The sequence below is a fragment of the Magnolia sinica genome, chromosome 12 (assembly GCF_029962835.1).
Source record: "Magnolia sinica isolate HGM2019 chromosome 12, MsV1, whole genome shotgun sequence".
In the NCBI taxonomy this organism is placed as follows: domain Eukaryota; kingdom Viridiplantae; phylum Streptophyta; class Magnoliopsida; order Magnoliales; family Magnoliaceae; genus Magnolia; species Magnolia sinica.
Window position 1 is genome coordinate 69010581 of NC_080584.1, and position 60948 is coordinate 69071528.

The window sequence follows — 60948 nt, forward strand, 5'->3', positions numbered from 1 at the left end:
GTATCACCAGTTGCGCGTCAAGGATAGGGACGTGCGGAAGACCGCTTTCAGGACTAGCTTCAGTCACTATGAGTTCCTTGTGATGTCGTTCGGTCTTACGAACGCACCGGCCGTGTTCATGGATCTGATGAACAGAGTGTTTCGGCCATTCTTGTTCCGATTTGTCATTATTTTTATTGATGACATCTTGATTTATTCGGCGAGCCGGGAAGAACACGAGGAGTACTTAAGAGCGGTTTTGGATACTCTTAGGGAGAATCATCTCTTTGCGCAGTTCAAGAAGTGTGATTTCTAGAAAGAGGAAGTCAAGTTCCTGGGACATGTGGTGTCTAAGGAAGGGATAGCTGTCGATCTTACCAAGGTAGCTGCAGTGCAGGATTGGAAGCAACTTGGTTCAATTACTGAGGTAAGGAGTTTTCTAGGTCTTGCAGGCTATTATCGACGCTTCATTCAAGACTTCTCGAAGATTGCCAGACCGTTGTCGCAGCTGACATGGAAAGATTTGAAGTTTGCTTGGAATGAGATGGCGGAGTTAGCTTTTTAGGAGCTGAATGACAAGTTGACGTCCGCCCCTGTGCTAGAATTGCCAGAGCTAGGGGTTAAGTATATTATATATACTGACGCCTCTCACGTTGGCCTGGGTTGTGTCCTTATGCAGAAGGACAGGGTGATTGCTTATGCTTCGCGTCAGTTGAGGAAACACGAAAAGAATTACCCTACGCATGACCTGGAGTTAGCAACTGTCATTTTCGCATTAAAGCTTTGGAGACATTACCTCTATGGTGAGGAGTTCGAGCTCTTTTGCGACCACAAGAGCCTTAAGTATATTTTCACGCAGCGTGACTTGAATATGAGGCAGCGTCAATGGATGGAAACATTGAAAGATTTTAAGTTCGATGTTTCTTACCATCCGGGCAAGGCGAACCTTGTGGCAGATGCATTGAGTCGCAAGAAGGCTATTGAGTTTGCAGCTCCGCTGATGATAGCAGAGTGGGATATGTTGGAGTTCGTGCGAGATTTTGAGCAGAAGCTTATGGTGGTTGAACCGTTTGAGGTTATTGCACACATTCGTGTACAGCCCCTTATCGACGAGAGGATCGTTGCAGCTCAGGCAGATGATGAGCTTTTAGTGAAGATGAGGAAGCGGGTTGGTAGAGATGAGAACTCCGACTGGAGTGTTAGTTCTGATGGGGGACTACGATTTCGTGGCCGGTTATGTGTTCCTGACATCCTTGACTTGAGACGGGAGGTTCTCGAGTTAGCCCATAGTTATAAACTTGTGATGCATCCAGGTAGCACGAAGATGTATCAGGATGTGAGGAGATCTTATTGGTGGGACAATATGAAGGTCCAGATTGCTGAGTTTGTTTCTCGTTGTCTCACGTGCCAGCAGGTCAAGGCAGAACATCGCCGACCTCCTGGGTTGCTGCAGCCCATGCCCATAGCAGAATGAAAGTGGGACTTCATCTCTATGGATTTTATTTCTGGGTTGTCGAGAACGAGGAAGGGATATGACTCTATTTGGGTGATCGTCGACCGATTAATGAAGTTGGCGCATTTCTTACCGATCAGAGTCATAAACTCTGCAGACGAGTTGGCTAGGTTGTATATCAAGGAGATAGTACGTCTGCATGGAGTTCCCCTGGAGATTATGTCTGATAGAGACACGCGTTTCACATCTATCTTCTGGACTCGTACTCAGGAAGTGATGGGTGTGAAACTGAAGTTCAGCACCGCGTTTCATCCGCAAACAGATGGGCAGACGGAGCGCGTGAATCAGGTCCTGGAAGACATGTTGCGAGCTTGTGTTTTGGATTTCAAAGACAATTGGGATGATTGTCTTCAGTATGCAGAGTTCACGTATAATAACGGTTTCCAGGCGAGTATCGGCATGACTCCCTATGAGGTGTTGTATGGTCGCCCGTGCAGAGCACCGCATTGCTGGGCAGAAGTTGAAGAGCGTAGTTTGCTTGGCCCGGAGTTGGTGCAGATGACTTCAGAAAAGTTGACATCATTCGACGTCGACTTCTGACAACCCAGAGTAGGCAGAAGAGTTATGCTGATACGAGGCGTCGACCGCTTGAGTTTGAGGTTGGAGACCATGTATTTCTGAAGGTCTCTCCTATGAAGGGAGTTCTGCGGTTCGGTAAGAAGGGGAAGATGACGCCGAGATTTATTGGTCCATTTCAAGTTCTAGATCGAGTGGGAGCGGTAGCATACCGCCTTGCTTTACCCACACCTCTTGCGGGCGTGCATAACGTATTTCATGTTTCTATGCTGAAGAAGTACATTCCTGATCCTTCGCATATTATCAGTTGGGAGCAAGTGCAGTTGAGTGAGGATGCTACTTACGTACTGCGACCAACGCGTATTCTAGACAGGAAGGAGCAGGTATTGCGTAGCAAGGTTATCCCTCTTGTGAAGGTGCTATGGACGCATCATAATGAGGAAGAGGCTACTTGGGAATCTGAAGCTGAGGTCAGGAAAAGCTACCCTCAGATCCTTGAGGAATATGAGAAGGTATGAATTTCGAGGACGAAATTTTCTTTAAGGGGGGTAGATTGTAATGACCCTGGAAAATTTTGTGCTAATCTTTCCTTAGTAGGTGTTTTTGGGGTAATTAGCGCTATACTCGATTGCTTGTGAAATCTGCATCAATCACTTTAAATTGTATCTGCATGACTCAAAACTTGTAGATTAGTTAGCGCTATGTTACTCTGAAATCTGGGATCCATCGTTAAATCCAGTTGTTCTGGAGAATTTTTGGAAGTTCTGGATCGGACCTGGACCGCGCGTCGAAAGTCCGATAGCCATGATCTTAGGCTGTTGCGGTCACCAGGTTGGGCTTGACATGTTCTGGGTCGATTTGATTGAGTTCAGAGTGAAGAGTGTGAGAACGGTTGGAAATTTATTAAGCTTTTATGAAATATGAGTCGTGTCGCTTGCACGACGAGTTTAAGCAATCTGACCGTTGGATTCTGACCCAATTTCACCCTCTGATCAGGAAAGGTGGCCCAGGCACGTCCTTATGCTTGTGGACCTGATCGAGATTCAATGACCGTTGGATTGTGTGTGGTCTGCCACGGCTGATCTGAAGAGCTGGTCGGTACGAAAACTCAGCTTGACCTAGATCCATGGTCAAAGAGCTTAAGTCCGACCTTTCGTGGTAATAGACCCACCGGAAGTGCTTCGTTGGATCGTGAGAGGCTGGTTTTGGTCATACCCTAAGTATACCTTGGCCCTGGGGTTATTTTCATCAATATTAGGCCTATTTATAGTCCTTAAACCCTAGCTCTCTTTTCCATACGAATTTCCTAACCCTAGCTTGGAAAGAGAAAAGGAAAAGAGAGAGAAAGTGAGAGAGAAGTTGGTGAATCATCTTAGATTCTTTCCTGTTCTTCTACATCCTTGAACCTTCACTTTGAATCGTTATTCTGACGATTCTGAGTTCATCTTTGGGTAAGTTAACCTAACCCTAATCTGTGTTAGAGCTTAGAATAGTCTTGGTGTTGTTGTATCTCATTTCTATTCTTGCTTTAGGGTATTCTATCGCCGCTGACGAAGACACATCGTCTGAAATCAGTTCGGTGTTCTCTTCTGGCTTAAGGTGCGGACTTTAAGTGTATAGGTTATGGTTTTCAAGGCTTTCAATGCCAGTTAATGATTTATTCTTGCTATGGATGAGATTTCACATGCCAAATGTTATGTTTACTTTGTGTTCCTGATATGCATGTGTTATATTGAGATTTGTGTATTCTATGTATATGTATAAAGTACCGTATACGTATAAAATATGCACTTATGTTTGCCATGACTATTTGTCATGTATGTATGCTAGATGTATGTGCGACAACTCCTTGGTAAAAGGAATTGTCCAAATGCTTGTATTTCAACATACGTCATGTGTGTTGTTTCATGTATTCTAAGTGTTTATAGAAATGTCTGAATGATCTAAAGTGTGATATTTCAACCTAGTATGGGCGTTGAGAGGCGATTCCCAACTCTCCCACTAGTGTGTATGATTTCCTTCATGCAAGTTATATTCCTTGTTATTTAATTTCAAGCATTACTTATGTTTACATTTATGTTAAGTTGATATTCTTCAAATGCTTGCGTACTACATGATTTGAGTTGTTGTTCTATTACTATTCTAAATTGTAGTTATGAATATCTATTGTAGTGTAATGTGTGTGGGACTATGCATTAGTCCAGGAAATCGGTAATCGGCCTTAAGTTCGTGGTTGAGGTTACTTTCGCCACGTAGGACGTATTAGATGAACCCGAGTCGTATTAGAGTTGTCGGCAATGGTTTGGTCACGCGGATTGTTTGCGCACTCTATGTCGTTCAACCCAACGTGCGCTCATGCTAGTCAAGTTCGTCAAGTAACCCGATTGTCCAATGTATGTTCACCATGTATAGACGCTACTGCTTAAATCTAGGGCACCAGACTCACCAGTGAAATCCTATTAACCTTAGTACCTTGATCCGCAAAGACTCATGAGCCGAACATAGTGGTATGGGACACCGTGGTCGAGCTGTCGGCCTACGCTGGGGTGACGAGCCTCCCCGTAGTGACCAGTGAGCAACTAAACTAGTGAGCCGATTATGGTGGTATGGGACACTATATTCGCGCTGTCAGCCTACATTGATTGGTGACGAGCCCTTTGTAGTGGCCTCGAGCATGCCTGGATATCGCATTGAGGTGACGAGCCTTGGTGTAGTAATGAAGGTATGATAGGGTGCATTGATTGGTGATGAGCCCTTTGCAATGACCTGAAACCATATGATCGTATGAGATGTCTAGGACTGACGACCCTAGAATGGATCACTGTTTGGATGGTGATATGAGGAAGGTACTTTAGCTTCTCAATCCTGCTGTATGAAATGGACTAATAACAACTTGGTAATCATATTTATGTACCGCATTTGTATGTGTTTTGTAGATGTGGCGCACTTTAAGGTGGTGTCATGCGTAACGTAAGATGAAGACGCTGAGGGTGTACGCGTGAGGGCACGCATTATTTTGCATACATCCTTGCATTAATAAGAGTACTTAGGACTTGTTTAATTGTTCTGCTTTATCATTACTGCTTGATTGAACTGATAACATGTTAACCTGTGCTTTATTATTCCACTGAGTTGATCACTCACTCCCACGTTCTAGGGCGGTGTTAAACACCCACCAGACTCTGTCTTAGCTGACGATGTTGCAGATGTTGAGGCGACTTCTGAGGCAGAGCGGGAGATGGATGATGATGAGGCTGTTTTCTCTTTTATGCAGTTTTCAGATGGGTTCTAGCGAGCCTTGTTCTGATGCGTGGGATTTTGGGATTATTTTTGGGAATTAAATGATGTAACTTGATACTTGTAATGTTGATAGCAACACTTACATTACAACCTGGTATGTTTATGTACTTCAGGGATTTGCACATGTACACATATATTTATATAAGTCTTCCGCTTGCTTTCTTCACTTATCCCTGAATTATATTTGCTATTTGGCTTAATCTATTCCATGTTTTATGCACTAATACAGACAACATACATCCATCATTAAATATGTTGCATAAGTGATGTTTTGGAACTCGGGAGCTGAGTTATGCTCGACCCCCGAATTTCAGGGCGTTACACAACCCATCTTCTTCTCCTTCGTTTTCTCTCTTCTCTCTCTCTGAATCTCTTCTTCAACTGTTTTCTTACTTTTCTTTAATTTTTTTCTCTCTCTCTCTACCCTGGGGTGAGCTGGACCCAGTCTAGACTCAACTCCGACTCGCTAGACCCCACCCACAGCCCAGACGGGTTGGTCATGGTGGTGCTGTGCAACAGCCGCACCACCCTATCTTTTTCTTTCTTCTTTGCTTCTCCTTTCCCTCTCTCTCACACTCCTTCCCTGTTCTCCCTCTTCGTTCCTTTCCTCCCTGCCACACTCAAAACTCAACCAGCAGCAAATCAACGAATCAAGCATTGTTGAGGAAGACATCAGGTCCAATGGCAGATCTCGAGCCAGTGGACTTTTCTCCATTTCACTTCTGATGGACACTTCGCATTGGTCCACAAGAGCTTGAGGAAGTTGGAGAGTGAAGCTTCAATGCGGTTTGGGTGGTGGGTTCGGAAAGAGGAAGAAAATGGCATTTTTCGAGTCGCAACAAGAACAGGAGGGGATCCTGTTGCTGCTACCCGATTTCTCCTCCTCTTTAGTGTTGCCCTAGCCTTTTTAAGCCATCGGATCGACAGTAGATGGTTGGATGGGGTCTGGCAGGAACCTCCTCCAAATACGGAGGTAAAAATCGAAACTGCCTGCGGTTTCTTTTCACTGTGGATAGAAACTTCAAGGTGGTTTTGAAATGGATGGTTAGGGTAGTCCTAAAAGAACAACTGATATTGAAAGGCTCCACTTCACGCGGATCGCCAAGCTGGCGATGCAACTGTTTCTGTTTTTGAAAAGTTTGGTTTTGTAGGGCCTGTTTTCGCCAGAGATTGTGCTCACGCACGTGTGATCAGTCGAGAAAATCTTTGGGGGTTTGGATGCATGTGTGTCCCCTGTCAAATGAACGATTTGGATTGTCCAGATGGACCGAGCAGGTGGGCCACTAATCAAGGGAAACGGACACTCGTCCGTCCGCTATCGAAAATGCAGAGAGATAGACCTCTCTGTTTTGGGAAATCACGTGTCAAGGGAGCTCTGACTGCTCCAGGTGGTACGGTGCACGGCAGGTGTGCCACAGCAGTGCACACGCACTCCGCTAGGTGGGGTCCACCATGATGTTTGTGGGAAATCCACCCCGTTCATTCTACTTTGGAGGCCTCATCACAGCCCTTGACCAATGACGGGGTAGGTCCGCGGTCCAGGTGGGCCATACACCAAATTTTCACTTGTTTTTAGTTCTAATTGTATATTCTAGTTAGTCTGTTAGTTAGATCACCTCGAAGCTGAACACCGACGGTTGAAAAAGGGTCTTAGGGACCTAAATATAGGGAAATTCTAAGTTCCAGGTGGGCAACAACACATTTGATCAGTTCATCTTACAAATGCCCATTAGTCTCTGTTCAAACATGTAACATATATATGTATTGGCTATAACAGCAGGTGGGGTCCCTCGTGATGTTGTTTCGGAGGATCCATGCCATTCACCACTTTTGCATCGCTATGTTAGGACACAGGGTGAAGTATAAGACGATTTGGTTAGTCGAGTAAGTCGTATAGCATGTCCAATAGTAACCAACACTCACCGTTAAACCCCATGCACGAGAGATGTAGCTTGCTGTGAAAATTTGAATGAATTGAGTTATTTTGTGTGAAGTCCACTTTACTACTTGTAGTTGTACGATCCACTCTATTCATTATGTTTAACATGCCCTGCTAGGATTAAGGTCCAAAAATGGGGCAGATCTGTTAATCGGGTGGGCCATACTATCCGATCAAGCATCAATGGTGGCATGTAGTGGCATTCACCATTTACGAACTCACCATCCATTTCTCAATCGGCATTCAACGCCTGTTATGTCGAAATGTGTCGTCCGAATGTCTTGAAATTTAGCGAACATGCATCATTTTTCATGCTCTTTCCTAGGATCCAGTTTGGGTCCCGATCTCCTGAGGATGAATAAGATGTTCTTTTAATGGCTAATATGCTTCAAAATTTCAAAAAAAATATTTATCCACCTCTAATCAACAAGTTACCGAGCAGTTTGGTCTTAGAACCTAAGATCTTCATGATGATCGGTTTACCGTGATGTTCTTGTAGCCCGTTTGGCAGATCTAAATATGACTGGGGGTCAGATGACTACCCAAAAATAAGGGAACTTGATGGTTAGCACTCTTACTATGTATGTAGGTGGGTATACGGTCAGTTTCGTAAATGAATAATATGTAAAGCGGGTTTCAGGAGGATTAAGGGTAAAGCATGTGTATCGTCGGATTAGAGTGTCTTATTCACACGTGTAGGTTTCTCAGATTATAATTCTAATGGATTATAATTATAATGGTGGGTTAAGCATATTCATATAGTGTGAACAACATGAACGGATCAGAATCTTGGTCTGATAAGTGTACGGACGAATGTAGGGATCAAGTAGCTAAATTAATGTGATCTAAGGGTTGAAATTTGATGTGTATGGTTAATTTATGATAATTAAGCCTGGTATAAGAAACGGATCATGAGAACCTTTTTAGTTGGAATTCAGGGTATAGGTTGATGGCATTTTCATAATTATTGTTGATCTAAGAGTTTTGTGAAATTTAATGGTTCTAGATGATTATATGTCATTTTCTAAACAATTCTTACAAAAGAACTTACATTCAAATAATTATGGATAAAGAGTTATTCACCGATTTAATCAAGGGAAGGTACGTATATCAGACCACATGATCAGCGGTCAGATGACTTGATTTATGGATGAAGATCATTCTTAATCGGTCAGATTCACGTTGGAGGATGGATGTAGGGTTAGGTTAGCTAGTAGGTTAAATTTACAGTAACACTCGAGGACTTTCAATACTCAGTATTGAAAAGTTCGGGGTGTTACAATCTACCCTCCTTAAAGAGAATCTCGTCCTCGAGATTCAGCACAATCTATCTTATGGTGCCCGTATGCATCCGCTTGTCTTCTGCATTAAGGTTATTTGTATAAGTGCTCATAACTCACTACTAAAACAAGAGTCATTGCAACCTACCCCCCTTAAAGATTTTAAATTTCCAATATTCACGCTAACACGAATAGATGGTCGTAGTTGGTTTGAGCCTGATACATCGATCATCTGTCTGTGTATGACAGAGGATTTTGGTATTCATTCATAATCCTGTTAAATCTCGATCCTTTACTTGATCAGAGCATTGGAGCCATTGAGATTTGCTAGGACTTAGAATTTGGGTCAAACCATGTAAACTTTATTTAAATATGGTTCCATCAACTCGTGATCCCGATTATTCTGGACCCCTGAATGGCCTGTAATCTTGTATTCTCATAAAGGACAAGTCTAGGCAGCCCTTTACGCTACCGCTGCACCACTCTGATCATCTAAGCTTAATACAAAAAATTTCAGGATCGGGGTCTTCTACATGAAATCAGAGTTTTTCTTTACTAAATCTATTATAGGATTTAAATTCTAGTTCCAATATGCTTACGCTAAGATTGAAAATCTAACAAAAAAATTTATAACTTTACCTTTAGTCAATTCTAAGTACGAAAAATTCTGAGAGATACTGTCTCTAGTTGAAGAGATGTATTAATGAGTTCGATTTATCATTCCTATGTATGATTCTTAAGCTTATGGGGTTTTAAGTTTGTCCTAAGGTATAATATGGTGGGCAAGGAATTTCCTACAATGCCAAGTCTGTTTCATTTACTAAATGTTGTGACAATGTTCATTCTATCTAAGGAAAATTTTGGAGAGGCACGAACTTCTAGGTTCCTAAAGATCATTCTTTAGGAGTCAAGTCCAAGGAAGGTTTTTGGTAGGTCCTATTTATATTATAGTGTGTATTTGTTCTCCCAAGATACCTAGGTTTAGTTTCTAATTTCAATCAACTAATCTAAAAAATTCAAGGGAACCTATGTTCATTTCTAAGTCTTACAATCATTCAGACAAGTCTATATGAAGCTTAGAATATTAAGTTTCCGCGTCCTTAATTTCTCCTAGCTACAAGGAGATTTCACCTAAGTTCAAATAGTTGTTCTAATAATTTCTAAGGGGACCTAAGTTTGGGTTTCTATATTCATAATCATTCTTCTAAATCTAAGGGAAGTTCACCTAAGTTCAAATTTCTAATTTCAAACATCCTAACTTGAGACATTTAAAGTTTGTATAAGGTCATTTCCCAAGGCCAAGTTTGCCCAAACTATACTCTGATACCAACTATAACGCCCCAAATCTTCAGGACCCGAGTATATGACTCGTTTTCCAAAAACCCGAGAGTTAACCTTAAAGGATGGTCAAAGTTGAGTATATATTTTTCTTTTATTATTCATCAGAGTAATCAGATGAGTGTAGAATGGACAAGTAAGCATAAAGGGAAGTTTCAATTTTCATTTAAAATATACAAGTGGTTGCCCATAATGACTTATACAAACCAATGTCCCCATTCTTACGAATACAAAATGAAATAATATTACATGTGAAACAAGGTAAACTGCAACAATCTTGAACTATGAAATTTTGTAGTAACCCTGAGCAAATAGAATCATGCACCCATGTCAACCATAGCCTGCTCCTCACCAATATACGGGGCTACCTACACTACCTGTATAGTTGTATATTTGATGGATGAGTGGCCAGCTCAGTGTGAATTTTCCTCAAGATTACACACTACCGCATTAGGTAAGCATAATTATAAAACAATCAAAATAATACATAATGCAGTCTTTTTAAATGCATGGATGCATGAATGCACATCATCTTAGGGTGCACATCCAGCCAAACTTGGGCTCGTCACCCATGCAAATCATCGACCTGGAAAAATCATCCAGTCGGATAGGGGTCGATAGTCGGTGGTCTGCGAGCTAGCGAAACAATACCCTGAAGATCTTAAGGGCACGTGCTACAGCATCCAGATTAGCCACCCATCATTGCCAACATGCTATGGATGCATGATTAGCCAAACCGTTATTAGTCTAGTTACAGTCAGCCAATTTAGGTAAGCTCAAAGTCACTACGGGGAGCTCAGAGCCCAGCGTAAGCCGACAGCTCAGGCATAGTGTCCCATTACCACCATCCCCGGCTCATGAGGCTACCACCTTAGAATGTTTAATGGAAAACCGTCGACTAGTGGTCAATCATATTACAACATATAGGGCTTGCCATCGCATGGTTGCACAGTATAAAAACATCAAGCCCATATAGAAAAAATACCAGGACAAGGACACATACGGTGATATTAAAGCAAGACACATAAGGTAAATATCAAAATAAGCCACATAGGGCGAGTATCAAAATCATGCAATAAAAGACCATCCTTGAAAATCGTTGGACACAACAACCTTGGATGGTAGGCCCACATCATTGGTTAATTTAAACCACCATTCAATAACTACTAAGCCGAAGGTCCATTACTATCACAACCAGTTGGGTTACATCCCAAGTATGGGTGTACACATATAGGTGGGGGTTTTCCACTGGTGTACCAATTCAAGTTCCATAAGCAATCCACAAATAATCCACAAGCATGAATAAATATGCAAGATAAACATTAAGCATGTAATATAGTAATTTAATTCTAACAATTAACACATGTGACCATGAAATGGATATATTAATTATAAGTTAAAATAAAAATTATAACTTAAACTAATGGGAAAATGGAAAGCTCAAGGTGAAGAATCATCACCTTATACTTTGAATCGCCTTCTACTGTCGCTAAGTGCTTGCGCCCTTAGGATTTGTATCCTACCACAAATCATGAATGTGTACAATTAGGTCCAAGTGCTTGTGCCCTTAGGTTTAAGATCATGGCTTAGGATTTGAATTATTTATCTTAGGGTTTAGTCTTAAATTTAATTTCTAGGATTTGAACTCTAATTAGTGTATTAGTTACCATTTAACGCTAACTATTATTTGTGACCATGGTATTAATCAGTACTATAATTGAAGTATAATGGTATAACCTATTATTAGAGAAAACATTTCCAAGTGGTGGATACCATGTTAATATCACTAAAGGTAGCTTCATTTATAATAACTAATATTAGCGTAACTTGAAAATAGTAATCATCAAGATGATAGTTAATATTATGATCTACTATCATGATAATATTTAAGAGTAATGGATGTAAATTTCTAATAATTATAACTTTGTTTAATATAGCTAGTATTAGTGTAAGTAGTCCATTAATGGTTAATCATTTATGATTAGTACAATCTACTATCCAAAATAAATATCTAGGATAATAAATAAAATATTACCATTTAATAATTGAAATTTGTTTATAACAACTAGTCCTAGCATAATGATCTACTAATGGCTAACCATGGCTAATATTAATAATCCTAATAAGAACAATGGTAAAGAATGATAACAGTGCGTCGGAACAAGGCTAGAATGGGGAGGAAAGGTTGACTCACCTTGATGACTCGGTTCGAACCGAGTTGACTCGACCCAACACAACCACTCTTCCCTACATTCTCTCTCCTTCTTCATTTCTGCTTCTAGGAAGTCCAGAGGTGGCTGGATTGGACTCAAGGATGGCCCAACTCAACTCAGGTGAGTCAAGTCGAGTCATCAGCTACACACCCACCCTACTCATTCTCTCCATTTCTCTCTATCTTTCTTCTTCTCTTTTTTCCCATTATTTTCTCCCTTGCTGGGATGTCCAGCAACGAGTCTAGACAGACCAACCCAGCTCGACTCACTCAGACTCGATGGGTTGACTCAGTTTGGGCCGGACAACCCATCTTCTTCTCCTTCATTTTCTCTCTTCTCTCTCTCTCTCTGAATCTCTTCTTCATCTGTTTTCTTCCTTTTCTTCGATTTTTCTCTCTCTCTCTCTACCCTGGGGTGAACTGGACCCAGTCTAAACTCAGTTCCGACTCGCCAGACCCCACCCTTAGCCCAGACGGATCGGTCATGGTGGTGCGGTGAAACAGCTACACCACCCTATCTTCTTCTTTCTTCTTTGCTTCTCCTTTCCCTCTCTCTCACACTCCTTCCATGTTCTCCCTCTTCGTTCCTTTCCTCCCTGCCGCACTCAAAACTCAACCAGCAGCAAATCAGCGATCGAGCATTGTTGAGGAAGACGACCAGCTCCAATGGCAGATCTCGAACCATTGGGATTTTCTCCATTCCGCTTCTGATGGACACTTCGCATTGGTCCACAAGAGCTTGAGGAAGTTGGAGAGTGAAGCTTCAATGCGGTTTGGGTGGTGGGTTCGGAAAGAGGAAGAAAACAGCATTTTTCGGGCCACCGCAAGAACGGGAGGGGATCCTATTGCTGCTGCCTGATTTCTCCTCCTCTTTAGTGTTGCCCTAGCCTTTTTAGGCCGTCGGATCAACAGCAGATGGTTAGATGGGGTCTGGTAGGAACCTCCTCCAAATACGGAGGTAAAAACCAAAATCGCCTACGGTTTCTTTTCACTATGGGTAGAAAGTTCAAGGTGGTTTTGAAATGGATGGTTAGGGTAGTCCTAAAAGAACAGCTAAGATTGAAAGGCTCTACTTCACGCGGATCGCCAAGCTGGCGATGTAGCAGTTTCTATTTTTGAAAACTTTAGTTTTGTAGGGCCTATTTTCGACGAAGATTGTGCTCACGCACGTGTGATCGGTCGGGAAAATCTTTGGGTCCCAATCTCCTGAGGATAAATAAGATGTTCTTTTAATGGCTATTATACTTCAAAATTTTAAAAAAATATTTATCCACCTCTAATCAACAAGTTACCGGGCAGTTTAGACTTAGAACCTAAGATCTTCATGATGATCGGTTTACCGTGATGTTCTTATGGCCCATTTGGCAGATCCGAATATGACTGGGGGTTAGATGACTGGTTAAAAATAAGGGAACTTGATGGTTAACACTCTTACTATGTATGTAGGTGGGTATACAGTCAGTTTCATAAACGGATAATATGTAAAGTGGGTTTCAGGAGGATTAGGGGTAAAGCATGTGTACCATCAGATTAGAGTGTCTTATTCACACGTGTAGGTTTCTTAGATTATAATTCTAATGGTGGGTTAAGCATATTCATATGGTGTGAACAAGATGAATGGATCGGAACCTTGGTCTGATAAGTGTACGGACGGATGTAGGGATCAAGTAGCTAAATTAATGTGATCTAAGGGCTGAAATTTGATGTGTATGGTTAATTTATGATAATTACGCCTGGTATAAGAAACGGATCATAAGAACCTTGTGAGTTGGAATTCAGGGTATAGGTTGATGGCATTTTCATAATTATTGATGATCTAAGAGTTTTGTGAAATTTAATGGTTCTAGATGATTATATGTCATTTTCTAAATAATTCTTACAAAAGAACTTACATTCAAATCATTATGGATAAAGAGTTATTCACTAATTTAATCAAGGGAAGGTATGTATATCAGACCACATGATCAGCGGTCAGATGATTTGATTTATGGATGAAGATCATTCTTAATCGGTCAGATTCATGTTAGAGGATGGATGTAGGGTTAGGTTAGCTAGTAGGTTAAATTTACGGTAACACTCGAGGACTTTTAATGCTCGGTATTGAAAAGTTCGAGGTGTTACATCTTGCCCTGTGTTGCCCATGTGTTGTCTGCTTTCTGATTATCTTTCTGCCCCTAATCTTTCTCTCTTCCTGTAGTTTCGGACCAGGCCGTACATCCGGTCAAATGCGGCACTTACCCCTAGAGCTCAGGAGGCTTTTCAAGCCTCACGACGGCATCGCATCCTAGAGGATCCTCATGTGACGAAGTGGTATCTCGGAGAGGCTCTTCTGGCAGCTGACTGGCAGTTTATTAGTTCCACTTAGTCCACCATCTGGTCCATCTGATTGGAGGTCTGTGCCTGAGCGGGAGTTGGTTGCTGCTTTGGAGCATTTTAACGCCAGCACTTTTGTTGATCCAACAAGAGAGTACAGCTCCTGGTGTGAGCTGTATGGCATTGGCCTGATTTTGCAGTGTGGCTGTGCTCTAGGTGACGGCGTGCATTTTGTTAGAGGGGGGATTTTGGGGCCTCACTTTCGTCGCAAGGATACAGATGCTTATCTCCCTGTTGATGATCAGTTCCATTGTACCTTGTGATCATGCATCACTTAGTTGTGTAATCCTTTGTTTATATGAAATTTCAGTTGCTTAATGTTGCTCTCTTGGATTGTTCTTTGATCATTTCGTAATCTCGTTTGGGCATTTAGATGTACAATCCACGGTCTTGGCCCCCTGAAGTGGACCTCACCCTGATTTCACTGAAAAGTGGGCCCGGGCGGTAGTCCGACTACCGCCCGCTGACTTTTGCCCATTCCTCCTGTCTTGTCAAGTGTCATAGTAATTCAGTGGTGTCAGTACCTGCAACGGTACTCCGAGTACCGCTAGCAGTAATTCGATTACCGCCTCCGTCCATCTTTTCTTCCAGCAAGCCCTCTTCTTCTCTATACACTCTTCTCAGTTCTTTTCTGTTTATTCCCATCCGACCATGCCCGCTGATCATTCCCTTTGTCCCCTTCTTCTTCTCTTTTGTCTCTTCTTCCTTATCCTCTTCTTCTTTTGTCCCTTTCTTTTCTTCCTTTTTGGTTTTTATTATGGCTAGCCATGATGAGGGGGTTGATGGGTCCATGAATGAGAGGAAGATGGGTGGTGGGTCATTTATTTATGATGGTGAGAGCCCATTTATGAATGCAATAATGGAGGTTGATAATGGTGTAATGGGTCATTTTGGAGAGATTAATGTTATTCATGGCATGGATCCTATCTCCATGGGTGGCCATGGGGTGGGTTTGAATGGATTGGATGGCTTTGATAGGTTTGATGGGTTAGATGGACTTGATGGTTTTGATGGTTCCGTGTTTGGTGGGTGTTCACTCCCCAAGTATAGGGTTGTGATGTAGTAATAAACTCGGTGAGACCGAGGTCGAATCCCAAGGGACTGAAACCTGTACGTTATCTGAAACTAGGTAGAAATAGAAATAGCCTAAAATGAAATCGAAATCAAATATAAATTGATGAATAATGGTGAAATACTAATATAAAACTTAAGAAATTCAGAGGAAGGAAACTAGGGATTCAGAGGATCCACTTGTAGAGATTAGGGAGATCTTATGCCTGCATCAAGAATCATGGAAATCAAACTGAGCTTACTTGATTTAGTCTTCACGAGATGAAAGGTATATGAATTAGAATGGATTTCATCATCAAACCATGCCCAGGAGACAAAGCAAACAACAGAATTAAACTAATTACCAACCAATCGACAATGCATGAAAGTTAGGAAAGATACCGCCATCCGACCATGCCCATGAGACGATGGTGAACAATAGGGCTTCCTGACGTCATCAACATCAAAAGGAGGAAAAAATACTCGAAACCGTCGTAGATCTATTGTAATTTCAGTCACAACAAACCATTAAAAATAACTGAAAGTATTCCTTTTAATTTAAACAAAAATCAACATCAGTCAGTCTAAAAAATAGGCACAAGCAAAGTCTCTCCCATCAGACTATAAGCTTCACCTCTTAGCCCTAGCTAAGTGGTTTAGCCCAACATGATTGGACTAGATATCATAATAATAAAGAAAAACAAATAAAAACTAAAAAAATAATACTATCTCTTCTTGTTCACGGCTGCCTCCAAGCTTTATGTCTAAAGCTTTTCCAGATCCTCCCATTTTTCTCTCTTCTCTTTCTTTTGTAGCTGTCCCAGTCCGTCCAGAAACGCTGGCCGCAGTCACCTTGCTGAGGTCGGTCATTGCGGAAGGAGTTACGCACTCCTTTCACAGAACATGCGCAGCTACACGTGAGAGCCTGGAATTTCTGCCCCTTTGCTGGTATTTGTGATATCCACAAACGACGTAAATGAAGACGACCCTATGGACGGTTTTGGCCCCTCTACACAATAGATGGTCTGGATCAAGCACCTGATGTACGATAGTGGCCCACCTGGATTAATCGCAGCTTTGTTGTGGAACAGAGATTGCGCAGTCGGGCACTGTGAAGGTCGGTGGAGTCCATGATCGAGTTCGGTTTTGAAATCCAGTCCGTCCATTCGATTTCCCACGAAAAAATGTTCAGAGATGGGTGATTTTAGATCGAGTTAGGTGTGGCCCATTGAATTGTAACCCAGCCGTCCATCCTGCGTTCAACGGCTAGGATTTTACTATGGATTGCATGATGTCAAAATATCACTTAGGTGAGGTTAATAACCCTCCTCTATACACAATGGACGGTCCAGATTGATGATTTTGATGAGAACTGGGCCCCACTGCACGGAACCGGCAGACGGCGTGAGGACGCTGTGTCCTTTTTTGAATTGGAGAAGAGGGAGTCGGTCAGCGTGCACTGACCGACTTTGAGAAATTCAGTGCACGGCTAGTGCACTTGTGTACCGTGTACACGTGATGCACATGAGGTCCTATGGAGATGTTCGTGAGAAATCTGCTCCGTCCATCCATTTTGTCAGCTCATTTAACGCATTGAGACCAATTTTTAAACACATCCAGATAGCAGGTGGGCCCAAAATCAATGGTTTATGGGCTGATATGTCTGTTGGGCTACTTTCACAGGGATCGAATGGATGAAATTCGATGTGTACGGTTAATTTATAGTCCTCAGGCCACGTATGAAGTTTCGAATCGAATGGATGGTGAGAACCTTGTAATCTTGCATTCTGGATGAATTTTAGGCCTCTTTAGCGTGAAATATTAGATTTCCTCGAATCCCGGGTGTGTAAACTCTTCGATCTCGGTCCCCTGGAGTCCTTCCCTCACCTTAGTGAATTCTGAACGTCAAATCTATGCTTTTAGCATCCTATTTCAGTCCAAGCTCGTAAATATACTCTGCATCACAAACATGAATAAAGCGGGCTATTAAACGGTATCATGTTCGTAAATCCAAGCAATAACTGGGGTCTAATATGCAATATTTGACCCTCAACAGTGGGCCATTGGATGTGATTGGCATGGGTGGATCTTTAGATGATGGAGATGGTGTTGGAGGGATGGTGGATGGTTCGAATTTTATTGGGCCACTTTTAGGGGTTAGGGATGATATGTTGTCAGGAGTGGATGGTGTGGACGAGATGGATCTGGTCTAGATGGGTGGCAGGCCCTACCTTGGTGGTTCGAGTGGTTTGAATTTGATAGGTGATGGCCTCCTTGCAGATGGTTTGAGTCAGATTTTTAGTGCGGACTTCGAGGTAGTGATGGGACAGGCAGCTATTGTCAGGGAACAGGGTACCGGTCCAGTCAGCTACTGTGATGCTTTATGTGTTGTGGCTCCTAGGGGATCTGTTTTCCAGACTGCTCCTGCTGTGGCAGTTATTGGTGGCTCAGGCCCTCCTGTTGTGGATTTTTGGGACACTCTGCGAGATGCGATGGGTGAGTCTGGCTTCTTCCATCATCATGAGATAGATCTCTTAGATGAGGGGATGCCCATCTTTGATGATTCGCCTGTGGATCTTGGGTTCTGGATTGTAGAGGGCCTGCCTATCCGAAGTTGTCGTTTGCAACCACGTGACATTTGTTCTGAGCGGTTGCATATCTGGATCAAGAGCTTGACCGAGTCTGAGATCTTTAAGCTGGGCTCCTTGGGCTTTCGAGAGGTTCTCCACTTTCACCGAGTTCGCCTAGACTGGCGACTGTTGAGTGCGGCTTCGTACAATTGGGTTCCAGCATTGAACCTATTTTCATTCAATGATCTGGAGTTGGGCTCATCGCTGGAGGAGTTTGCACGCTTGTCTAGTCTCCCTCTCACCCAGGAGCCTTATGTTCCCTCGTATGAGCCAGTTCGTCCCACCGATCTGATCTCCTAGTTTGGATTTCTTATTGCTCTTCCTACTGCAGAGGGTAGGGTTGGTAAGATTTTGCTTGAGCTCCTATATGATCGTTGTTCTACTTCCCGAGGAGGTCCCGGATCAGATCGCTAGCTTCAGTGCTTGAATGCATTGATATTTTGTATCTTGGCTGAGCTGCTTTTCTCGGGCTAACAGCAGTCATCGTTAGCGATTTTACTGGATATATTCCGTCGTGTTCTATTTCGTAGGAGCATTGCTTCTGTGGTGCTAGCGGATCTCTTCTTGGGTCTGACTGAGTGCTCGCTCAAACACACCCGCATCCTCCGGGGCTATTGTTCATTCCTTCAGGTACTCTTTGCTCTAGTCCTTTCCTTTGCTTTGTTTTCTACTTACAACTTGAGCTCGACTTGTGTGGCCTAATTCCCACCATGATGATGTGCTCTCTCTATTGATTGATGGCCATCCTTTTGGTGCCGAGGCCACTGAGTCGCTATATCATCGTATGCTTTCTCAGTTGTGAGGGTGCGAGATTAGCTGGGAGGCTCCCTGGCTCTGTCGCTCACTATTGATTTATTGCGCAACTCGCACTCCTTTGTTGTTGCTTGGTCTTCAAGGGTGCTGCTCTTAACATCCCGTGCGATTCCTTCGTCAGTTTGGCTTTTGGCAGGATATCCCAGATTTCACCTTTTCTGGATTTGGACACGCTTCTCTTCCTTCTAACTTGATTACCTTGTACCGACGAGTCTGAGTTTCCTAACAGGGCTCCTAGATGCGACAGCTTTAGATCTTGAGTCTTGGACGCCTCCCTTGGCGATAGTGTCATACCACCAGTGTGTAGCCGAGCAGTCGCTCTATCATCAGATCCCCGGTTGGCACTTGGCCGATGAGGCCATTGATTAGGATATGGTTGGCCATACTGCTTCATCCTCTTCGTGTGTTAATGATTCATTCGAGGCCTTCGAGGAGCGACCTTTCATTGATCCGTCTTTCTTACTTGCCACACATGGTCATCTGATCTCTGAGATTGTTGTCCTTTGTCACACATGTGAGGATATGGCCCATCGATTGGCAGTGGGACACCAGTACAATGAGAGCATATTTGTGGCACACTACTTGGAGAGGAATGAGGCCTTCTACCTACGCATGGAGATAGAGAGGCTTAGGCAGATATTATCGATGTACGAGAGATGGGAGCTTACTTGTGGTCCCCGGTGTTGATTAACTGCTTGACCCATATGCATGAAAAAAAATTGTTTTTTTTTAGAAAAAAAGGAAAATAAAAGCAATGTACTTATAAAAAGACTTTAAAGAAATGAAAGATTTTGTTTGTGCCAAAATTTTCAGTGCCATCTTGTGTTTGGATTAGTACTTTTGGATGATTGGGATCAGACTATTGGGCTCAGCCCATGTCGCATGTAGTAGTCTAGATTATGTACTTGAGATCTCAGTTCCCTGAGAGGGTATCCAAGATCGCGTCCTTTGGATTTGAGCAGAGTTTGATAGAGTACTGATCTGAAGTTGATCTTTTCTTTATATCTCGTTGTTGTACTTCTTACCTTGGCCTCTGCTATACCTGCACTTTTATTTTATTTTATTTTATTTTCTAGCCATTTTTGCCCGTAATGCCTTTTCAGGCTTTCGCCACGACTGGCTTTCTCATCATTTTTGCCCATGGCGTCCTTTCAGATTTTCACCATGTCCCGGGTTTTTGATCTTGCTTGCCCCTTGGCAGCTGTGATGTTTTTACCCTTGGTGCCTTTTCAAGTTTTCACCAAGTCCACTACATGTCCGATGTTTTTACTCGAGACGCCCATTCGGATTTTCACCTCGCCCTTTTTTGCTTAGACATGCCTTTCCCCTTCTTTTTTTATTTTCTCTTTTTTTTAGTGCTGGAAGAGATGGAGAGACTTCCTACAAAGCCGGCCACCTAGTTACCCTTCCCGTCCTTATTTTTTATCATAATCGTAAGCTGTTTTATGTCGAGGGAGTATTTGGGGATGTGGTCAACCTTATTTCATTCTCCCTTTTGTTTTCCTTTTTTTCTCTTTTTTTGTTTCTTTTTTTGTTCTTTTTTATTTTTGTTTTCTCTTCCCCCTTTTTTTGGAGAAATGACAGGTATTTCTGATAGGTGAGATGGCGGATATATTTTTTATTTTAGTTGGGGAAAGTGATGGGTACAACTTTACAATTGTGATCATTAACAATGTTAGGTATGGTTACCCATGATAGATCTTTACGTTGTCGGCGTTGATGTGCTCAGGAAGATCCTCCCCTCTCAGATTGGTGAGCCGAAGAGCGCCTCCTGGGAGTACCCCCCGAATGATCAGCAGTCCGTCCCACGAGGGTTTGAACTTTCCTCTAGGATCTGGCAAATGCAGCAATAAGATACGCTTCATGACCATGTCACCGACTTTGAAACTTCTCTTCTGAACCCTCTTCTTGTAGGCCCGAGCAATCCTTTTTTGATAACATTAGGAGTAGCTTAGCGCCCGCATGCATTTTTCATCTGCCAGGTGCAGTTGATCATATCTTGCTTGTTGCCACTCTCCTTCCTCAACTTCACTTTCTAGCAGTATCCGGAGTGATGGGATTTCAATTTTGACGGGCAGTACCGCTTCCATTCCGTATGTGAGCTCATATGGAGTTGCACCTGTACCAGACCGTACAGACGTTCGATAGGCCTAGAGTGCATAAGGAAGCATCTCTAACCAGTCGCGATATGTCTTCACCATCATCCGCATATTTGCGACTTCAACCCCACCATTCATTTGAGGACGATAGGGACTTGACCGATGACATTAGATCTTGAACTTATTGAGGAAATTACCCATCCTTTTATTAACGAACGAAGTTCCGTTGTCTATGATAATGGCCTGAGGGACCCCATAGCGGCTAATGATGTTGTTCTTCATAAACTTGACCACATGAGATGCTGCGATGGTGGTGTATGATGATGCCTCTATCCACTTGGTGAAGTAATCTACTGCCACCAGGATATATTCGTGCCCATTTGAAGCTTTGGGGGTTACCTTGCCGATGATGTCAAGTCCCCATATGGAGAAGGGCCATGGTGTTGTCAGGTTATATAGTTCAAAAGCGGGCGCATGGATCTGGTTCGCAACAATCTATCTCCATCGTAACATGTTTGCAGCAATCTGTCTCCATCGTAAGCCAATAGTAGTCGAGTCGTAAGATCTTCTTCGCCATCATATGTCCATTCATGTGTGGGTCGCATAGTCCTTCGTGGATTTCTGACATGATCTGTGCTGCTTCCGTCTCATCCACACAGCAGAGAAGGACTTGATTGAAAGATCGCTTATACAGGATGCCCCTAGTGATCACAAATTGTGCTGCTACCCGCTGGATAGTGCGACGATCAGCTGGTGTTGCTCCTTCCGGGTACTTCTGATGTTCGAGATATTCCTTGATGTCTGTGTACCATGGCTGATCATTCGAGGGAGTTTCGGCTTCGACGATCTGTAGGCAGAATGCGGGCTCTTCCTAGAGTTCGACAGTGAGTTCCCAATCAGCAGCTCCTTTTGGGATCTCTAACATTGAGGCGAGGGTAGCCAGAGCGTCCGCGAATTGCTTCTTGGCTCGGGGCATGTAAGAGAATATGATTTCTTCGAATTCCCTGGTTAGATTCTCTAGCTAGACATGATACGGGATCAGCTTTTCATCCTTGGTCTTCCAGTCGCCATTTATCTGATTGATGATGATTTGCAAGTCTCCGAAGACTCGTAACTTCTTTATGTTGAGGATTATGGCTTCTCTTAGATCGGCGATACATGCTTCATATTCGGCCACGTAGTTAATACATTGAAATACCAGTCACCTAGATATGGGAAGTAGAATGTCATCGAGAGATAGAGTATAGCGCCTACTCCGCTTCCTTTTGAGTTTACGGCTCCGTCGAAGAAGAGTGTCCATTCCCCCGCCTTTCTGTCTTCCTCTCCCTTAATCAAGAGGATATCCTCATCAGGGAAGATGGTCTTCAGTGGTTGGTAATCAGGTAGTGAGTGTACTGCTAGGTGATCGGCTAGTGCTTGCCCCTTGATTGCTTTCTGAGTGACATATGTGATGTCGAACTCTGAAAGCAATAGTTGTCATTTTGTGATCCTACCTGTTAGTGCTGGTTTCTTGAACAAGTATTTTAACGGGTCCATGTGAGCGAGCAAAAGGATTGGGTGAGCAATCATGTACTGTCATAGAAGTTGTGTTGCCCAGACTAGGGCGAGACACGTTTTCTCCAAGTTGGAATATTTGGTTTCGTAGCTTGTGAATCATCAGCTTAGATAGTAGATCGCTTGCTCCTTTCTTCCTATATCGTCATGTGGGCTAAGAACACATTCAATTACTTCTACTGCGACGGAGATATATAGCAGTAGTGGCCTACCTGGAGTAGGTGGCATGAGCACTTGGGGGGTTAGCAGGTACTTTTTGATCCTGTCGAAGGCTGCTTGACAGTCGTCATTCCATTCCTTCGGTGAGTTCTTCCACAAAAGCTTGAATATGGGTTCACAAATGGGGGTGAGCTGGGTGATGAATCGGCTGATATATTGGATCCGTCTGAGGAAACCCCGAATTTCCTTTTCAGTCTTGGGTGGCGGCATTTCGATGATTGCCTTAGTGTTGATTTCGTCCCCTCGGATACCATTTTCGCTGACGATGAAGCCTAACAACTTACCTCTGGTTACACCGAAGACACATTTTTGCGGGTTAAGACGGAGCTTGAACTTTTTCAGCTTATCGAAGAGCTTCTTGAGGTCTTTGAAATGTCCGTCAATCGAGCAAGATTTGACTATCATATCGTCTACGTAGACCTCCATTTCCTTATTTATCATGTTGTGGAACAAGGCGGTCATGGCTCACTGATATGTAACTCCTGCGTTCTTTAACCGAAAAGGCATAACCCGGTAGTAGAAAGTTCCCCATGGTGTGATGAAAGAAGTCTTTTCTCAATCTTCAATGGCCATCTTGATCTGGTTGTAGCCTGAGAAACCATCCATGAAAGAGAAGATCTTGTGTCCTACAGTATTATCCACCAGTGTGTCGATATGAGGAAGAGGGAAGTCATCTTTAGGGCTTGCTTTGTTGAGGTCTCTGAAGTCGATGCACATTCTGACTTTGCCGTCCTTTTTTGAGACTGGAAAAATGTTTGCAAGCCATTCCGGATAGTTGGAGACTACCAAGAACCCTACGTTGTATTACTTGATGACTTCATCATGGACCTTCAGAACCCATTCTGGCTTCATTCTCCGCAACTTTTGCTTGACAGGCTTCATGTCTGGCTTAGGAGGCAAGCGATGTACTACCAAATCTTCATCGAGCCCTAACATGTCCTCGTAAGAGAAAGTAAAGTTGGACAACCTCGGTCTCAGAAATTCCATCATCCTCTGCTTGTATTTCGGCAACAGTGATTTATAGATGCGCACCTCTCTGGGGAGTTCCGGTGATCCCAAGTTCACAATTTCGAAGTCATCTGCCACAACGTTGGCCTTTGTTTCAAACCTTTTGAGAGAGTTCTCAAGTTCGAGAGTTGTATCATCATTTCCCTCATCCGGGGCCTCATCCAAACCCATAAGCTCGAAGTCCAACTCTAGATCGAAGTCGAATGAGTCGACCTTGAATTCTGGCACTTTGTGTGAAGTGTTCAACACAGTGATTTTTGAAAATTTTTCTATTGCTTTTGTATTTTGAGAATTTTCTGATCTTTTGTGATTTTGAGGAATATTTGATTTTTTTTTATATTTTTTGGAATATGTGATGTTTTTATGTTTTGAAAATTTCCTGATTTTTTTGTGTCGCCAAGGGGTCCCGAACAGGATGGTGTTGCGAACCATGATTGATCATGTCCTAGTTTAGGGTACCAACTACTATTTACATTGGCTTTTTTTGGCGACCGGCATCCATGGATGGCCTATCAACTGATTCGATCGTCAAGGGGACGGCTGACCAATTTGGTTCGTTCCCCTTTTCGATCCTGCTGTTCTGACCTGTTTGTTCTTGAGGGTCACCAGTCCTGATGACCATGATGTCTGCTGGGCTAGGCTCAGAGTCAGAATCTGATTCGATTTCTTCACTCAGAAGCTGGAGCTTTTCGGGCTCCTCGGATTCACCTTGTGGTGAAATCCTGATGTCTGTCCAATAAAGGGAAGACCACTTCCCTTTATCAATCTAATGGATGGGCTGCTTCTGCCCCTTGTGCTATTAAGCTGATGGTGGGGATATGTCCCCTTGACTGTGGGTGGATATGGGTGTCTCCTTGTTCTTGCCTGTATCCTTTGTAAGGGGCACCTTTGGTCTTGGGTCCTCCATGGATGGACCTGTTTCCATGCCCCTAGTCTCATGTGATGGGTCTGGAGGTTCTGCCCCTAGCACTGGATGTGTTTTTGATGTCTTGAAGATCTTATCCCACCGTATGGGCGGCCAAATAGATTCTTGGCTGGAATGTTCTGTGAGTTTGAGCCATTGGAGGTGATCCTCAAGAGAGATCATCGTGTCCCCACAACTGTCCCAGCTGTGACGAACTCAATACGTGTGCACTTGAATGGTTAATCCCTTTTTGGCCTTTCGGCTTGATCTTTTGGTGTTGATTGATATCCCAGTCCCTGCCTCTACACGTTGGCACATGCTGGCTTTACCGCCATACTTTTTTCATGGTATTCAGTTCGGTAGTTCAAAATTAATCGCTCAGCTAGGGGAATGACATATTCAGCAACGAGAGGGCATGAATTGGCAATTGACTTCACAATTTCGAACTCGAAACTGTGATATGATGTCACCTTTGGCATGCTGAACGTCAATCACTGCGATGTCAGTTTCTGGGATATTGACCGTCACCGGTAGAATGATTTCTGGCTTTGCTAGTACTGAGATGGTTCGATTGCCCGATGGGAATTTAACCCTTTGATGGAGAGTGGATGGGATAGCTCCAACAGAAGGTTAAATGAGGCAGGGATGTCAATGAAATGGAACGTGACAAGTGTCATGTCTGGTCCAATTTGTATCTCAATGTCGACTTTTGCCTCGACTTGCCTCCGAGAGTTATCGAAGGCTCAAACGTTCATAGTACTGGGTCAGAAGGAAGATGGTTTTATCCCTAAATGTTTGGCAGTCCTCAAAGGGCAAACATTTAGGCTTGATCCGTTGTCTATGAGTACAAGTGGAACTTTGAAATTCTCATAATGAACAACTATATTTAATGAACGCCCATGTTTGTGACCTTCAGGTGGCAACTCCTCATCAGAGAAAGTGATAGCTCGTGGTGCAAGGAGTTGTCCAATCATACTTGCCACCATTTTGAAAGGTACGTCAAGGGAGATGTGTGCATAATTCAATGTTTTCGCAAAGATTTCTCGATGTAATCTTGATGTGCATAAGAGTTCCCAGATGAAAATTTGTGCGGGAATGGATTTGAGCTGAGCTGCTATGTCGTAAGCAGCATCAGTTTTATGGGTGGTTCCCGACAAAGTTCCCTGGGTTTCCTTTGGGTTCTGATTGTCTCTCCTAAAGTACCTTCCGTTGTTACCCACTTCATCATATTCTAGGTAATGCCATGGGACTACCTTCGTGTTGTAGGAGGGAACCGTCCTCCCTTCCAGGTATATCATCGGTTCTTCAGGCTGAGAAGTTGTTGTCGAAACTATTTGCAGTGGACTTAATGATTTCTCTCGAAATGTAACCGAATCTTGGTGGGATTTCACGGTGGGGTTTTCTTCCTCTACTTAATGTGTGGGAGGGATCCTCCGAGCATGTGTCAGTTGGCGAGGCATTAGGAAACTTGGTGTCTGGATTGGGGGTGCCCCTTGTAAAGTTAGCGGGGCTAGATCAAGGAGACCTATTGGAAGAATGAGGGGTTCAGAATTTGACCTTTTTGGATTTGCCAAGGTTGGAGCTTAATGTGCCCCTTGGGGAGTATGTTGTTGGAGATGTGACCTGATGGGTGCTGCTTTGAGGGTGAGAGGCTACATTGTTGGTGCTGCTTCAAGGAATATGAGAGGTTACGTTGTGGGTGCTACTTCAAGGAATATGAGAGGCTGCATTGTTGGTGCTGCTTCAAGGAATACCTGTGGCCGAGGAGATGGTCCCTGTTGGTGTCCCCATGTTTGGTTTGTTGTGCCGGGCATGATTGCTTGTATGGAATGATGTGAAGAGGAGTACATGGGTCGCCCTCCCTCAATGTGGTTGACGGTAGAGGTACTGGGTGTGCTGGGTCCCGCTTGATGTGATGGCAGGGGATTTTCGATAATGTTGGCTTGAGCCATATTGTTAGCCTGCGAGTGATCCCAATCTTCTAGCTTTCAATTAAATCTTAGACCGCATGTTTCAAAGTGAAGCAGTCGTCCGTTAGATGGCCAGGAGCCTGGTGATATGCACAATATTGATTTTCGTTATAACTAAGTGGCAAAGGATTAGGTGGAAGTCGAGGCTGAAGTGGTGTTAGAAGTTGTTTTTGCATTAATATTGTCAGAACCTGACCGTATGTTTGTGCTAAAGGGGTGAACTTCCTACCTAACATTGCCTGTTTGTATGGGCCTTGCGCATTTCCTCTAGGCTGTTGCTGTTGTTGTTGAGACGGTTGTGCCTGATATCCTTGTTGGGCTTGCTGTGGTTGGTACTGCCTATTTGATTGTGGCTGGTATTGCCTATCTTGTTGTGGCTCCGATTACGGAGCGTACTGATTACCTTGAGTGTTGGCGACGATATTGTTAACCTCCATGGTGCGTTGTGCGGGAACAGTGTCATTTCCATTCCCATATCCAATGGGTTTCCCCTCACCTTTGTTTCTTCTGATTGCGGGGGCTTGGTGTGGCCATGGATAAATGGTTTCGGCTCTGATCCCAGCTTCCACTTGTTCTCCAGCTCGAATGAGCTGAGAGAAGTTTACGTATGGGTACGAGATTAAATATCCTGAAATATTGGGATTTGCTGAGTAAACGATCATGGATATCTGTTCTTCGTTGTCAATGGGGTTTCTCATTTGGGTTGCCATGGCCCGCCATCGTCCCACGTATGCTGACAATGTTTCGTCACTTTTTTGTCTCAAGGCAACTAAATTTGCCCTTCTCGAAGCCATGTTCAAATTGTACGAAAATCTGTCGATGAATGCCTAGAAGAGTCTTTCCCAAGTTCTGATTTGATGGCTATCCAGCGAGGTGTACCAATTCAAAGCGTCACCTTTAAGGGACTTTTAGAAGAGCTGTATCAAGGCTCCATTTTTCCCTGCTATCGCATTGATTTCTCCACAAAAGGCTTTTAGATATGCTGTGGGGCACCCGCTACCATCATACCTTTTAAATTTGGGTACCTCGAAGTTTGGAGGGACTCGGACATCAGGGAAAGGACACAGATCTCTGAATTTGGTGGATGGGTGATCCACTCCTTGCTGTCTCTGAAGTTAATTTTGCACCATTTGCAGCTGTTCTCGTAATTCATCGATTTTTGACTTGCCCTGCTGCGGATATCTTACCCCTTGTTATAGGGCTTGTGCTGCTTCCTCTTCGTATATATCGAGAATGGGAGGTTGTTGGAAAGACGGTGGACTCCCGGTGGCGTGAGGTAACTGGAATTGAACGACGCTCCCTTTTGGAGGAGGGTGTGATGTTCGAAAATGGTTCCCACCTGGGGTAACTACCAATTCCGAAATGTTACTCCCGTTAGGGGGAGTGAATTGGACTCAAAACTGGCCTCCTTTATGGGCATCCACCAATTCTTGTCCGTGGTTCCCATTAAAGGGAACTTGTGTTGTAACTCGATTGTTGCGATGTGCTGAGTAGAGATATGTGGGAGGGTTGCTCCCGTTTACTGGCTGCTGTTAATCCTGTGCTGACTCTTTTTGGAGAGGGAGAACAGGATTTGTTGAAGGAATGAGGGAAAAAGTAAAAGGAGTTTGAGGGACTGAATTGTTTTGTACACTAGGTTGGGTTGTCTGTGTATTTGGTGTGATACATGGTACTAGGCGAAGTAGTAGCTCTTGCATCGCTCAGAGACTTTGGGCCACCTCTTGCATGGTTGTATTGGCTTGTGGATCTATTGGAACTACTGGAGGTAACAGCGCGGGTGTTGGTGTAGGTGTGGGTGTTGATGTTTCGGGAGCTGGCTGAACTGCTGACTCTTCTTCATGGGCAACTTGAGAGGTCATGGCTGCACGAGATCGAGTTGCTATGGTTCGAATTTGTGCCTAAGAAAATGCAAGCCAAAGATTTTTTTTTTTTGTTTTTTTGAATGTAGTGGTGATGTCCCTCGAGATTAAAATACCACAAATTTTTGAGTCGAGTTTCGGCTAGTGTGAGCTAGCACGTCCCCAGTGGAGTCATCATTCTATAGACACTGAAAATCGGCGCCCATGTTGATTTGGATGTTATAGTGGTTAGTAGGGGTGATTAAGCTGATTTGTGGATGTTGGAGTCGCCACTAGCCAATTAATCTTATAATCCCGCGATCGCCTAAAACCCACAGAATACGTGAGGTTGGAGAAATCCGAAGACTCTCTTACCTTATATTGACTCTTGGTCTGCGATCTAGGATTCCGAGTAAGGGACCTCGGTTACAAAGAGGGAAGGTGTTAGGCACCCTCTTTGCCATTACGAACGTACGGTCTCTACTTTGTGTGGTAAAACAATCTCAAGGGATGGATGATGTGGTTGAGATAGGACTAGGCACACACATGGATTTCTGATGCAGCAAGATCCGAGGTTTCGGCAAGCCACAGAGCATACGTCCAATAATATGTCTAGAAGGCGGATGTGATGATGTTTATGTAAAGAGATAAAGCAATGGACTAGATTACTAGGAATTTCTGATGTGATAAGATCCGGTGTACGGCAAGTCACAGAGCATACGTTTACTAAAAATCTAAAAAAGCAGGGGGTTGAGAAGGGAATAGATATCATTATGAATGCTTGTATGCAAAATGAATGGATCTTTGGCTTGATCTTGAGTAGGCTAAGACATGGACTGAGCCATGATCAATCTCGGCTAGACTTAGGGATCAGGATGGTTGGGAAGATAGGGAATGGGCTAAGGGGATAGGTGAAAATTTGGACTTGGAGGCTTGGATCTCCTCCTCACCCTCACTCTCTTCCTCTCTCTCCCTCTCTCTCTCACTTAGCTTTTGAAATGAGAAGTGGATGATTGAAATGTGAAGAGGAGAGGGCTATTTATAGCCTTCTCCAATGGTCTTATGGTAATTATAGGATTTAGGAGGGATAAAAGATGAGATGGCAAGTTATGGTTGGTTGAGGAGAGAGGAATGTCACATGGCGCTCTCTCATTGGCTCTTAAGGTTGGTAAAATGGTAAATAGTAAGTCCTAGAGGGGTAAATTCAGAGGAAAGTTGACTTTCGGGCTAGGGGACAGCTGTTGCTCGGAGGACACACGCGTTTGGCAAACGGTGATAATCGGAGTACCGCCGGCGGTAGTCCAACTACCGCCCAGGCCAGGCTCGCACGTGCGGTCCTCGTGTGGCGTGCTGATTTGTCTGGTGGTCCTTTTTTCAAGTTTTTGGCTCAGGTGGGTGTATTTATAGGCTAACCTGGTTCGAATAGGTCCTAAATTTGGGACTTCGGGTTAGGTTTAGGTGGTTCTGATGACTTGGATTAGGGTTTCGAGTTTAGGTACAGTTTGGATTAGGGTTTTGGGTTCGGGTAAGGTTTAGATTAGGGTTTCAAGTTCGAGTAAGGTTTGGATTAGGGTTTCGGGTTCAGGTAAGGTTTGGATTTGGGTTTCATTTTGGATAGATCACAGTTCCTAGATTGTCTTAGCCTTCTCGAGATACTTGCCTGGGTGGGGTGTCTACAGTACCTTATGTGCATCATGGATTTAACAACAAGGTGTAAGATTGCAGAGTACGAAGCCTATATAGCCGGGCTCAAGCTTGCCATTGACATGTCCTTAAAGTGAAGTACCTCGATGTGAGGAGAGATTCCAAGCTAGTCATAAGTCAGAGTAAAAGAAACTGAAAAAATAAATTTAATGTTTTCATCAATTTTAAGCAATGGAAAGCGATGGTGGAAAAGTAGTCAAGGTGAAATGTCAAAGGTCTAAAGACAAATAACGGTGGAAATTTTACTTGTAATGCGATTACATTCATTTCTTGATACATTTTGTACGTGTTCATGTACAAAGTACCATGCTCCCTCATGTTGCATTGCATCGTGTAATCAAAGTCTCCTTCATGTAGCATTGCATCGTGTAATCAAAGTGACTTCTTTCTTACTCAAGCTTCAAATGTCATGGCAAGCAATAAAAAAAATGTCAGTTGATTTCAATATTAGGGTCATAGTTTAATGATCTGAACCATTGATACTTGGCACATTGTCCCTTGAGTGTTGACCATTATTGTACCTTTTTTTTTCTCTTAGCCATGTATCTTTAGGATACAACGCCAAAGGGATCGGATGTTCAAATACGGGAGATTTTGTAGCTAGGTTCATCTTTGGTAAAGCCATCATGTCAACGGTCTGGATCAACGAATAACTACAGGCCTCACTTGCTCAAAATCCCACACAGAACCATGTAGTTCCTCAATTCTAATACTAGTCCATTAACAACAGGCTATATCACCACCATATAAAAAACTATACCTAGGGGTGTACATTGAGTTGAACCGAGTCAAGCTGGCCTCAGCTTGACTTGGATCAGCCACTAGCTGACCTCAGCTCGACTCGATCCTCAAGCCTGACTGGCCAGCTCAGCTTAGCTCTGTTCGATCAGCAGCTTGGGCCGAGTTCAAGCCAAGATCAAGCTGAGTTCGCCATTGAGGCATTTCTACAGACACCTAAACTGTAACTTCAAAATCCCCCTGTTTTACAAACAGAAACAATAATTTTACAGGTATTTTACCAAACACCTTCTAAGCAACATAAAAACTAAGAAAAACAAAAAGGAATAGGATATTTGTTTCATGTACATACCTTCATTGCCACCAGCAATATTTCATTGAGTCATTTTATCAAACAGTTGCTAAGCAACATCAATGGCGAAGTAACCGAGTCATTGAACTGGTTCGATCTGAGTTCGAGCTGGGGCCTGCTTGAACTCATTTTCAAGCTAAAAAATCAGCTTGACTAGGCTCTAACTAAGCTTCAAACCGAGTCGAATCAAGCTTTTTTGAGTCGAGTCGACCGAGCTAGCTCGTTTTGTGCACACCCCTAACTATACCTGACTCTTCACATGTGGGACTCATGCTGGCACACTCAACCATTTAAATTTGTGGGGCAATTTGTGGATGAAACATTTTTCTAAAATTAGTATTGATTAAGCAATCTTAGTCATTTATTTGATGACTATCAAATTGATGATTAAGAGTAAAATAGCAATTGGTCAAAATTCAAGGACAAAATCAAGGCTCATTATCATTTTCTTTTTGTAATTTCTTGGTTATGCTCTATCCACAATTAGGTTAGTTACTTGAATAGTCTGGATTGCTATTCAACTATATCATATTCAGACAAATAGATACACCAATCTTTTCTTCATTTTAGTGATCAATTGTAGAAAATGGGTGTATTTATATGTAAGAGTTTGTATCAATAATAGTTCTCTTCTTTTCCAAGCAATTGCCTACGTGCAATTTTCAAGTACTCACTACTCACATGTGCCTAAGGAGAACACATTTATGATATTGTATTGGTTCAACATGCAGCATCCACTGTGTAAATGCCTTGTACTGAAAGATGAGCTCATTGCTCATATTCTTTGAACACTAGCCAGTGAAGAGCGTCCATAAAATGAAAGTTCTACATAAAAATAGAATTTAGAAAATGGTTGAACTTTAATTTCAAAGAATGAAATACTATATTGGTTGCAGCTAAATTTACATGATAAAGAAAAATACTGACAAAAAAGTTGAAAGATATAAAATTTGATTGTGGTAAAAATGTATGCTAAAAAATTAGGTATTGACTTCAATAAAATTTTCTCTCCAGTTGTTTAATTGTGTATTATTCATTTTGTATTGAGTATAGCAATGGTGTTTAACTTGGGGCTTGAGCAGTTGAATGTAAAAAATATCTTTTTACACAAGATCTTAATTAAAAAGTTTATATGATCCAAACCAAATATTTTATTAAAAAATAAAAAGCATCTTATTTGTTGGTTAAACGTATTGCTTTATGGTTGAAAGATGACTTCAAAGTGTTGGTATAACCAGTTTAATTTATTTATTATAAGATTGAATTTCAAAAATATATGGTAAATTATTGTGTGTATGTTCGTAGCTATGGTAATGATAACTTCACTATCTTATTTCTAAATGTGGATAACATGTTCGTTATAGGCACTAGTAAAGATATTGTTATACCATTAAAAACTTATTTCATTAAGGTTTTCAATAAAAAATAAATTAAGTGCCATTAATTAAATTCTTGCGATGACCATATTTAAAGACAACGCACATAAAATTTTGGATAACTCAAAAGGACTATATTAAAATTATTTTACATTCCTTTAATATGTAAAATTGCAATCATGTCAGTACTTCATTTCCTATTAGCTACAATCTGTCTTCTTATTAACATCCTAATATATAAATAAAAAGGTAAACATATTTAAGGCACAATATTCGATGGTGGTAGGGAGCCTTATGTTTGCCTTGATATGCATCAAACTTGACATTGCACAACTAGTATGAGAAATTAGTAAATATATAGTAAACGTAGGTAATGGTAATTGGATTTTTGTCAAGTAGGTCTTTCATTACTTAAAGGGTACATTTAAGGTGGTAATTATTATAATGGTCAAAATTTAGAGTTGTTTGAGTTCATATGCAAATTATATAAGAGATAGTGATAAGTGAAGATTTACCATCGATTATATTTTCTCTTTAACCAGTAGTACGGTTAGTTAGATATCAATACTATAGTAAACAATGAACTTGTTCCTTACAAAAGCAAAGTATAAAGTAAACACACAAGCATGTAAGAAATTTATTCAGTTGAAGAAGTTATTAGATGAATTAAAATTCAAGTAGAAATTGGAGATGATTTACTATGTAGTTAGAGTGCATTACACTTGCCTAAAATTTTGATTTTCATGCTTAGACTAAGTACATTGATGTTCAATGTTACTTTGTTCATAACATGGTAGAAAATACACCGATCTTATTGTAAAAGATTCAAAGCAACGACAATGTAGTGGATAAACCAACAAAGCCTATTATAAGAAAGAAGTTTATTTAGTACAGGATTTCTCTTAGAATTATTGTTACCTAATTGTTGGTGACATGTAATAGCTATTATTACGTATTTTTGGCACTATTGGAGAAACTAGCATTCATGAGAGAATGTTGAGGCAGTTATCCCATTCCTCTGCACATATGTATATGTATAGTGAAGCAAAGTTCTCTTGGGATTTGGCATGTGCTCTCTCATGTAGGGTTGTCTATTTAAAGGAAACATTTGAGAGAGTGTATTCTTTGGTAAGAGAGTTCTGTTACAAAGGGAGAGAGAGAGAGAGAGAGAGAGAGAGAGAGAGAGAGAGAGAGAGAGAGAGAGAGATATATATATATATATATATATATATATATATATATATATATATATAAGCCTTGTATTTCTAATATATATTATTTTAGTGTAGAAGAAAGCTCCGAGTAAATGTTTCGTAGAAGTAAATCTATTATCGAACCATATAAATATTTGTGCCTCTTGTCTTTTATTTTTCTCTTTTCCATTTACATTTTGATTTTCCTCTTTCTTCTTCTTCTTCTTTTTTTTTCGGCTTTACTTTACGTGCATCGATCATGTGTGAGTGATTTTCTATAACATTTGGAATCTCAACACACATGGACACGAGGCTGATCACCCATGCAAACACCTCGCCAGGGTTCGAGAATTGAAGTAGTTACTTCTTATCACTTGAAGAAGATTTATCCAATCATGTAATGATCCTCCACCCAAAATAAAAAATAAAAAATCGTAGCCATTTAGAATAGGAGTGATGGTTTTGCATGTTAATTACTGTGGACATGTTGAGTTTATCTGTTGCATCTTCTTCAACATGTGAGTTGGATTTGTAACCGTTACAATGCTTCATTTGTTAGACATGACCCTGATAACAAAGAATCAATCAACTCAAAGACTATGTTTTCACACCATAACCTATATGTGCCTATAGTGTCACGTTTCATGGATTTTTTTATTTAATATTATATTCATCAGTAAGCAATTCAAAAAAAAAAAAAAAAAGCAATTCAAATGGCAATGGGCGGCCGGCTGTCCAACCTTATAAGACTAGGGATTGGGCTTAAACTTTTTTTTTTTCTTTTTTCTTTTTTTTTAAAGATGGGCTCATGCCACTGATTTTATCAAAGAAAAAGGGAACAGATGTACAACCCTTCAGGCTGGCTCCAACAAAAAGGCGAGGAGTTAGGCCTATCGTATACCACACCTAACTAACTGAGGCACCTACACAAACAAGAACAGAAGGGACGGAGGGATTGGGCTTAAACTAGACCTGAGGGCTGGGCTGGGGCTTGAAATCTAGATCTAAGATTTTTGGGCTGGGCTGGGCCTGGCCAAGGCCAATGATTAATGTCCCGTCTTAAGACCATTAGCATGCTCTGATTAAGTGAGTTGCTACATAAATAAGAATGAATGATTTGAAGGCACTTTTGAGCAATCTAATTTAGTATAAATGTATAGTTTTAAAAAAAAAATTAAAAAAAATTTGAATTGAGGGTCATGTTTCTGGGTGATTAAAACCATTACTATTATTTGTAGATGAATGATGTATTGGAAAAGATTTCTTAGTTTTAAAATATTTCAACCCTTTGATCATTGTAACATGCTAATTAATAATTTAAAAAAAAAAAATCAAATTGGTCATTATATATTTTTTCTCATAAGGCGCGCTGCCATAGCCTTGAAGGGCTAAGAAGGGCCTTTCTAGCCTGGTTAGGGCTAGTACTAGGCTATGGCTATGGGCCTAGGAAATTAAAATGGGACAAGGCTAATTCCAACCTGGCCTTAGTTGGGGCCATTGTCACCCCTAACAAAAAGTTGGGTTGTGCAATTTGGGCAGCTTGGTTGGGTTGAGGCTCAACCTCAGCCCAACTCACACTCAACTAAACCCTAATGCATGTGATTAATCCCAATTGCCCTGATCCAACTGAATTCAGATCAGGTCACTTTCCAACCTAAACCCAACCTGAGGGCCTGCTTAACCAAAACCCAACCTCTGAATTCAAATCAGGTTGGTGACTTTCAACTTGAAACCTGGCCCAACTACATCCAAACTCGGGTTTGGTTACCCAAACCCAAGTTTGCAGCCCTGGACATAGATTCTTCATGCAGAAACAAGGATCAATGTCAGTGCATGTACCCACCAAAATTCCAACCGTGTACAGACTTTCAGCCCGAGCATTGTATGATGTCCAAGTCATGACTCGAGAAAAATCTTGCCGTGTGAGACTTTCAAAAAGAGAGACTGAACAGAACGTGAGCATTGTATAATGTCCAAGTCATGACTCGAGAAAAATCTTGCCGTGTGAGACTTTCAAAAAGAGAGACGGTACATAACGTTGAAATTTTACGATTGTAAAGGGACGCGGATAGCGTCCTTACCCCGCAGTCTCCAGCTGGGAACGGGCAGGAGCTTCGTGTGGCAACCGTGATGTATGGGTTTTACCTGTACTGTCCATTCAATTTTTTTCCTATCATTTTAGGATAGAGGCTCAGAAACGAGGCAGATCTAAGGCTCAAGTACACCACAGGAAGCATCGGTGATAATGATTCTCAGGTTGAAACTTTTCTAGGGCCCACATTGATGTTTATTTGCCATCCAATCCATTGATAAAGTTACATAGACCTGGATGAAAAGAAAACACAAATATCAGCTCCATCCAAAACTTTTGTAGCCCCCGAGAAGTTTTCAACAGTAAGAGTTTAATCCCCATTGTGTAGTTCACTTGAGCCTTGGATCTACCTCATTTTTGAGCTACTATCATAAAATGATATGAAAAAATGAATAGACAGTGTGGATAAGACCCATACATTATGGTGGCTACTCAAAGCTCCTGCCGGTTCCCAGCTTGAGACAGGCAGGGGTAAGACGCAATCCGTGTCCATAGTAAAGATGGGGCCCATCGTTCAATAATCCAAAATGTTAATACGATGGGTCTCACATTGGATGGTGCTTGCAATGAAAGTCCTCAATATTGAATGGTAACCATTGATGTGTCTGCTTTGTAACTGCTCCCTTTGCCCGCCTATTGAAAGCGTTTGAACTTTTCCTTCGAAGAATTTCTTCCATCTTCTGTATAGGCTAAGCCCCATATTTTGAACGCTTTAGATCACAGAAGGATGGCACCACTAATACACACCAAGAACCTAAAGTACAGCACATTCTCTCCACCCGAATTGCATAACAGAAAAGAAAGACCATAAAGTCGGACGCGAATTGCCTGTCCCTCCGGCCACATAAGTTCCTGGGGTCGGAAGTATGTGGGGCCCACAGGTATGCCCGTCAGTAATCAACTGGGTCATCAGTTTATAAACAACCAAATAGGGGAAATGGATTGGCTAAGCTCTGAATCAAGTTGATATTTATTTTTCGCCTTCATCCACGTCTGTATGACCTAAACTGTATGTTGGGCGACCCAAAAGGCAAAACTGTATACTCAATGGCAGGCATGTTGCCTGTGCCTAGGCCATTGAAAGTTTCCGTTGTAGTCGGAAGCTGTGTGGAGCCCACATAGTACTTTCTATGGCACTGCTAATCATGGGGTCCACGGAAGCTTGAGTGCACTCGGCAGGGGAGCGTATTAGGTGAGACCCCGGTTCCTCCAAGGTAGGTGGGACCCCTGACTGTGGGGCCCACTATGATATATGTGACTACATTTATGCCGTCCATCCAAATTAAAAGCTCATTTTAGAGCATGATTCAAAAAATGAAGTGGATCCAACTCTCAGGTGGACCAAATAGTGGTAATCAACCATTAAAAATTTCTCATGGGCCACAAAAGTTTTGGATGAAGCTGATGTTTATATGGTCTCTTCATCCAGATCTTTGTAACCTTATCAATAGGTTGGATGAAAAATAAACATTCATGTGGCCCTTGTGAAATTTTTAATGGTAGGAATTCAATCACTATTATTTCCTATGGTATGGTTTACATAAAATTTGGATCTGCCTCATTTTTGGAATCATTCCCTAGAATGAGCTTTCAAAACAGTTGGATGATGTAGATTTAAGGCACATACATCACTGTGAGTCCAAATGGAACCAAGGTCTCACCTAATTCTCTCGCACTCGCTTGAAAACTTTACAAGGTGTTTGGCAGATGGAGCTAGATGGTATTAAGTGGGATTGAATTTCTTTTTTGCAATAAATGCACTTGTGTGTGGATTGTCACTTAATGCAATAGGAGTAACCAAGGTCTCACCTAATTCTCTCCCACTCGCTTGAAAACTTTACAAGGTGTTTGGCAGATGGAACTAGATGGTATTAAGTGGGATTGAATTTCTTTTTTGCAATAAATGCACTTGTGTGTGGATTGTCACTTAATGTCATAGGAGTAAGCTATTCACTTTGATGTTTGGATCATATAAGATGTAGGGCTTAAATACATATTTTGATTAATGTAGTGTTTAGTTGTATATAGAAAACAACTATCAATCTTGAAAATCGTGTTTGAAAACTACAACGCGAAGTAAGGTAGGGCCCACCTGAATGTTTGCGAGTAATCTACCCCGTCCATCTATTTTGTGAGATCATTTTAGGACATACTACCAAAAGTCAAGTAGTTCCAAAACTCAAGTGAGCCATACAAGAGGAAAGAGTGAGGAAAGAATTTCCTATCGTTGAAACTTCCCTGAGCTCCACCTTGATATTTATATGTCATCCCAACCGTGTATAAGTTCATTCCTGCCGGGATGAACTGACAACATAGAAAACTTTATCATGATACAAATCTTTTGTGGGTATATGAATGTTTCAATGGAGGTCACTCAAGCCCCACTGTTTTCTCTTGCGTGGCCTATTTGAATTTTAAATCAACCTCATTTTTGGCCACTTACCCTAAAATGATCTTGTAAAATAGATAATTAGGGTGGATTCCTCACAAAGATCAAGGTGGGCCCTACCTCCCTTTCTAGCATAAGAACTTCATAGCCCATGCTTTTAGGAGGACATCCCATAGATTTTGCAAATCTTTGTTGAATTGGGAAAAGCCCTCCCTACTGCATGCACAGAATCCAATATTGAAAACCTATGGTAAACCATACTGGGATGATTTTTCAAATCAAGGGATTTAAAGTTTCATCCCACCACCTAATTTCATGTGTTAAACACCCTCGTTTGCCATCATAGATTTAGGGGTTAGAAAGGATTTGATAAGATTTCAAATCCCCTATATGTTTGACACCAGGAAGTAATTGGGGTTTGAAATTCTCTCGAAGAGGGTTTGAAATCCAATGCTAAAGCTTGGATTACATCAGAAATACTTTCAAGAGTTGCATGTGTAACATGTGTGTCACTAGACTATTAATCTATGGGTACATGGCTTACTGATGATATCCTAAAACAATTAAATTATTAATTGCATCAGTATAATTACTTTAATGCAATGATCTATGTTGTCCAAATATTGCACGTGTAAATTAACGGTTAAAATTTGTTGGTTAGTCACTTGGTATAATCTTGTGCTTGTGGCCCATCTAAAACTTGTAATTTCATTATTTTCAAGCAAATTAAGTATCTATTTCAAGGAGTTTATTACAATCATTGTGTCAAACATTACGTAATAACACTTGTTAGTGATATTAAAGTTGATTTAGTAATTAAATTCAAACCCCGTGAATATGATACGCATAGCTACTTTTGATTGAATTCGGGTGCCAAACACAACCGGAGGATTTCACAATTAGGGGTTTCAAATCCACGGTTCCAAATCCAGTAGGTCTAAATCCGCTCTCCTAAACAGGCCCGTAGATATTTGTGCCGATGGTCTGGTCTGGGAATCGTCACCGTTGATCTGAAAGGATACATAAAAGATGGGTAATAGTTAAAAGAGTTCATCGACCCATTGGCATCAGATGTAACATTGTTCGTTGATTGGAACCGTTTATACTCTGACGCATAGATAAAGTTATGTGAACGGATGACTTTCGCCATCAATATAATTTTTGGATGTCAAAAAGTAAGATTCGTCCTTACAGCCTGAGTATTTGGTCACTCAACCATGGGGCGGATTGGATACTGACAAGGTCAGTAGCCAAATCGCTACTGAGGTGACCTCACCAAGCTCTGTGGACCCCACCATGATGCGTGTGGTCTATCCATACCGTCCAACAATTTTTAGAGATCCTTTTATGGCATTACAAAGACAATGAGATAGTTCTAATGTTCAAGTGGACCCCATCATAGAAAATAGTGGGGACAGTGACATCCACCGTTCAAAACTTCTTACGGGCCACAGTAGTTTCCAATGAAGCTGATATTTTTAATTTCACTTCATCTATCTCTATGTTAACTTATGAAGAGGATGGATCTCAAAAATACATCACTGTGGGCCCTGTAAATGTTCCAACTGTGGGTGTGACGGCTCCCATGGTTTTCTATGGGTCCACTTGAACTTTAGATTATCTCATTCTATTTTTAATGTCATAAAACGATCTCTAAAATTGGTTGGACAGTATAGATACAACACATGCATCATGGTGGAGTTCACAGAGCTCGGTGACGTCACTTGAGTAACGATTTGGCTACTGACCTTGTCTTTATCCAATCCACGCCCTCAACCATGGGTCCACACGCTTCTTCTTTTTTGACACACGCACCCGTCACACACCCACACGCCGCAGTGGGATTTCACCACCCATGGGTATCGAACCCAATACCTCGTGATGAAACTCCTCAGGGTCCACACGCATTTAGACAAGAGGCCAGAATGATAGACTGAACCATCAATGGCACCAGTCACGAAATCATGAGGTCCACTTACAGATGGCATCGCCTTTTTCTAATTTCTCCACTTCCAGTTCAAACATGGTTTGACGACCCGCCCGAGTTGACTCAGTCAATGTTGACCACGATCCAGCCCCCCACCACGAGTCTTAAACTAGGCTGTTGACTTGGGTTGACCGGGCCAACTCGTGTGAGTTAGGTCGAGTCAGGTCATTTCGTTTTTGGCAATCCAAAATGTTGCTATGGCTCGGATCACCATCGTTGGATCACTTTCCAAATAATTTCTATATTGGTGGGCCACAGATACTCGGATAGATGGTTAGGAATTTTGATGAGTCTGATGTGACTCGTCCGGGTTGACTCAGCTACGTAACTTCAACTGATTCAACTTGACGCAGATGAGTCGTGGCTTGAGTTAGGGTTGAGCGATTCAGGTCCTCTTGCCTACTCTTTTAAACATACATTCTAGTGGAATAATAAATGCATACAAGAATCTTTCACACCTATTTGGACCCGATCAAGTAGTACTGAATTGTAGTCCACTCATCCAAGTCTTAAAACCATGTTCAGAAAATACTCTTTTGGAGAGACTCAGTTCTATTCATACCATGTCGAGTAAGAACTAGTCTGAGTCGACTCGGATGAGTCGTATTGACTCGTCCAAGTCTTAAAACCATTTTCACAAAAACACTTCTTTTATTTACTTCACGTACCTGCATTCTCCCCGCATTCCAGGCAATCCAATTTTTTTATTTTTTATTTTAAATGCAGATTTTCTCATCAAAACCATTCCATTTCCTGCTCATATCATCCATACTCTTCTCATTTTCTGTAGTCACTTCCATTCCAATCAATGGAAAATGCACCGGCGCTGGTTACCCTGAAAACAGTACGTTCTGGGAGAATCTTGATCTCCTTCTTTCATCTCTAACAGCAAAAGCTGCTTCTTTCAGCTTCTACACTGACACTGTGGGAGAAGATCCTTACCGCATCTACGGCCTCTTCCAATGCGGGGACGTTACCGCCTACGAATGCCAGAGTTGCCTAACTTATGCAAGCAATGATATTAGACCAGTTTGCCGCACCAACTTCGAAGGCATGTTATGGTATTCCACCTGCTTCTTTCGCTACTCAGGCTTCAATTTCTTCGGTACCATGGATTCAGAGGGCTTCGGCTGGTCTGGCAGAGCCAATCTCTCTAGACCTGATCAAGCATCTGCAATGATGAAGACATTAATTGAAGCAGCTCTGACATCACCGACGATGTCTGCAACGGACACATTGCCAGACAAGACGGCCTATGGCCTTGCACCGTGCACCCAAGATATTAGAAGAAGGGATTGCAGAAAATGCCTGGTGGAAGCGATGAATGGATTTAATAAGTGTTGCGCTTGGGAGGACTTTGGCAGGTACATGACTTCCAGCTGTTTTGTTGGGAACGCGGCCCAACGGTTCTTCACTGGCTCTAAGCAGCATAGCTTTTTCCTTAATAAGGTTTGCTCAAATGATGAATTTTATGCAAGTAGCACATCTGCAGCGAACCTCAACCGTCTCTTTTCTTCCTTAATAACAACAGCTCCTCTGTCTGGTTTCTACAATGAAACCATCGGAGAAGAAGCTTCCAGCCGTGTTTACGGCCTAGCCTTATGCAGAGGTGATGTTGCACTAGACGCCTGCCGTAGCTGTCTCAACAATGCTCGGAACGATCTCACAGAAATGTGTCCTAATATGACTCGTGGTGTTGTCTGGTATGAGAACTGCCTCTTGCGCTACTCAAATTACAGCTTTTTTGGAGCTGTGGAGAGCGATGGATTCAGCATTCGCCACGAATATAATGATTCGGATCAGAAATCTCTGCAGTTAATTTCAACGATGTTGGAAAGAGTGCCAATCCAGCCATGGATGTTTGCTGTCCAAAAATTGCAGATTGGCGAGTCCGTGTCTCGATACATTCTTGCCCAATGCACCAGGGATCTTGGAGAGGATGACTGCAGAAGATGTTTGGTACGATCAATGGGTGATCTTGTTCAGTGTTGCGATGGGAGGAAAGGGTGGCAGTATCTTACATCCAGTTGTTTTATAAGATATGATGATCACGTTTTCTTCAATGCCTCAATACTAGAGGCCCCAGCTGACCACACTAATGAAGGTGGGTCATTCACTTCAGTGAACTGCTGAATTACATTATAACTGATTTGGACTAATAATAACTAAATTCGGAAACGTTTGGTTGTACCCCAAATCAAAATTAGGAGATATGTTTTAAGCAAAACTGGATATTCATCTAATCCTTCGCCTCTTGCTGGAAACCTTTTTGGGGTGGATCAGAAAATTTCCTGATATTGATTTTGGTGGAAATGAATCCTGAGCACTTGCAAAAAGATGGGACATCTGAATGAAGATAAAAAATTAGAAAGAAAAACAACATTTTGAAGTTAACAATGCTGTTATAAACAGGGGAGAGGAGGAATCTGAAAAGGGTTATAATCATCAGTGTTGCAGCAGCTTTAGGAGTCACTCTCTTGGGATCTTGTATATGCTGCTGTCTATGGCAGAGGAAGAGATCATCACAAGAAGGTAAAATTTTTAAAGGTGCGTTTGGATGCTCGATTGAAACAAATTGAAAAAAAAAAAAAACCTCAGTTCAGTGAAGAGAAAATGACCAATGTGGGGTTATCCTGCACTTAATTTATCACAACGGACTAGCCCCAAAATTGCAATTGTGGTAGTTTCAAGTCCTGAGGTATGAGAACAGCCACTTCTTACGCTTTATTCAAGCAACAAGGTTGTTTTCATCAATGGAAGTGGTTCTGTTGCATATTGCCACAAAGTTTCCTTTTCTTTATGTTTGAGAGTGGAAAAGGAAATGGTCTCTCTCTCTCTCTCTCTCTCTCTCTCTCTCTCTCTCTCTCTCTCTCTCTCTCTCTCTCTCTATATATATATATATATATATATATATATATATATATATGAAGAAAAATAAAAGGTGGAAGTGGGGGAAGGGAGGAAGAAACAGATGCAGGAACATAACTTCAACACGGGGGAAAATAGGACTGGGTCCATGCTCTGTTTTATATATGTATTTTTTAAATTAAAAAATATATATATTAATCATTAAAAGTATGCATGACACAATCTACTAATTGATCTATATCATTGAATTTCATTCAGGGGTTTAGTTATCATCTCGACTTGAAATGGCTTCACCCCCCATTCTGATCATTTCCTCTTTAGTGATTTAATATTCAGCAATTCAATTCAATCAAGCATCCAAATGCACCCAAAAGCAGAATTTCTTTATGAAGAAAAAAAGAGGCCGGCACAAAAACGATGGCCTGCTTGTTTCATCTCTTAGATAAAATGAGCAGAATAACAATTTTGGATCAGTTTGACAGAAAAGGGAATAATCCCCCAAATGCACAAATACAGAGAAGAAACATGGTCCTTTGTCAACTAGAGTCACCTCAAAACATTCTTGTTGAAATGTTGAGGTTGCAGTTATGCAAATGTATAATCAAAACTACTAATACATGCTCTCATTTCAGTTGTAGAGGAAGGAAAAAGTGAGCTCGCTCTGTTGCAAACTCAAGAACTGCCATTGATCAACTTAGTTACAATACAAGCTGCTACGAATAACTTCTCAGATGAAAATAAGCTTGGAGAAGGTGGCTTTGGACCTGTTTATAAGGTAATGACATTTGGCAGTATTATACGATTCTTGAGCGAAAAACTTGAATTCAGTTTTCAGTTTGTTTGATGACGACCTAACTGTTGATGTTATGGGGATTGGTTTGATCACTTTGTACAGTGGCGTTCCTTTAAACAAAGAATGTCCTTAACTAATACTGAGTGGATAAACTAATCATGGATAGGAGAGAAATCTCATTCATTTTCAAGCATATGAAGTATTTAAAATCCCATATTTATAGAGGTCTGAAACTTACATGCAATTGCAACCTAATGCATGAGACACTTGTTTATATCATCTAATAAACAATATAGGTTTCCTAGTTGAATGTTTATTTTGCATGGAAAATCATTTCAGGGTGTGCTATCAGATGGGAATGAAATAGCAGTTAAAAGGCTTTCGAGGAGTTCGGGGCAAGGTCTAGAGGAGTTCAAGAATGAAGTTTCATTGATTGCAAAACTACAGCATAGGAATCTCATGAGGCTCTTGTATTGCTGCATAGAGAGAGAGGAAAAGCTGCTTGTCTATGAATACATGCCCAACACCAGTCTTGATGTCTTCCTCTTCGGTTAGGACTCTTGCTCACCCCTTCAGTTTCTGAATTTCATGGACTAAAGCTAAAACACACTGAAAAGAATACAAGTGGGTCACATGGTTATTGAGACCATTAATCTGTTAGCGCCATCGTGGATGGAGGTGCTCCTAACTTATAAACATCCAAACATCCCATTGTGGCCCGTGAATGGATGGATAAAAACAGAAGCACATAAACAATCCACATTCAGCTGCAAAAAGGAACAAATATTGATTGATGAAATTGTCGTGCCGAGGGGATTTCTGGGGCATGGTCAAGCTAGGGTGGAGCCCAACAGTCCAATGTTATGAACCACTGAACTAGGCCCTCACATGTACAAAATGAAACAGGATTTCCCCACACGCCGACTTGGCACATGCATGACATCAAGACCATGTACAATGATAGAAACAGATTTTCCAACGGCCCCATAGTGGATAGACCATGAAAATTAACATGATGGATGGGCCATGACAAGCAAAAAATTCCTTTAACATGACGTAGACCATAATAATATTATGGTCTAATAATATTATTCATCTATTCAAGATGTGGTAGAATTGATCATTGTTCCTCCATCTACCCAGATCCAAGCAAGCGAATTCAGTTAGACTGGAAACGGCGCCAAAACATTATTGGTGGAATTGCACGGGGCCTTCTTTATCTCCATGAAGACTCTCGGCTTAGAATCATTCACCGGGATCTAAAAGCTAGCAATGTTTTATTAGACAAGTAGATGAACCCAAAGATATCAGACTTCGGAATGGCTAGGATTTTTGGAGGAAATGAGAGTCAGGTCAATACCAACCGAGTCGTTGGCACATAGTAAGTATGCTATGTTCTTTTTAGGCAATATATATAATTATTAGATGCTTCTAATCTTTCTTTGATCATGTGAATTTTGGACAGTGGATACATGGCACCAGAGTATGCGATGGGAGGGTTATTTTCTGTGAAGTCTGATGTTTTTAGCTTCGGAGTTATACTGCTAGAAATTGTAAGCGGAAAAAGGAACAACAGTCACCATCTTCCTGAAGATGCACTGAGCCTCCTCACTTACGTTAGTTCCACCTTAACATGAATTACAAACTCTGCCATCCCAAAAGCATGTATAGTCCAACTCCCCTAACATGCCATCACAGACGTTCCCAATATGGCATCTGTGTGAGATCAGCTCAGTCCATAAGTTGGTCCCCACCCTTCAGAATACATGGCCCAGAAGTAGGCTAGATCAGTTACCAGGAATGCAAAACGTGTGAAACAAATGGACGGCTAAAATATGGTTGTTATCTGTCCATTTGTTTTATGCACTGTGTTCCACATGATGAGAGGAAGGGCCTTTTATTAGGGACAGGGAATGTAAAATGCCTGAGGCTCAACTTAAGGATGGCTTGGATGTTCACCATACATCAATATTGACACATTTTCTGACATGTATTGGAGACAACTATACATGCTTGAATCATATACATGTTTTTCATTTGAATTTCTTGCTAAGGAAGATTACATTAAAATGAAATCCATGAAATGTGACACTACAGGCATGGAAATTATGGTGTGAAGACAGAGTCTTGGAGTTGGTTGATATTTCATTATCGGAGTTACATCCAACAAATGAGGCATTTCGATGGATCCATATCAGTCTCTTGTGTGTTCAAGAAGATGCAGCAGATAGGCCCACCATGTCCACAGTCATTGACATGCTCAGAAGCAAAACTATGACTCTCCCACAGCCTACACGGCCAGGATTTTTCTTGGGGAGGACTGTTGAAGGATCTGATAGGCCTTCAAATGATAAGGTGTTCTCTATCAATGAAGTAACTACTTCTACTCTTGAACCCCGATGAAGGGTTTGAATGGTCTGGCCACCCTCATGCTCAAGTGATTGAGATGCAGACGCTACAATGTAAGGCCATGGTTGTGTTTTGTTGGCCTTGGCTTACCCAATAAAACATAAAGCAATGATGTTTGTGACAATATTATGGTCGTAACTCAGGTTGTCTCCGAGCATGAGCCGTTCCATGGGACCTACTTGCAGTCAATTGGAAGAACAAGCCATGCAACTTCTAGGACTATAGTCCACAACTCGCTGAATGGCTAATCCTAATTGACGATATTTATGAAGGAAGATGCAGCATTGACAAGAAATCAATGATAAGAATAATAATTTCTGAGCAATTGTTGTGTCATGTCCATCTGAAGATCGAGATTGTTCGGAAATTTATGTGTGGGTCCTAGAAGGGGATAAATGCTGAATGAGCCTTAAGTGACGGCTTACACATTCATTTGTAACTATATCAGGGCTTGATGTTCAAAAAAATTTCATGATTTGTTGCTTGATCGTTTGAATTTGTTACAGAATTGTCATTTATTCTCTTATTAATGGTTAATGGGCCACTGCATACGCTTGGCGATGTATGGCTTGTCGTTTGAGCATGAGAACATTGTAAATCCGTCTTTTGTTATTGATAATTTTTCGAATTATATACATGTGCAGCAGATTGAGAATCGTCCTGTTAACACAGGCACAAGGTGTGGCACACATGGGACATTAGGTCCTTTATTAGGAACACAGCATCATGGACATGCCAGCAAAATCAAGAGGTCTGTTCATCAGGTCGGCCACACACGGACAGTTAAATGTGGCCCACTGGAAGAGTGAGGGATCCTAATTTCTGATTTCTTTTTTAAAATTTAAAATCAAGATCTTCCCATTTCCAAGAAGATCCCAGGCAGCTCCTTTGGCTTTCACTCTGGTCAGACGTAGTCCACTATCAGACCCTTCTACATTTGTAACTTTTGAAACTCTGATGGATGAGGGAATAACTGTTGTTAGACTTGGTATTGCCAATCTTGAGTAGGATATCACAGAAAAGCAGTGGAATATCCTCTGTTCCAAATGTCTTAGGAAATATTAATGTGAAAGAGCCTTCTGATTTTATTTTAACTAATGACTATAGAACCGCTCATCGTGCTGGTCATGGCCACATACCAAATTGCCAATAACCATCCCTTATTTCCATTTTCCAGTGACACAAGAAGCATTGGTTTGAGTTTACCGAGTCTATGAGCCAACTCGAAACATTTAGTGTTTGACTGAATTAGACATATGAGCCAGCTTTCCAGTGACTGGGCCTGAATCTCATCAAGTAGAGTTGATTCGCCCAAGTTTCATGACAAGTCACCATGTTTTAGAGCAACATCATGGACTGCTGGATATATGTTTGGACAGTGAACCATCAATGGTACAGCCCGCAATCGAGGCAGTCCTGATTTGTACTGATAGAAGTGATATTTACTGTATTTCTGTTTCTGCTTGCTCTACCAAGTGATTCCCTTTCAAGCATATGAAAGAAATGATCAAGGATGAAGAACTAATCCCAAACATCCAATTTTCAGCATTCATTATAGCAATCCATTAAGAAACTCAAATCATACACCACAAAATGATCAAACAATCATAGGAATCAGGCAACCCAAGTGCCAAAAATGAAGAGGGGTAAAGATCTATAAAATAATTGGATATTTAAGTAGAATTTCATGTTCATCAATCTGTTGTGGTATCAGTTAAGGTGTCAAAACATGCTTGCAACATCGCTGCATTCATGTCCTAACCCTGTTGATCTTACAACATTCAGAGCTGAAATGGTTACTTCTTGGTAAAGTGCATTGTAGCCCTGTTAGAACATTCACTCATTTCAATGATGGGACTTTGCCACACTAAACATGGCTTTCTTAGGTTGTGGGGGTGTAATATATTTGTTCTTTACCATGTCAAAGGCTAATGACTTGAAGGCTCCATCTGCTGCATCTTCTTCAACACACAAGACCAATATGAATCTATCTAAGCATCCGCAACATTGACGAACTTGTGATTTATACCCTCACACCATAGTCACCTTACCTGAAATGCACATGTCAAGGAGTGAATCATTTTAAGTTAATGTTCATAGCTAAGCACCTCTAATTGCTATCTGTCATAAACATCCACGCCATCCATCAGGTGGACCTCACTGTTTACATTTCCTCTACCTCCACTGATTAGGTGAGCCAAATGCTCAAGACACATGGGCTGCAAAAGTAACTTGTCCCCACAGGTGCACATGGTAGAGCCCACCTGATGGACATACATGTGAAATTGGCATAAGTGTGCTGGCACGTAGAAGAAGTTGGCTGAATATGAGTGTGGGATCGAGAAAACTTATAATTCAAGTTAAGAAGAAACTAACATGATCAAGGAGGTGGTACCTCCGAAATCCAGATCTAAGATCACATTGAATCCTTTCTTGCTTACAATATCTAGAGGCAGAACTCCAAAGCTGAAAATATCCAAGCTCACAGAAAATGATGCTCCCATTGAATACTCTCGGACCATATATCCGCTGTTTGAAAGTTTACATAACCCAAAAGTCATTAAAAAAATATTAGTAAGACATGTACTGCCAAATTAGAAAATTAATTAAGAGCTAACTTACTATCTTACATTGTCTCCGTTGCTATCAAAATGTAAACGAGTTTGTGGCAAAGCTTAGAGTGGACAGAACTTGGATTGAAAGAGGTTCTTGTTATTCTCATCTTCCCACTCTAATCCTTCCCACCATTGTTTCTCTCCCTTGATTTTTTCTATGTTAGGGAAAAAGGGCAGTTTCCTCAATTTCGGGCATGACGAGACCCTTAACTCTTGCAAGGAAGTGAAAGCCAGATCCTCACTACTAGCAACACGAGTCAATTCTGCTAATTCGATTAGCACTAAATGGTGTAATCTTGGGAATGCATTGTATGGTAGCATATCCCCTTCATTGATTTGCTCCATTTCATCACATTTCTGTATTTGCAGCTCTTCTAATTGATGCCGATGTTCAACCATATCAGACGAGAAGAGATTCCTAACTTGTGACAAGATTCCACATGTATTAATCTCAGTTTTTGAAAGCTTCCACGAGGTGCTTGTCCTTCAAATACCTTCTTCAGATTTGGCAAATCACGTAGAACCAACGATCCCAAGCTCTGTAATGCACCGACATCTTGCACCTCTCTCCGGCCTATAACCAAATCCATTTCTGAGCAATCATGGATGTCAAGCTCCACTAAACTATTCGAGTCTTCCACTAATTGAGAAATGCATTTTAGACCTTTGCAATGCCAAAGATGCAGGTGTTTTACATGTTTTAGCATTGCCTTAATACCATGAGGGAAATGGTCACAACCATTAATTGTCACCTCCTTATCGCTGCTCGGAAAGACTAAGGTCTCCATATAAGACGTACCAATGTGAAAATGGAATTTTCTCAAGCTCGCCCATCGGCAATGGAACACATCATAGGCGAGGCAATCGATGGATTGTAAGGTGATCACAAGGGTAGTCAAGTGCCTCAAGGTGGCCACCTCCCCCAGTATAGCTTCGCAGGCATCTTCTTCTTCTGGCACCTCTTTCTTTGCCAAATTTCCACACGTACTAAACAAATGCAACTCCTCAAGAGCAGATAGCCTACATATTGTATTTTGTGGAATTGTCTTGAGCTGATGTAAATGTGAAAGATCCAATAGATTAAGTTTAACTAATTTTCCAAGGTCTTCAGGGAGCTTCTTAATGCCAGACCATGAGAGATTTAGAAATTGAAGTTCTTTCAGCCCTCCAATTGGCTCTAGCTCTTCTAATCTTAGACAATAACATAAAAGGAGAGATTGCAGATTAACCAATGAAGATAAGGACACTGGAAGTGATTTAATGGAAGTGTGGCTTAGATCAAGAACTGCTAGTTTTGCCATGAGTTCAAAGAAGCTATTAGGAAAGATTGTTAAGCTGTAATTATTCTGGAGCAATAAGGTCACCAGCTTTGGGCAATCAGGCCTGACGGGAAGCTCCTCTATGTCGTTGTTCATCAGTGAAATCCTCTCTTTATCTTTCCACATGTTCTCAGTGGGTGGCTCCTTCAATCCTACACCGGCTCTCACGAGAAATCTTGGCCCTTCATTTGATTTTGCTGATGTGATCCATATCGCCATATCCCGAATCAAATCGTGCATCTTGATGCTGTGAATTTGGTAACGCTGATTACATTTTCTCTCTAAAAGGCTTGCATCCATAATTCTTTCAATGATGTGATGTCCCTTAATCGATGCATCTGATAAGTAATCCACATTATCTATAAATCCTTCCATTACCCAATACATTACAAGCTTATCTACTGGAATATCATGGTCTTCCGGATAGAGCGAGCAATACAAGAAACAGTGCTTGATATTTTTGCCCTCCAAATGATCATAACTAAGTTTTAGAGATAGAAATACTTTCGGCTCCATACCTTCAATCTCAGGAGCGGACCCTCGCAGCGCCCTCAAAGCACTCATCCACAGCTCTTTCATGTCCTTTCCTCGCATTTTGCTCTTCCAACCGTTGTGATTGCAAGCGGCAAACCACTGCATTCATCAGCGACATCCTCAGCAAGTGCTCGGATATCTGGCAAGAGGACAACATCTCCAGCTTTGTAACAGAACAAATCCCAACCCTCCTTTCTTGTAAGAGTGCTGACTCTGATCTGCACATCGGCTTCCATCACATTACCCACCTGAATGATTCGAGTCGTTATTACAATCTTGCATCTTTTTTGCTTGTTCGGCTTTGGAATTCTGACTTCTTCCAGACAGATTTCTTGCCAGATATCATCGAAAATTAGCATATACCTCATGTTCTTCAAGACTGCAAACAATTCCATGCATTTTTCTTCTTCAGTCTCATTGTTCCGAAAGTTCAACCCCAGCTTCTTTCCAATTTCCTTTTGGATCCTTCCTGAATTTCCATCCTTAGACACAGTTACCCAAATCACAGCTTCAAAGTCGTGGCTCCCTACAAGCCGATTGTTAATACTTCTCATGAGAGTTGTTTTCCCCACTCCGCCAATCCCATACACACATAAGATTCCCGTCTCCTCATCATGTAAATAATGCTGTATCTTCTTTAATGTTTGTTCAGACGTTCTCTGACCACGCATCAATATCATCGGCATCTCCGCAGCCTTTGGTGGTGGTGGTGATGAAGGGCCAGCAGACAGTCGATCAAGTGTCCCTTTCTCAATGAGATCCTTAACTTCGTCGAGCTTTTTAATGGCCCGTTTGCCCAACATGTAACGAGAGAAGTAATCAGTGCAATGTCCATTCATGATCGTCCTCCTCTCATCGAATTCTGATTTTATCAAATCTACTTCAGCTTCAGTATTCGCCGCAGCTACAAGCCAATTCTCCACTTGGTGCAACACCTTCTGCCTTTTCCTTGTAGATTCTTGAACGTTGCTTCCAATGTCCTTGCGCTTGCATTTCAGTGCTTCTGTTTCTCTCATCAGAGTGTCCACATTCTGCTGAAGGTCTGTGAGATAATTGATTTGCTGAGCAACAGGTGGAGAGAAGTTTTGTATGATCTCACTACAAGAAAATAGGGCAAAACCGACAGTTGGTGGAAACCTTTGCCGGCTGGAACCAAATCCAGCTACCGGAAAAGGGTCTCTATTAAATCAAAATGCGAATGCCCTGATCTCATTTTCGACACTTTTCCTTTCCCCGTCGCCGACTCTCTCTCTCTGCACCTCTCCGTCTCTGCTCGATCTCTCTCTCTCTCTCTCTCTCTCTCTCTCTCTCATCCTCTGGCCAGATCTGGTCCTTTTACTCACTGCAAACCGGTACAGATCTAAACCCCTCTGTGTTTTAGTTCTTTTGCATTCTATTCCCTTCCCTTCCCTCTCTTTCTCCCTCCTAGGTTTAGGGCTTTTGGATGAGATTCGACATATGTTCTTCAGTGATGGAGGCGATTATTAAGATGTGGTGGGGTTGAATTCGTAACTTGCATTTCCTCTTCTTGTGAACTAATTTGGTGAGACTTCTTTCCCCTTATCATTTTCATTTCACTGTTGATAGTTACATGAAGTTAATGTAATCATATGAAAGCTTTGTAACTGATCAAGAAAGTAAAAAAATAATATGAATTTCTATTTTTATTTCACTAAAGCATTTCATTATTTTTATATGAAAATCTGCATGCTAATTGTTTGAGGAAATGCCTCAACCAAGAATGTTCTTGTGTTAATCATGCTAGAGGTCCTGCATTTCAACTCTCTGTAAATGGGGCACAAATCATTGCATGGTTGGATGAACCCATTGTATCATCCATCTACTTGACCCTTCTTTGGCGGACCAACACATAAATTCACAATGACTGGGGAATTTTCCCCTGTTGACCATTTTTGTTTTCAGTCATCTGTTCGATCAAATGGCCAGGACGATTATGTCAGTTTGACTTTTGAACTATGGTCAAAAGTCAGACTGAGGGCTATATAATGGGCTATATAATTTGATTGGTCTATTTTCACATGAATGTGTGCTATGTGTATGGTGGATGAGACAACATAAAGTGAAGAGTGCTGGTGAATGGCCTGGATCTCCAACTGAGGTTCCCAGAGCAGATTCAGGTTCGGTATCCATCTCTTTGTCAACTGAATGTGTCTCATCTAATGTTCTGGTACTTGTGTCTCAATTCTGCTCTTTAACTCATCTCAGCCATCAGTTAGCACCACTGATACAACTCTTTCTTCTGGCAATGGAGCTTTGGATCCTATGGATATGTCTCCTTATTCTACTAACCACTTAGATGGCATACATGATGACAACACTTACACACGATTTGCAAATCAACAAAACCTGGAAGAAGGGCATCACTAGAAGCCATAAAGATGTGGAAAGAAAATGGTTTTACTAGGTAAATATACAAAAGGATGTACTAATTGGCTGAATGTTGGCAAGTTGTTAATATTACTTGGAGCATAGTTCAAGTGCTTCTACCACTTCTTTCGAATTCAGCGCCATTTGCCGTTTATCATCAATATCTTCAGGTCCAATGCCCTAGGTTCTGTTGGCTTTATTTTGTGTGCATCTGTTAGTCTACTCTTTTTAATGGTAATCTGATACGATTTCCGTTTTAGTTGGTCTTTGGCTCTTTCATTAGCTGTGTCTATAGAAACCATCTGCCAACGAGATTCAAATGTTAATACCATAACCTGCAGATGTGTGAGATTTCCTAGTAGATTAATTTAGCACTATTTGGATATGTAAATTAACTAATGAGCTGAATGTTTTGCTCAATGTTGTTTAAATCCTACAGTTCAGATCCTATGATCTAATTGAAATCTCAGAGGGGGCTGAATTGCCTTTAGGGAAGATGATGAAACGTCTGAAATCCCAAAGAACAAAGAAAACGTCTGATGGACAACCCAGATCTCTTACAATGTGCTATATTGGAACATGGGCAGCATCTGGGTTGTGGTGACTGTTGATGGTGGATGCAAGAATGCATTGTTTCTACATTTGAATGTGTCTAGATGCCCAATAGAAATGTCATTTATGTATAGACTGTGGAGGTTGCTTATGCTATTTCTAATCCAGATCTGTTTGAGTGGTTTTGCTTCTTTGTAGCTGCAGTAATCAAGATGGAAGACGGAACGTCTTCTATCGTCTTCGATTGTTTGGAGGGAATATTGGATTCATGGTCCTTCAAATGAAAAGATCAACTAGGTAAGCCTCTGCTCTGTTATATCCCCTTGTGCGTTCGATCCTTGCTCATGCCCCCAATGCAGAATAGAGGAATTATATCCTGCACAGCAGTACACGACTGTTTCTTGCTGTATGGCCCACGTTTCAGCAATCCACAATGAAAAGAACAATAACTATTTTCTTGAATCAGAGTACCTATGCTATGCTTGGATGTACACAAGGATGGTTTTGTGCTTCTCTTTTTCATCCTTCTTCAATAAACAAAATTGTTAGTCTTATTCTATTAGCAATATTTATTTATTTATTTATTTTTTTCATTTTACAGAAATAAACATATGCTAGAATTATACATATTACTATTTAAGAAATTCCTCTTTTTGCTGCTTCATCTTCATCTATGAATGCAGATGGGTATCCAATCTAATTGTAGTTTGAAATCATCCAATCACCCTGCCATGTTTACTTTGGTGAGTTGGCTCTGCCATATTCAGGTTTGACCAGCTCTACTATGTAAATCTCCCTTTTCTTTGAATGAGAATACTGTTGGGGTTCCTTGGGATTTCTATGGCTCCACCGTATTTTTGGCACATGAAAAGCGGTTGCATTCATAGTATGAATTCAGTGGATTCTCTTAACTGTTGGTTGTCCTAGAAAGGGGAATTTGGGGATTTTGAGAAATTAGGTGTTAGGATAGGTGGAAAATTCGGGAACTTTGCAAATTTTGGTTTTTAGGGTTTTGGAAAAATTGGAGAAATCAAGATTATTAGGTGTCGAGGGTTCAGGAAATTTTGAAATTTTACCTAACTAGGGTTCTAGGTTTGCTGGTTTCATTTTCATACAGGTACTATTGTAACTCTGTCATTGTTATGCAGAAGGCGGGAACAATCATGGCGATCACCTGGTGCAGAAATCATGAAATGGTGTGATCCATTTGGCAAGTGGATCACCATGATAAAATCAAATAACCATTTGTATTTATGATGGGCTTATGCTGTTACTGCAGATTCGACAGATCAAATAAGAAGGGTATATTAAATGGTTACTTTCTTTGGTTGGTATTTGGCTATGGATTTGGTGAGTCTCTTTGCATCCTGTTTCCTTTCATGTTTCCATTTCTCCATCTTGGAATCATTTACAACCATTATTCCTTTATGTACTATAAAATAGTTGATGGTTCTAATGATCACAGCTATCAGCTTTTGTTGTGATTCTGATTGGGGATCTGTATAATATAAGGCAGGCCAATTGAGTATATTGGTAATGGAAGAAGTATAGATTTTTTTTCCATAATATATATTCCCCTTTCTCTGGACACCTTCATGTTCTTATATATATATATATATATATATATATATATATATATATATATATATATATATATATATATATATGAATGTAATGTATAAGTATATAAGGCAGGCCAATTAGAAAAGAATGTATGGATGTCGTGAATCCGACTAAAAGCCATCATGTTTGGCACTGTGTAACTGTGTCTCCAGTAACTATACACTTATCAGCATCCAAGACTCCAAGGTACATGGATTCTAAGACCTCTAATCTCTTAGTAAGCTATTTACATGGGGTTGAGCCCTAGTGGTTTTTCTTGCCATATTCTAACAACTTTCTTATACTTTCAGATATGCAAATTCAAGTCCATGCAATCTTATCCCAATTTAAAAGCTCTAAATAAACCTTATTAGTGTTGGGGTATCTGATAAGTGCACTAAACATGCTGTGAGTAGAGGAAACATCTATTTGAAAAAAATAGCTTTGAGTTGAATGTATCAAAAATGTCTAAGCACATGTCTGCATCAGGTTATAAAGTTCTCTTCACCAACTTCTGCTGGAGCTGAGTGCGTCGATCCTGATTGCAGCTGGGTGGAACAATGGTATTGTTCTTTTTTCGCCTCATGACACTGTCCTTTAGCTTCATATTGGTGTCCACTTCTCTCTTTGGTAGAAATGATTCAAGGGCATGCCTGGAAACAGCATGTCTAAAAAATCAAAAGCGCCCTTATAATGGATTGCTTATGATTCTAACGAATCACTTTCAACAGATCATCCTAACCATCCATCCATGGCATACAACTTGGATAAGAAATGGTCATAAAAAAATAGACGGCTATTTTTCAGGTGGATAGGATCATCTGACTGGTGTGATTCTTTCAGGGTGTCCCATAGGTTGTAAGTTTGTAACTATGGACAGTCCAGATTCATTCCTTGAAGACAGTTGCCTAAGCAGAAATTGTTGATGGCACTGTATGATGGCTGATAGATGAATTTTTATGATAGTGGTTGGTTTAGTTAGTTGATTTTGTCATAAGAAGCTCAAATTTTCTATAGTTTAATTTTTAAGCTTATTCTGGATACTTGCTAAAGAAGCCAAAGGAATGCAGAGTGCATGGATTTTAAAGAGGTTTGCTAGATCCGCTTGCACTTCTACAAGCAGATATGTGCTAACCTTACACGTGCAGGACATCTAAGCCTTGTGTCAGGGATGTTTGCTGGCTTCACATGCACTTCCGCAAGCAGATACGTGCTAACCTGGAAAATGTGCAGGACATCTGAGCCATGTATCAGGTGTGCTCTACCATGTACATAACTACCATGTACATAACAGTGAGGATGGTTAAATAATCAGTTAGGCCACATGATGAAAACGGTGGATGGTTTAAACAAGCTTGGCAATTTTTTCTAGTCTGTCCATGGTTTTAGCACATGCATTTTTTCTAGTCAACCAAAGGTATCTATGTCAATGTTTCTCCGCAAACTTATTGCTTCAGGCTTCAATCTAATGCTTTATTGATCACTTCATTTGTTTATCCTCACAAGCACCACATGTAGGATTTGGGATTGGATTTTGAACTGTTTGGGGCTGGCTTGTTAGGCCATGACTATTCAATTTTAATTTGCCCAACCCAGCTTTTAGAGGATGGCCTGTTTGGGTTGTTAGGCCATGACTATTCAAAAGTGTAGACCACCGATGATCAAAATTAGCTTGATTTTGGGCCACAACATGTACATGGTGAGGCCCTTCAGATAAATGACATGGATCTCATGCTGATGTATCATATTTGCTTATTAAGCAGTTGCTTTAATGTGGTTTTTCTCCCAGATTGTTGACTTGAAAGATGTGTTACTGTGGGGGAATAATCCATATGCTGTTCGTGTATGTATAGCATTCAATGTGCAGATGGTTGCCTCTAATATTTCAATGTGCAGTTAGGAAAATCTTTTTCCTTGGGCCACCCAAATGCCAAGATTAGTGTCCTCCATGCAGCCCTGTCTTTTGAAGCCCCCAAATTATTTAAATTGTGTGATGTGCAGAACAACGTAAACCCATTGTAATAGCTCTTTGTGCAGGTTCTAGACCGTGGTGAGAAGATAGAGCTTCTGGTAGACAAAATAGAGAACCTCCACTCACAGGTAGTGAACCTCAATATCATTGAGGGCCTGAACCTGCTGAAGGACTCCGAAATACTGGTGCTGATGCCTTTTACTGCCACACAGCTCTCACCAAATATCGACAAAAGAAACCAGTCCCTTGGGAACAATGGCAATCATTGGCAACAAGGAGATCATTGACATTAACCAAGGTATGTTAGCTGCTTAGACTTGTGTAAAAAAAGAAAAAAGAAAAAAAAACACACTAATACATGTGGATCACCTTTTTTTTTTTAAAGAAAGATTTTCTCAATGGCTACAGATTATCGGTGGCCATGGGTTCTAAGGCTACGAATTTAACCGTAGCAAAGTTTTAAAGAGCTACGGTACCAATGGCTACGGTTGTGCTGTGGCCTAGTCATATTTAGCTACGGATTTTATCGGCAGCTTTTGACCCTTTTTGCCACAAAAATTAACGATTTAGCGGCGTCCAGCACAACTGTCAGTAAAGGTCCTGGCCGCCGGTAAAGCCTTTACCGACTGAGGCTTTACCGGCTGTTAACCAACCGCAGGCAAAGGATTTGCCAGCGGTTTTATTGGGTTATGCCGGCGGTTTTGACCGCCGCTAAAAGCTAGTTTTCTTGTAGTGTCTCCACCACCAAACGGAGAAAGTTCCATAAATACCTCATGATAAATGGATGGTTGAATGATGATGATGATATGTGTGAGAGAGAGAGAGAGAGAGAGAGAGAGAGAGAGAGAGAGAGAGAGAGGTGTTTAGAGGGAATTGGAGAGTGAGAATGGAGAAAAAGGATCAGCAACCACTACAATGTAAGCAAGCTTTGTCCATGGAAGGCCGGCAGTTGAGATTCACACTTATCAATGGACGGCTGATGAAAACATGTCAAAATAGGAGAAACCCATTTCTCATATCTTCCATTTCATGCGAGTTTCAACCGTGATTTCGATCAATGCCGCCCATTAAGAATGGGTTCTATCAATGTATGATTCACCAATTATCAGATGCGTCTACTGCAAACATGGTTTGATCTTAAAATCAGACCAGTCTACTCATCAGGTGGGCCACACATTGAAGATCGATCATTTGATGAATAGACCAGCGTAATTTTTGGGCTCCTTTATTTGTCTTTTTCTATCAATGTAATATCACGGATAGCTCTCAAACCGGTTTCAGCTTTGCCAATGCATGAGACAATTTTGCCGATGCTTTGTCTGCATCAACAACAATAAGATTCTCTGCCGGATGAGCCCTGAAGACATTGCTTGGAATGCATTGCCGACTCGTCTGAGTCAACTCGAACTCGGTCACATTTCAGATCACTTAAACAAGTCACCCCCTGACTCGATTGAATCATGACTCGACTCAGGACCAGACGAGTCAGTCAGAGTCAGGATCTTGAAACCATGATTTCTCAACTTTACACTCAGAAAGTTGGTAGATTAACTCGGACAGTCCACCTTGTAACATCCAAATGGCATAGTTCTAAAACTTAGGGAATCAACTTGATGTGGAGCAGGTCGCTGGACCAGAGAAGGCCCGATTGGAGCCGGAAATGATCCGGACCATCATAACCGTAAAATAGTCGTATCTCGCAAATCGGGATGAGTTTTTCGACATATCATATATGATTTTGGGGTAGGAGAAGTTCCTTTAGCCATCCAAACTGGCTATGCTGTGTTGGCCACGCCGGATTTGCGAGATTCCATCAGATACACGTTCGAAAGTCCAATTTATTTTTGTTCCTACTATAAATAGTAAGTTTTAGTTCTTGTATAACTTTTGATCCTCTGAGTTGTAGAAGTCGTGCCTAACATGGAAGGGTTATATTTTACACATACTATTTTTGGCTAAAAACCATGAAGTCTAGTAGGAATGGAGGCCGTCTATAAATAGTAAGTTTATTATTTACAGTAAGTCATGTTTTTAGGGTGTTTGAGTTGGAGTTCAAGTCTAAAACTCCGTCCTACGTTAGAGCTCATTATTTAAAGGATTGTAATTTTATTTTTTATTATCAATCAAATTTTTTTTCCAAATTGTTAGAAATTATTTCTACTTTATCCCTCGTCGATTCAAGTAAGCTCTATGAGGAGTACAGAGAGCTTCGTGGATTTGGAGTAGATAACCCCTGAGAAAGACTATAATTGACCTCATCACGTCCCTCCCTGCGTCACAACTTGGATGGCAATTAACTAGGAAATTTGCTCGGGAGACTGACTTGCTCTTGAGTCGACATTGACAAGACTCTTCAAATCAACTCAATGGCTTGGCCAATTCCACACATCTCAGTGACTCGATCCAGCTCACTACGTAGTTGCTGTTGTTTGGTACCATTCATCAATGGCAGGGAAGCATCCTATCCCCTGGGATCAGTGAGCTATGCACTACATTTTCCTTCTCTTTTTTTTTCTTTTTCTTTTTTTTTTTTTTTTTCTTTTTTTTTTTTTTTTTTTTTTTTTCAAGTTTAGCTATTTTATTTACTTTACCAATGAGAAATTCTCTAGTGCTTTCAGAGAAGTCCAATCAATTGATCTAAACTACTCATTAGGTCCAGCACACATTTCATTCCAATCTGACAAATTATAACCATTTGATCAAGGTTTACAAGGTTTTTTGCTGGCTTCGGGAGCTAGGCTCCCAGATTCAGGCCCTGGTTTGTTCCTCCATGGCTGAAAGCTCCATCTCTCAGATTATTGGTCTTTCTCCCCTTCAAATCAAGCGGTTCTCACTAATCGACGAGAAAACTAGCTCCGGCAAGTTGGTAATGGAAGTTTGGCACTGTTTTAGCAGGGAGATTGTCATGCCCCAAAATCCAGGTACAGAGTGTGCACCCTCAGACCCGAGTTTCGGTTCGTAACTTATACACAAAATATACTAACTTAATTCTTTAATTAGTTTAATCGCATGTGATATTTACATTCAATATAAAGTCCACCATAATCTCAATCACACATACATAATACATAACATCGATCAACTAAGCATTTATAAATCTTGATAACCCTTAAAATAAAATAAACCTTAAAATCATTCATTTATTATACCATTATACTATAATGATATTTATTCTATGCTAATATTGATTCAAAAAAATAAAGTTAAATAATTCCTTAAAGTCTCAAAATAAATACCAGTATGCATTATTCGTTAATTAAGTTGTGCCAACAAAATAAAACATATAATCAAAAATTTTCCAATGCCACCACTTCATCCTCAGATAAATATAGCCATGTTTCAAGTGGGTCGTACTCAGGTGCAGTAGATCCTTATGATTCCACGTCATCTGCTAATGGCTCCTCTGTATGGTTTTTCCATCAATAAAAATGTAAGCTGGCTAGGCTTAGTGATATAACCCAGCATGACTCATAATCATAGCAATTAAAATAATGCAAAAATACATGTATAAAGATATGAATGTAAAATGG

The 60948-nt window shown here is 41.2% G+C and overlaps 3 protein-coding genes and 1 pseudogene across 3 annotated transcripts; 2 read left to right on the forward strand and 2 right to left on the reverse strand.

Moving 5' to 3' along the window:
* Window positions 1–40937: 40937 nt before the first annotated feature.
* On the forward strand, window positions 40938–43171 carry LOC131221601 (cysteine-rich receptor-like protein kinase 19). Its single transcript, XM_058216882.1, has 2 exons — window positions 40938–42470; window positions 42779–43171. Exons 1-2 carry the CDS (start codon window positions 41087–41089, stop codon window positions 42943–42945), a joined length of 1551 nt encoding a protein of 516 aa, XP_058072865.1. The 5' UTR covers window positions 40938–41086; the 3' UTR covers window positions 42946–43171.
* A 480-nt stretch (window positions 43172–43651) lies between these two features.
* Window positions 43652–47067, forward strand: LOC131220212 (cysteine-rich receptor-like protein kinase 10; annotated as a pseudogene).
* Window positions 47068–49425: 2358 nt separating this feature from the next.
* LOC131220213 (probable disease resistance protein At4g27220) lies at window positions 49426–50949 on the reverse strand. Its single transcript, XM_058215175.1, has one exon. It carries the CDS (start codon window positions 50947–50949, stop codon window positions 49426–49428), a length of 1524 nt encoding a protein of 507 aa, XP_058071158.1.
* On the reverse strand, window positions 50946–51920 carry LOC131220214 (disease resistance protein RPS2-like). The gene has a single exon (XM_058215177.1). It carries the CDS (start codon window positions 51918–51920, stop codon window positions 50946–50948), a length of 975 nt encoding a protein of 324 aa, XP_058071160.1.
* Window positions 51921–60948: the final 9028 nt, after the last annotated feature.

Bases quoted from the DNA above. Each gene is read 5' to 3' on its own strand.
- LOC131220213 (XM_058215175.1), bottom strand. From the start codon at position 50,949: ATGAAAGAGCTGTGGATGAGTGCTTTGAGGGCGCTGCGAGGGTCCGCT.
- LOC131220214 (XM_058215177.1), bottom strand. From the start codon at position 51,920: ATGAGAGAAACAGAAGCACTGAAATGCAAGCGCAAGGACATTGGAAGC.
- LOC131221601 (XM_058216882.1), top strand. From the start codon at position 41,087: ATGCAGATTTTCTCATCAAAACCATTCCATTTCCTGCTCATATCATCC. The intron at 42,471-42,778 runs GTGGGTCATTCA...TGTTATAAACAG, and splicing joins AGCTGACCACACTAATGAAG to GGGAGAGGAGGAATCTGAAA.